This window comes from Lissotriton helveticus, chromosome 5_1 (genome assembly GCF_964261635.1).
Source record: "Lissotriton helveticus chromosome 5_1, aLisHel1.1, whole genome shotgun sequence".
Lineage (NCBI taxonomy): Eukaryota > Metazoa > Chordata > Amphibia > Caudata > Salamandridae > Lissotriton > Lissotriton helveticus.
In genome coordinates this window covers 170,953,876-171,025,964 of record NC_136065.1, presented here as the reverse complement: position 1 = coordinate 171,025,964, position 72,089 = coordinate 170,953,876, and positions in this window count along the sequence as shown.

The following is a 72,089-nucleotide window of genomic DNA, read 5'->3' as shown; positions in this document are numbered from 1 at the left end:
GTAAGCTTGCCGAGAAACATGTCAACGCACACCTGTCCAATTTCATCGAGGCAGCGGGCGGCCTAGACCACTCTCAATCTGGTTTTAGGCCTAACCATAGCACAGAGTCTGCTCTCCTGTCAGTGACTGATATCATCAGGATGTCACTTGACGGAGGGAGCTCAGTAATTCTGGTGCTATTGGATTTGTCCGCTGCCTTCGACACGGTGTCGCATACAATTCTTCTCGGCCGCTTGAGGGAGGTGGGAATAAGAGGGACTACCATGGCCTGGCTAGAAAGCTTTCTTGCGGACCGCCAACAAGGTGTCAAATTAGGCTCCCACAAATCCATCTGTAGGGAGCTCACCAAGGGAGTGCCACAGGGCTCATGTTTAAGCCCTACGTTATTTAACGTATACGTGGCCCCCTTGGCAGACATTACAAGATCTTACGGGTTCTCCCCAATCTCCTACGCTGATGACACCCAGTTGCTGTACCCCTTCCAAACTCTCACACCAACAGTTATACAATCTTTTCAAGATGGTATGAGAGCCGTGGCAGATTGGATGGCCCAGAACTTCCTCCAATGCAACGTGACCAAAACTGAAGTCATGTTGTTTGGAGGGGCCACCCTACTATGGTCCCCCGACTGGTGGCCACTTGAGCTGGGACCTGTCCCTGTACCAAAACAGAGTGTCAAAATCTGGGAGTGCGCCTAGACCAAGCATTGATATTAAAAGATCATGTCAATCAAGTTACTGGAACCTGTTTCCGAGTAATTGGCCTCTTACGACGCATTTTCCCCTTCCTGCCTGACATCCACAGGAAGACGCTGGTACAAGCATTGGTCATCGGTCGGATGGACTACTGCAATGGACTCCTCACATCTGCCAATCAAGAACAACTGGACAGACTGCAGGTAGTACAGAATACCGCAGCTAGGCTCATCTTGAATGCTTTTCCCCGTACTCCTTCTCGCCCACTCCTCTCTCACCTCCACTGGCTTCCGGTGAGACAACGTGTCAACTTTAAAATATGCTGCATAATGCACAAGTGTATTTATGGGTCTGGCCCCAAATACCTACAAGACATATTCGTCCTTTACTCACCAGGACGTGCTCTACGTTCTAGCAGCACTATGTTGCTGAAGGTGCCCAGAGTGACAAGAGCAAGACAAGGAGGACGGGCCCTCTTGCTTAAGGGCCCCATGTTATGGAACTCTCTGCCCTTACAGCTGAGACATACCCCTAATCTCCTCTCCTTCAGGAAAAATCTAAAAACATACCACTTCACACAAGATCAATGATCTCTCCTGTTATCCGTACAGTTCTATATCTCAGGATGTTCTTTAATGCCCTACCAGAAGCAATGCGCGGAGATACCCCTTCGGGGCTGATTCAGGCGCGCTATAAATTTATAAATAAATAAATAAATAAACTGTTCCATTTACTGTAGACCAGATGGAATAGCATTTTGTACAAAATATGAAGATGTAGTCTTCAAAATGGCAAGGCAGGGAATAGAAGTGAATAATTTGTATCCATTATTTACAGCGAATGATTTGCCTGTTGAATTGAGAGATACGGTACTGGCTTATGTGTGTGATTTTTCAGGGAAAGACATTGGACTAATGAAAGGAGTAGCTCCTATTCAGATTATAGTCAAGCCAAATGCAGAATATCCAAGAACACCAGCTTTTAAATGAGTCATGAAACAATTGCAGGAGTAACACCTGAGATTGAAATGTTGACTGAGCAAGGTATATTAAAGGAGGTTCTAGGAAGACCATGCAATTCACCTATAATGGGAATTTGCAAACCCAACATAAAATACAGGATAGTTCAGGACTTGTGCAAAATAAATCAGATAGTAATACCTTGTTGTCCAACAGTGCCGAATCCAGCAGTGATTCTTTATCAAATTTCAGGCGAAGCAGAATGGCTTTCAGTGCTTGATATTTGTCAAGCATTTTCCTCGATATCTTTGCATCCAGATAGGCAATATTTATTTGCTTTCCGGTTCAGAACCATGTTTTGGCATGGTGCGAGTTCCTCAAGGGTAGTCAGAGAGCCCCTCAATTTAATCAGATATTGAGAAAATGTTTGGAATCACTAGTAATGCCTAATGATTGGTAAACAGCGTTTACAACGCAACTTTTACAACACACTACCTTTACCACGCAACTTTTACAACGCAAGTCGTTACAACGACTTGCAATGGGGGGTGCTGTAGGATAGGGAATAGTTTAATTTACTATCTAAAACCTTCCCTACTATCCACGAGGACTGGAGTTGGAATGGTAAATTAAACTATTCACTATCCAGCGCCCCCCAACGCAAGTCGTTGTAACGACTTGCGGTGTAAAAGTTGCGTGGTAAAGGCAGGCGTTTTAAAAGCATGCGTAGTAACGACATACATCCCTAATGATTCAGTCCTAGTAGAATATATTGATGACTTGTTGGTTGCGTCACAAACAAAAGAGGCTTGTGTAAAAGATACAATTGCTCTACTGAACCATTTGGCAGTAGGTGGGCATAAAGTGTCACCAGCAATTTTGTCAAAAAGAAGTTCTCTACTTGGGTCATACTATTGATAAAGGAATCAGGAAAGTGTCTCAAGATTGGATCAATGCTATTTTGCAAATTAATCCACTGAGAACACAAAAGGAGGTTTGAATTTTCCTGGGAATGGTTAGATATTGCAGGGAGTAGATCAATAGCTTTTCACTGATAGCCAAGCCATTACAAAGGTTGATGCACAAATATGTGTCAGATCCTAAACATCTTGATGATGAATGCATGAAAGCATTTGTTGAACTACGAGACAATTTATGTCGAGCACCCGCATTGGGAATGCCAGATTTCAATAAAGATATTATTCTGTAGTGAATGTGATGGCTGTGCACCTTCAGTTCTAATGAAAATTCATGGAACAGCACTCCACCCAGCAGTTTATTTTTCAGCTACGCTTGATCCTGTGGCTGCAGCTTTGCCCGGTTGTTTGAAAGCAGTGGCTGCTACTTGTATGAGTTTGGAGCAGAGTCAATCGATTGTAATGGGACATTCATTGAAAGTGTATGTGCCACATTCAGTTGAGATTTTGTTAACATGAACTCGCACACAGCACCTTACAAGCAGTCGGTTAACAAAATATGAGCAAGTGATTTTGGGAGCTGGAAATGTGACAGTGACAAGATATATGAGTTTGAATCCAGCCACTTTGTTGCCGATGCCAAGTTGTGAAGTGGTGGTGGATGAAGTAGGTCATGATTGTCTGGATGTGACTGAATTGTATAAAAGATCTATTGATGGCACTACAATTGCCAGCTCAAATTGGGGTGGTGAAGTGTTCAGCACACAATATGGATGTGACTATGTCACTGTGGGCAACAGATATGCCGACGAAATTGCACGCTATTGTGCTCAAAGTTCATTTACGATCAATGGGGAGCATTTGAAAGAACGATCTGATCAAACAGAATGTAGTTAATGTTCTCATCTGTTGAAACAGGGTAAGAAATTAGAGAAATACAAGATGCAGCTAGTGATGCACAAAGAGAAGGGTGGATCAAAGCAGGATGTACACGCAGGGCAGATGATGAAGTATGGATTTACACAGATGAAAGACCAATCTTGCCAGCCAGACAATCTGTTATCTCAAATGACATGAATTTGTCATGGTCCTACACATGTGGGAAGAGATGGTATAGTTAGACTTTTTAAACAGACTTGGTTTAATCCCAAGTTTAGAGTCATTGCAGAAAGTCTTTGTCAGAGATGCATAACTTGTCAACAACAAAAATCCAGGGAGAAAAACAGTTGTTAGTTTGGGTCAAATTAGAAAAGCAGTAGGTCCATTTACATGCATGCAAGTTGACTTTCTTGACATGCCTCCTTGCCATGGATTAAAATATGTGTTAGTGGTTGTGTGTCTGTTTTCTCGTTGGGTTGAGGCATATCCAACCAGACGTAATGACAGCCTAACTGTTGCTAAATTGCTTCTTAGAGAGATTATTCCTAGGTTTGGGTTTGCAGTCTCTTAGAATCTGATAGAGGAACACATTTCAACAATGAGATAATTTAGATGATTTGTGCTGCATTACAAATTGAAATAAAAATTGCATTGTGCTTACTGACCTAAGGCTTCAGGTGTGGTTGTTTTCATGCATTATGTTCTCCTATGGTTAGGTTTTCTTTCCTGTTTATATTTTTTGACATTCTCCACTTTATCCTGTTCAGTGGTCACCAGATCATTGAATGTATCAATTGTATTCCCTGGGATTAATGTTCGACAAAACTTTGATGTTGATTTAAAATCACTATATGTGTGACTATCTGTTTCCATTCCCCATTGATCCAGTATCTGTGTCTCATCCTCGAGATTGTGCATCAAGTTAAATGATGTCTTTATATCAGATTTTTGTTCAATTATTATATCAGTCTGTTGGCCTTGTTGCTTTGATTTAGATTTTTCTTTTAACTTAAATTTGGGAAATATTTGGTCAATTTAACTTTTTAAACAAATTTACACACATCAATTTTATTTTCTACATTATCAAAGTGTTTCTCGGGGCTAAATGTAAGCCCTTTTCTTTTTTTGAGTTTCTTCACGTCCTCTTTGAGATGATAGTCAGAGAGATTGATCACAATATATTCTTCTTCCTTTTCTACTCCCTCTATTGTTTCTGCCAGGTGCATAATTGCTAACTTTTTTTTCTTGACCCTCTTCTGGTCTATGAAATGTGATTCATCTGGTGGGCGGCCTCTTCCTCTGCCTCGCCTCCTTCCTGTTTCTCTCCCCATGGGTGTTCGTTGATCTATGTATATCAACTTATTTTCATCTAAAAAGGTTGTTTTCATGGGTACTCTGGAAGCTCCTTCCCATCTCATTCACTCATTGTATCTTCTGGCGATTCATTGATTGAAATCTGTTCGGTAGGAAATTGTTTTTTCAGGAGGTCAAATCTCTTGGCAAATGTCAGTATTGTTCCATTTGTTTAGTCTTGTTCATCCCTTATGAACTTTCTCTGCTTATGTCCTTCCACTTCTGCCTCATACTTATTTAAGTTTGTTTCCATACTTTTTCTTAATTTATTGCTCTCTTCTTCCTGTTTAAGGGATTGAATTTGCATTTTCAACCTCTTTTATCAGTTTATAAATGTCATCAATATCCTTTTATGCATACTTTATTATGATAAGCATCATATTTTTAGAGCATTGCATGCTGTTTATGCCCCCTTACACCAACATATCCGGTTTGGTGTCCGGATGATTTGGTAGAGTGAAGATTCTTAGCCCTCTTGGTACTCTCCCTACCTCCACATATTTATCAAAGTTATTATCGCCCAGCTTTTTGTTATTTCTTTCTAAGAAGTCTCTCCGACTGAATATATAATTGTTTCAAAGAGCAATCCCCCTGTGCTGTTGCGGAACTAACATTTGTCTTCCTTCGGTTATTGCTATTACTTTTAGTAAACAGTACATGTCCTTTTTGTATCCTTTTTGTTGCCCTTTTTTCCATGCTTCCTCCCTGGAGCATCCCTTCTCCAGTCAGATACCATTTGGTAAGCGAGTTCCCTCTGCTGATCCTCACAGTGGGCAGCACCCAATTTCTTGCATTATACTTTGTTACAATGTTGCCACTGGTTCCTTGGTCTGCGTGCGGGGGCATCTTACAGGGGCATAGACACGATCGCTTGTTGAAAGAAATTACTGTAAAAATGAGAGATTCCCTGGAGTGTAAATGTAAATGTAAATGTATTGCGACTTATATAGCGCACGTATCACCCGAAGGCATCAAGGCGCTTGCTTAGGGAACCCGTCCTGGTATTCCCCTGTGAGATACCCCGGCAGGGTATCCACAAGGTGAAAGCCAGGCATCCCGACTCGAGGGGCCGTAGTGGAGATTAAGCAAGCTATTGCCCAGAGTCGCAGAGTGTGACCCCGTGAGTCGAGTAGGCACCGGTGCGAGAATTGTCAAGTCCGTGGAATTTTTGAGCCCGAGACCCGCCGAGGTGGGGAACCGAACCCTGGTCCACGGCTGATCTCAGCTTCCGGGTCTGCCGCCTCTAACCACTGAGCCACGCTTCTCCTGCAACATTTTCTTTTGAAAATCCACATATTTCAGATAAGAGTCAATCTCCAACTTATGCACCGGCCTGGGAGAGCACGCCCCAATGGACAACTTTGTTTACCAATGCTGCCCATTTTGGATTAAAAGCAATTATTTAATTTTATTTAATTTTCTTCCTTTGTTGTGGTCTGTACCTGATTTCGCGCTGGTGTTCGTTGCGCTGCAGGACTGTGGACTTCGATATATATATATATATTCACTGAAAAAACCATAGGTTATAAACCATATATAGTTAGGAATTAGCATTTACAAAACCTTGAAAATTCACTGAAAAAGCCATAGGTTATAGACCATATATAGTTAGGAATTAGCATTTAAAAAACCTTATTTTACTCACACAAAACCATTGAAATTCCATATATAGTTAGTTGTACTAACTATATATCACGCACCCGCAATCCACTGCTGATCATGTCACATATTACATCATTCATGACATGGTCAGTGACATCACTGATGACATCACTGATGACATCTCAAATGACATCACTGATGACATCACTGATGACATCTCAAATGACATCACTGATGACATCACTGATGACATCTCAAATGACATCACTGATGACATCACTGATGACATCTCAAATGACATCACTGATGACATCACTGATGACATCTCAAATGACATCACTGATGACATCACTGATGACATCTCAAATGACATCACTGATGACATCACTGATGACATCTCAAATGACATCACTGATGACATCACTGATGACATCTCATTTGACATTACTGATCACATCACTGATGACATCATTCATGTGATAATACGATGAACCTCTTCAGACTCTAATATAACCTTAGATACACTCAGTGTAAACAGACACTCACAGACTGTCACTCATCCATGGAGTTACTTACACACCTAGTCAGTCATGCAAAGAATCAATCACACCTCCATTTTCACAACTATACAGTTATACACATCTTACTTATTCAAACATATACTAAAACATATTTACTCACTTATACAATCCTGGATACAAGAGCACAATGATCCATACAGCCACTCACACATTCACTGGCTCTTATGCACAGTTATTTATATATGTCAACTCTCACATGTACTGTATTTTACATATGTACTTACTTTGACATGTAGCACTGAGATATCCATTCACTCACCAATACAGTCATGCACACAGTCAACCGCCCATACAGCTGTTTCCACATGCACTTTTGAACCCATACATCTATGCACAGAGTCATACACCTCCCAGCCACCCACACACACACTCAGTCTCCCATACAAATGCTTGGGCAACCAATCAATAACCCATATAGTTACTCATATAGCTACTGATCAACACATGCAGCAGTTTACAGAACAACAGACATAATGATGCACAAATTAAGACAGTTTAGTCACTAACCCATGCACTCAGTGAGACACATTTAACCACTCACTCATACAGTCAGTCATGCACCTACTAAATCCTTCATCCAGATACTTATACATCCACTCATTCTTAAATATGTAAGACATATTTTAACTTTACAGAAAAATACAGTCACTGTATGATGTCATCAGTGATGTCATCAGTGATGTCATTTGAGATGTCATCAGTGATGTCATCAGTGATGTCATTTGAGATGTCATCAGTGATGTCATCAGTGATGTCACTGACCATGTCATGAATGATGTAATATGTGACATGATCAGCAGTGGATTGCGGGTGCGTGATATATAGTTAGTACAACTAACTATATATGGAATTTCAATGGTTTTGTGTGAGTAAAATAAGGTTTTTTAAATGCTAATTCCTAACTATATATGGTCTATAACCTATGGTTTTTTCAGTGAATTTTCAAGGTTTTGTAAATGCTAATTCCTAACTATATATGGTTTATAACCTATGGTTTTTTCAGTGAATTTCAATGGTTTTTTAATAGCAAATATCTATAGCTGTAAAATGTATTCTTATTTAAATCCAAAAATATATTTTATATGTTTATTAATAATTTTTTTTAAATATTTTTTTTGTTTCGCTCCCGGTCCGCGAACCGGGAAGCTTCCCGTTAGCTCAATTTGATGCCGCGACCCGGTCCGCGAACCGGTAAAAAATCAACTTAGTGACGGTATCGCGTTGCCGCGTAATGCGTCTTATGACGTACTGCGTTAGCGCACCCGGAAGTGCCCCGGGGCGCGGACCGAGGCGCGAAGCTCAGCGACCCGGAAGCTAACCGGGGCGGGTCGCGAAAGTGCGACGTATCGCGTTGCCGCGTAATGCGTCTTGTGACGTACCGCGTTAGCGCACCCGGAAGTGTCCCGGGGCGCGGACCGAGGCGCGAAGCTCAGCGACCCGGAAGCTAACCGGGGCGCGTTCCGCAGCGCGTAACATGAGCGTGAGAGGTCATGTGACTTGTTAATAAAACTTTTCATTGGTTCATTTCACTTTTGGTTTCATAATGATGTAAGGCTAGGTCAGGTGACCTAAAAATAACACTTTTCATTGGTTGAGAAGTATTGTTTTTCCCAAATGATGAAAACCCCTCCTTCTTTCCTCACTCTGACTTTCATCATTGTGAGAGGAAGACCTATTTTGCTTGTTGGAAAATGGCTTCATTGGTAGCTTCAGCTGGTGGACCCCCACCACCACCTCCACCTCCTCATGGGAAGAGAGGACCACCTCCCCAGGTCATTACCAACACTGAGGAGGAAGATGAAGAAATGGATGAGGAGGGAGAAGAACCACAGTTCTTAGAAGAGTTGCCCCGGGTTTCCAGAAAGAAAGCCAGTTTCATCTGGCAGTTTTATTCGATCCCTCCTGGCCAAAGAAAAGTCAATGCGAGGTATGTCACCTGCCGCATATGCAAAGAACAATTGTCCAGAGGGACGGACAAAGAATATAGCTATGTAAATCACACAATGCACAGGCACATGACAAGGAAGCATCCACTAAATTACAGCCGGGCGGAAATAAGGGATATGCAGGACAATCCAAGACCAACTCCTGTGGCCAGACCAACAATACCGATTTCTCTAACACCAGAAGAGGCACGGGAAACTGTGCCAAATATTCAAGAAAATTTTGGGCACATGATTCACTTATGTATGCACTGTCGTGCATTATTAGCTTGTGGCAACATGAGCATCAATGCACTCAACCTGGCGTATGAACACCATGATTGCCCTAACCGCCCCCAGTAATTTTTTTTTGCTCCTGTTGAGCCCTTTTCAACACCTGTTTTTTGTTGTTTACCCCCCCCCAAAAAAACCAAAAAAAATATAAAATCGTTCAAAAAATACAAAAAAAACAAAAAATGTTCAAAAAATAAAAAAAAAATATAAAACAACAAAAATATTAAAAAAAAGTTCTTTTCAGAACTACCTTCCCTTTCAAAAAAAATTGCTAGAATGTTTAGCACTCTGGCAAGCTCTATTTCTTTTGGTTCGCTCCCGGGTTAGCTTCCCGGTACGCGGACCGGGAGCTAACCAAAAATAAAAAAAAAAAAAAAAAAGTGTAAGTATAAGGAAAGTAAACAGAGAGTGATGTTAAAAGAAAGACAGCTATAGGGAGTAAAGAAGAGATACTGTTTAATAGATCTATTTACCGAAGAAAAGACAGAAGAGGGTATAATTGTGAAAAACAAAATAGATAACGAAGTGAAAGAAAAAAAAAGAGAGTATAACATTAACAAAGAAGAGTTTCTTGGAGAATGTGAGTGAATTTTTAAATAAGATTAAAACATGAGGAATAACAGAGAGAGAAAATAGAAAACAGAAAACAAAAAATAACAGAAAAAGATTAATTGAAACAGCAAAGAAATGTAAGTAACATAGAGCCATATCATCAACATAGGCAATAAAAGTTTTGCAGCTTTTATTGGCAGAAATGTGTCGCTAAAGCTGCTTTTGTGGCAGAAAACTGCCGCTAAAACCACTTTTGCACCAGTTTTCTGCCAATAAAAAGAGCAATAATTTTATTGGCTGTGTTCATAATATTCCCCTTAGTGTGCTTCAACTACACAGAGAAAGCATTATGAACAAGTAGTGATAGAGTGATCAGTCAAAGACACTAAGAGTAATAGAGACGGAGTGAGTGAACAAGAGTGAGGAACTATGAGAAGAGAGGGACTGAGAAAAAGAGTGGAAGGAGTTGAGTAAGTAGGTAATAGAGAAAGGAATGAGGGAAGTAGCAAAGGCAGGAAACTGAGGGTTAAAGAAATGAAGCAGTGGAACTAATAGTAGTTAAATGTGATAGAAATTTAACGAAAAGAGTACAAAATATTTACCTTATAATTGTCGTTAAATTACTCACTTTTTGTTTTTATACTTTCAATCTGTGAAAGAGAGAACAAACATTTGAAAAATATTAAAACATGTATTTAAAAATTAGAAAAGACAAGGGAAAAGATTGAAGGACAAACAGTTTTTCAACAACTTTGACACTTACAGAAGCTTCTGCTTCTCCAGGCCCCCTACACAGTCCTAAAGATATACATTTTAAACTAACAGTATCTTGATGCAGATGAAGTGAGGCCTATCTTAAAACATGGTGCATCTTTTGCATTGCTGTTGTTTCAGAAAAGTGTCGCAAGACACTAAAATTTTAAATAATTGCTTCAGGATGCCAATAAGATGTCTACTATCCAGAGGTTTGTTTGAGGTGAGGCCTACTCAGGGTTGCAGATGAGATTTACACTTGTTGAAGAGTACAGAGGAGATAATACATGTGAAGGTCTACCAATGAAGTGAGTCATGTCCACTGCACTCTTCAACAAAGTCCAAACCTCCTATGTTTCCCTGGACAGACCTTAACTTGATCTGCACAATGTGATTCGTAATGATAGGAAACACAGGTGATGTAATTGAAATACGTGCAATTTATTTTGCTCATTTCACAATCACATCACTTGTGTTTCCTTTGCTTAGGTATCTCATTGTGCAGATGTAGTCTAGCATATGAAAGAATACGCAGAAGTGCAGCACTGCATGCAACAACTTTGACACTTACAGAAGCCTCACCTTCTCCATGCCTCCTACACAGTTCTACATATACATCATAAATGCAAACAGTACAGAATTAATTATACATGTTAAATGGTTTATTTTTGCTGTTCTCAGAATGTATCAAAATTCACTAAAAACAGTGACTTGAAGGTATTCATCATATAACAGCGGGGAAAAAAAAACACAATCAAAATGATTGTGTTTAAAAAACCCATACAACATAAGAAATCAAAATTCAGAACTCCTTAAAGTTAACTTACTTTCCATGACGTCCAAGGATGTCCTATGAACAGCTTACACTCTTTTGTGCTGTTATTACTTTCAGCCCGCCACTTTCTGAAAGAAAATCTCCATCGTTTTTAAAAACACGTTACATGCAATAAATGACTTCTTGCTCTCTACCACAAGTTTCCACAAGGCCAAATCTGGTCAGAGCCATTTATAACTCTTGGATTTCTTGTAAGCCAATCCCGTCATTTGGCATTTCCGCAACTTTCAGAATTAAAATGTTGAAGATCATTTTCACAATCCTGGAATAGTAATATCTTCCCCTTCTTGCTCAGTCATGTTCTACATTTCCTATGACACTGATACTGCTTACTATGAAGCAGACTTACACTACCTCTATGACTACTACAATTATTTAATTCTCTACATCACTTTTAATCACAAAGCAATGTAAAACAGTAGACAGCATTGCAGACTTACATTCCCTCTACTCCATGTTTTGATTGGCTGCTTCAATTAGCTTATAAAAAGAAACAGTTTTTCTGAACTCATTCAAAGTGCACGTATTTCTCCATGACGTCCAGTCCTATGGTTAGAAGTTATGTCTCTGAACTACACTTATCCTCAAGGCCAAATTGTGTAGGAGCCATTAGAACTTCTTGAAATTCCACAGAGCACATCCCGAGATTATTTCCCTAAAATTTTGGTTTTAAAAACACCAGGTAAGAGTTTTTAAGGTCATACGGCAATTTTTTTTTTAAAATTAAAACAGAATCATTGCAGAATGACCAGCCATTTCTAGACTTTAAATAAGCTGTGTAATGTCCTGATGTTATTGAAGGGCCGTCATGATATATAATTGCTGCAGTTACAAAAGTCCTTCCTGATATTGACAACTGCGAAGCTACAAAATTTTTAATTAAAGTTGTCAATTTTGTTCCATCAGGCCTACATCGTTGGAACATTAAAATGACATACTGGCCATATGTTCGTATAAATAATGTGGACATCATTTCAGATTTACATTGGCTACACTCCATGTTGTGATCAGCTGCTTTTACTAGCTTATTAAAGGAGACTGATTTACTGTCTGGCAAAGTTAAATATATAAATCTTTCTGAGTCTACACTAGTAGTACTTGATACCATACAGTTCTCGCAGTCATGCTGCCATTGATAAGAAAGCCCAAACAGCTGATCTACATCTACACCTTCAACATGTAATACATCAAGCATATACATTAAAAACTCCTGACAATCTTGCTGAATATTTTGAGAGAATTGTGTTTGGCCTGAACATCTGTCTAACAGATTTCGAATTTCAGACACACTTTCTATGTTTCTTCTATCAGTGCTACATTTCTCTAACACAGAATTTAACAAACTGCAAAATCTTTGATCAGAATTGACCACAATCTCTTCTTTTACATTTTCTAGAGAAAACAAAACATTAACCACTACATTAGCATAGCAGTTGACACCAGAACTGTTTTCAAATTGAAAACCAACAACATCTTCAACAGAATCCTTTTTGTTTCTGCTTGTAATTTTAGGCTCATCGACTTTTCGTCTTTTTGCTACAACCTCCCCAGTATTGGTCACATTTCTTCGTTTCCGGCCTACCACACGTTTCTCAAACAAAGGATACTGAGGCAAATGTGGCGCATACTCTCTTCTTAACCTATTGTATTCCTTAACACAATCTAGATCAGCACAAATGTTTGTGACATCACACTCAATCAAGTACAATCCCGATAAAGTTCTAACTCGTGACAATGCCACATATGCCATACCCTCCTTGAACACAGAACTGCCAATATTCACCAATGCACTGTCTACACTTAAACCTTGCGATTTATGGATTGTCACCGCATATGCCAAGCAAACAGGAAACTGCTTACGGCGAACATATAAGTCTTTTACAAGCAAAAATCTAGCAGAGCAACGACCAATTAGCTGTACTTCCTCAATGCCATCAAATTTAATTTTTAAAAATTCAATTCCATCTCTATTTCTGTATTTTACAAAATCAACAACATTACCCATTGATCCATTTACCAGACCTCTTTCAACATGTAAATTCCTTCTTAAAATTATACGGCAGTTCAAGCACACATTCAGAGTCTTTTCAAAACCTGCAGTTTTAGATATACTCTTCTCTAATGAATCCAATTTTGTTTTCAGATTCTCAGACAAAATAATTGTTGATCCCATATGCTCTACTCTGTCAATAGCTTCCAGTTTCACAATCTCTTGCTTTTCTAAATGCAACATTTTGTTGTTGAATTTGGCACATTCTGCAAGAGTTGGCATCAAACATATTCCAGATTTCTTATCAGTAATTTTCTGAAAAATATTCTCAGGCACAACATCTTGTTCTGGATATAAATTTGACAGTAATCGTGCATGTAAAGCTTCTTTCCCATGCTCGGTCACTTTTCCAATTCTAACATCTTGTAGAATAGTCTTGTAAACTTCATCCTTCGCCTGACGCATATTTTCATGCAGTTCAGCATAATTGAAGTTTAACCATATATTGACGTTGCCAATGCTGCCTAGGCACTTCCTGGTATCTTCATGCGTGAGCATTTTGAACACAGGTTGCCCTTTCACTGGTGTCAGCTGCAGAAGATCTCCGAAAACAATGATGTGTTTGCCACCAAATAACACATCATACTCTGTTTTGAGAACTTCTTGCATTCTCAAATGCACAAAGGCAAGCATGACATTGGAAACCATGCTAACTTCGTCAATGATAAGAAGTTTCATTTTCCTCAAGATTCTTGAAACTTCAAAACAAGCATCTCCAGATAGCTTGTGATATTGTAATTTGTTGTCATGCTCCACTGGCAGCATCAGTAAACGATGTAAAGTAATCCCTTTAATGTTATGTGCTGCCAGTCCAGTTGGAGCGGTGACAACACAAGACAGCGATGACTCTGTCCTTTCCTGCAAATAGCATGAAATTGCTTTAATGAGGAAACTTTTTCCAGTTCCCGCTTCTCCACTCACGTACAGTCGGACAGGCTTCAACGACGTACATGAGCACTCTTTCTTGTCATGACTTAATCCATGATCAATTTGCATGGTAACTTCGTCATATATTTTCCTCTGCTCAACGTTGAGTTGTCTTTCCAACTCTTCTAAGTTAACCGCATCCTCCTGAGCATGTGCCATGGCTCTTTCCACTTCATTCATGGCAGTGGCAGCTTCATTTTCGATAACAGGTCCTCCTAGTGGATCCTGACTCAATGAAGCAGAACTCTGACTGTCCTGAGAACTGTCTCTGGCAATCTCGGCTGCAATCGATGCTTCCTGCTCAATTTCCGCATTCAACATTTCTACATATTTGGGAAAAGCAGGACATTCTATGGTCTCCTTGGCGGCATTGAAAGAGTCTTCGTAACAGAGGAAATCTCCAAGCAGTTCCTCTTCTGCACGCCAAGGCTTGAAAAGTTGCAAAAGTGCTAAATAGAAAAACTCCTTTTTTTCAGGAGATTCGCCACTCAATTTTTGATGGTTTACCAAGTGGCATTTTCTTTGCTTGACCAGACATCCCTCACTTCCTATTACAGCATACACTCCTTTCTCAGTATCTTCTTTGATGTTCCTCTTGAATATGTAATTTTGAAGAACCTCATACAGACAAACATTGTCGAGGTGACTGCTTCTATTTGGATAATATGTATCCAACATGTTGGTCTTCAAAATGTCGGTACTGTTTGGCTCCTTTTCCGCCAAATACTCAATTTCCCGCACAGGTTTCAGAATTCGATTACGCGTTGCAGCAAGACCAAGACTCGCCCAAACGATACTCCTGGACTTGGCATAGAGACTTGCTGAAGACAACCGGTCAGAGCATTCGTAAGCTCCAATTTCTCGATGCGACAACATCTTCAGACTGAAACTGTACAACTTCTTGCTGAGGCTCTTTTCATGGGAAATGTCCTCCCACATATCCTTCAATTCTGTCTTCTCTTTTTTGGTGATGTAAGACGTCACATACCGAGCCACAGCCATACAGTTATCAGCCACAAACTGTATATCCATGTTAGCATTCCACATGGACAAAATCACCGGGTTGTAGTCGTTGATGTACTTGGACTCTTCGTTCCTCTTCAAATTGTATGTGTTTTTAGGTGATTTCTTCATCACATTATGTCGCAGCGAAGACATCAAACTGTTTACTCTTCCTTTAGAAATCACCGGTCGTGGAAAACCGAAACGACATTTGGTGTAGAACTTGTCCTTGTTTCGGAATTTACGACGGCAGTACTTTCCACATCGATGGCTTTGGAAACGCAGAACTTTTTCTCTTAGGCTTTTCTTCTCCTTTGCGTTTGGAACAGCACACGTAGAATACTGTTGGATGAAACTCATCACTGAGTCTTCTGGATCCGTTCCAAATTTAGGTGCATCCTTGATCCACAGCAACATATGTATATGAGGAGCACCTCTTGCTTGGTACTCCTTTCTCCAGAAGAAATCCAACACCTCTCCAAGAGGTGGATTCTTCTTATTCATGATGAAAGACATCATAGCTTCAAATCTATGATTGAAGTACCTACATACATTGACTGGATCCAAAGAGCACAGTTCTCCGGGTGTCTTGAATTCGATGTTATCTACGTTAGCATTTGCCTCTCGTAGAAATTCAAGTAAGTCTTCCCAGCCATACTCGGCACAGCTCAGAGTGAGGAACCATGTGGGAGTACCTAAGTTCCTCAGCATACATCTTAAATCACCATGACGACGGTACCAGTACTCATTAGTACCACGCTGACACGCCATGAGATTAATCAGGTGAGAATCCAAAATACTGTCTTGGACATTGATTTTATCCATAAAGTCACTTGCCGAGATGTTTTGCATGTGTATACCACTTTTCAAGATGTGGTTCACTGCATATGACAGTCCAGATAGATCGCTTTCAAACAGGAGATGAAACAAATAGGGAATGCATTGTCGAAACCTAGCATCTCCTGCATACAATCGCAAAGTCCGGTATTCAGAAGCAGGAATTTGATGAGGTCGCTCATCATATCTTCCTCCCTGACCTGTTGGAAAAAGCTGTGGGAAACACCGAGCTTCCAAACTTTCCTCCCAAACACTAATGGGACTCCCTTTGGCTTGTTTCATTTGAAACAACTCAATAGCATTCCCCATGACTTCCTTGGAATGCAAAGGATGAACACTATAATGTTCATATATTTCTTCACTAGTAGAGGGTTCTACTTTCTCAATTTGACCAGTACACAAATCGCTATCCTCTTCCTCACTTACTTCCTCTTCTGCAACATATACATTCTTATAGTTTTTTTTTTTTTTCAAATACAATGTTGCCTTTTTAACTTTCCTAACATCTACTAAATCTTGCCATATTTTCTTATTCTTTGTCGGAACCCCATTAACTAAGATAACCAGAGGTTCCTCTTCCACTTTTTCTACTCCAATTGTGTTAATGTTTTTCTTCAAATCTAGAGGCAAATAAACAACTCTTCCCTTTAATCCTCTCTGTAAATCTGATGGAGGCAATTTCCCTGTCTTTGGCTCCATTCTTACAATAGCCTGAAAGGGATGGATACTTTGAATCAAAATAGATTCATAAGTATTTAAATCCTTCAATTCAGAAGGAATCTCAACCAATTCCAGATTATTATGAACTGCTCTAGCAGGCATCTGGTTTTGATTTAATTTGCAACAACAATAACTACACACACGTTGATCCAATCCCAAATCAAAACAATTTTCTACCATCAAGTATGTTGCGAAATCCTTCCATTCACTATTATCTTCCCTTTCACTTTTTGCATATAAATCCACTAACTTAGTCTGATTCTTATAATAAGTGCGTCGACAACACACACAAGTGAAATTAGGCCTCTCACTTGATTTCACCTCAAACGTCGCAATTTCCCTCTGGAAATTATCTGTACTGGAAACCTGTACACTATCTTCCACATGACCCTCTTCTTCTTGCTCAATTTCAACATTCTCCTCTTTACTTGCAAAGTAACAAAACTCAATTTCTTCACATATATTCTTCACATCTATTTCAGAACCATGCAAAAGAGCAGCGCATAATTGTTTAAGCATAATTGCTGGACTCTTAGCATAATACAACATTCTAACTAATTTCCTCACTTTATTATGATGCACTGCTAGCATCCTGAAATGATGAAAAACACTCTGGCATACTCTCCTGGAAAGACAAGCCAGTGAATGACCATGCAAACCTGTCACTTCTCTTACTCTGCAAGGATCTAATTCTTGCAACAACCTTATTTTCTGCTTCAAACTTTTCTTATTAAATGACCGTACAAAATCACAAAGCAAATTGATGGAATCCTGTCGCACACTGCAAATACTACTACACTTCCAGGTGTACACAGGACCCTTAGCACGTCTTCCTAAAACCTCATTACCTAACACCTCTTCTGCCTCTGTTGTCACAAGTTTTTCTTTTTCAACTGGACAACCATCTTTCACTTCATAAGCACGACCACTGGTGTCAACTGCATGCACCAAATCATTATCCTGGAAATAACTCTCCTCATTAAAAAATGCCTCACAGCTTGAACTATGCATCCATTCTCCAGAAAAAACTTCACAAAAATTACTACGATTAACTATTCTCTTCCATCTACTATTTCTTTTGAAATCATAAATTGCCTTGTTTAGCTTCCTAATTCTATTGATTATCAAAATAAATAACTTACGTTTAATTTCAAATGCCTGATCAATAACTTTCTCAACTTTTTTTTTTCTCTTATAAAAAACCAGTTTCTGTTGACCTTTCTTAATATTTTTTAACAAATTGCCAATTATCCTGTTGCGGAACATTCGTTTACGAATCTCCCTAAACTGTTGTTTCCTTCTACTATCATGCACAGAGTTATCTCTTGCTCTAGCAGTAACATTTTTGATTGGCCTTTCCTTTCCATTTGAATTCCTTCTCGTTTTATGGACTGAAACATTTTCTGTAGTAATATTTTTTTTACTACACATATTTCTTATGAAATATTTTGTGCTCTTACCCGGTGCTTTCTTCGTGACTTGACAAATCTTTTTGTTAGAGGACTGCTGCTTATTTTCTTTCACCTGCTGTCTTTGACGTTTTGCAGCCTTTCTCTGTCTTTCTATTGTTGGCATGGTGAAATCTTGAAATGATCTGCAGTTGAATCTGTGGTAAAATATAATAAAAAATGTTATTAACCATTATTACCAAACAGTAAAACAATAACAGTGATCAAAAACTTAACACACTACTTGACATTTTAAATAGAAGATTTTTTAGTCCTTGCAAATTTACAATACAGAAATAGCAGAAAAGAAATTACATTTATATTTATGTTACCTGTGCTATTTTATATGTGAATCTGATCTAATTTTATGAGCATATTTTAATATTTTATTGAAGACACTACACATAACCTGCTTTTGAAGGTGTCTTTATTTTTAAATTAAACGGTTTACCTTTTTACTTTTTATTAATTATAAATTTTAAAAATAAATGTTTATATTTCCATAGGCTCAAGCAGGTCAGCTTCCCATCCTATGTCATATAATTAGGACAAATCTGCATCCTCATCACGCTCTTCTTCATCCTCAGGATTTAAATCATCCAAGGGATCAACATCCACTGATGTTTCAATTACAAGTTCAATGATGAGGTCAAAATCAACTGATTGCAGATTGTCGCTCATGTTGAGGTTGTCTTTATCTTTAAAGAAAGATAACAACAATGAGATGTTGCAGAGTAAGAGACAAATCTCAGAGATTATAATAGTAAAATTGTTTAACAAGAGTAATATTTTGCAGCTATTATTTAGCCATGTCCAGCAATGCTGAGCAGGTGAAGACTATGTCTAAATTTTCAGTGAACAGGACTCATCTCTTCTTAACCTTGGATAAGCCTCACCGACTCTGTGTGTCCTGCACATACTTAAATGTAAAGGGGCAGATTTATGTTAAATGGCACATCCCCAGGCATGCACCAGTTAACGTGCACCACTACTCTGCCACCCATGGTGTGCCGTATTTACAATCAGATAGGAGAAAGCTTCGTCAAAACCCTGCGCCTGCTTTAAGCAGGCATAGGTCTTGACGCAACATTGTGGAGATGGGGCACCCCTGAGCCTTGCTTGAGCTGCATCGCACTTGCGATACAACTCCAGCAATCACTACCTTTACAGCACAGATACGTCACGCATCTGTGCCATTTTTGCCCCATGATGCCCCGTATTCTAAATGCAGCACACCATGGGTGGCGGAACAGCGGCGCAGGATGACTGACACATCCCTGGTGATGCACCAGTCATCATAAATCTATCCCTAAGCTTCTTATATTGTTACAGATGAACCGCCATATGTAGCATGAAACTATTTTGCATTTCCTAAATAGCGAATTTTAAGGAATAAATAGCAATTCTTTACCATTCCTAATTTGCAATGAGCAAATTGCTAATTGCAAGTTACCCATTCATTTCCATGGGCTAGGAGGCTCATAGGAATGAAGGTTTAATTTGCGATTAGCAATTTGCTCATCACAAATTAGGAATTTTTCCAAGGGTGCAGGGGTGTCTCAAGAACACCCTGCTGCACCCCTGAAAAAGAAATTTGGGGGCATATGGCACACATACATGCCCTAAGGGCATGTGTTGGCGTCATATGGCACCTTTTGTTTTTTTGAAAAAAAGCTTTTTGAAAAGAATTCACAAATTACCACCAATTTACCACAATAGTTTCCAAATCCTTAATGTCATTTTTTACATATTTTTTGTTTGATACATTGCATTTAAGTAGTCACAAAATTTGCAAATCCTTCAGTGCAATTGCAAAATAAGGAATAGCAAATTTTGCTACTCCTTATTTTGCATCAAACTTGTTTGATACATACCATTTGTCTAATTAACATTCGCAAAGGCCGAAATTCGTAGAATTTTGATCTTTGCGAATGCTAATTAGCTTGATACATATGGCCCCAAGTGAGGCCTGTCTTGCGACATGGTGCATCTTTTGCATCACTGCTGCATCGGTTTCATGTGGTACGTTTTTTTTACACCATGACATATCTGCCTAAATGCATCAATTTGTAATGTTGTCGCCTCATAGCAAATCTTTTGCACCGCCGCTGCATCATAAAAGTGACGCACAGTGGCACAAAAGAGGCATACACCTATCATAAATCTGTCCCTAGCATTTTAAAAGATTAATCCAGGATGACGATAAGGTGTGGCCTATCCAGAGGTTTGTTTAAGGGGAGGCCTACTCAGGATTGCAGATTAAAGTTACGCTTGATGAAGAATACAGAGGAGATAATACATGTAAAGGCCTACCAATGAAGTAAGTAATGTGCACTTTATTGCGCCAGTCATCATAAATGTATCCCTAAGCTTCTTATCTTGTTACAGATGAACCACCATATGTACCATCAAACTATTTTGCATTTCCTAAATAGCAAATTTTAAGGAATACATAGCAATTCTTTACCATTCCTAATTTGCAATGAGCAAATTGCTAATTGCAAATTAGCACCGCCGCTGCATCATAAAAGTGACGCACAGTGGCACAAAAGAGGCATACACCTATCATAAATCTGTCCCTAGCATTTTAAATGATTAATCCAGGATGACAATAAGGTGTGGCCTATCCAAAGGTTTGTTTAAGGTGAGGCCTACTCAGGATTGCAGATTAAAGTTACGCTTGATGAAGAATACAGAGGAGATAATACATGTAAAGGCCTACCAATGAAGTAAGTAATGTCCACTTTATTGCGCCAGTCATCATAAATGTATCCCTAAGCTTCTTATCTTGTTACAGATGAACCACCATGTGTACCATCAAACTATTTTGCATTTCCTAAATAGCAAATTTTAAGGAATAAATAGCAATTCTTTACCATTCCTAATTTGCAATGAGCAAATTGCTAATTGCAAGTTACCCATTCACTTCCATGGGCTAGGAGGCTCATAGGAATGAAGGTTGCAATTTGCGATTAGCAATTAGCTCATCACAAAATAGGAATTTTTTCAAGCGTGCAGGGGTATCTCAAGAACACCCTGCTACACCCCTGAAAAAGAAATTTGGGGGCATATGGCACACATACATGCCCTAAGGACATGTATAGGCGTCATATGGCACCTTTTGTTTTTTGGAAAAAAATGCTTTTTGAAAAGAATTCGCAAATTACCACAAACTAGAAGTTGGTGGTAGTTTCCAAATCCTTAATATCATTTTTTACATATTTTTTGTTTGATACATTGCATTTAAGGAATCGCAAAATTTGCAAATCCTTCAGTGCAATCGCAAAATAAGGAATAGCAAATTTTGAATTAAGGACATTTTAAGTAATTTCCACATGTGCAGTGTTTTCAAATTATGATTTGAAAATCGTTTTTGGGGAAAAGTAATGGTTTGCAAATTTATGACAAGGACATAATGGTGTATGCTTCTCTATAAGGCATTTCAGTGTCTCTGATGTCATTTTTCCCATATTACATTATAAGACCTTTCCCCATGGAGCACATTCCTTGTAAATATGCTCCCACCTGTGCATGGTGAATTTAGATTTTGACTGTTTGAGTCACATACCCATGTTAAAAGTCACCCCAAAAAATTGCAAACGCTTTAAAAAAACACATTCATGTGTCTTAAGGACATTTTAAGTCATTTCCCCGTGGACAGTGTTTTGTAAGTGGCGCAAAAGAGGCATACACCTATCATAAATCTGTCCCTAGCATTTTAAATGATTAATTCAGGATGACGATAAGGTGTGGCCTATCCAGAGGTTTGTTTAAGGTGAGGCCTACTCAGGATTGCAGATTAAAGTTACGCTTGATGAAGAATACAGAGGACATAATACATGTAAAGCTCTACCAATGAAGTAAGTGATGTCCACTTCATTGCGCCAGTCATCATAAATGTATCCCTAAGCTTCTTATCTTGTTAGACATCAACCGCCATATGTATCATATAACTATTTTGCATTTCCAAAATAGCGAATTTTAAGGAATAAATAGCGATTCTTTACCATTCCTAATTTGCGATGAGCAAATTGCTAATTGCAAATTACCCATTCATTTCCATGGAGCAGGAGGCCCATAGGAATGAAGGTGCAATTTGCGATTAGCAATTAGCTCATCGCAAATTAGGAATTTTTCCAAAGGTGCAGGGGTGTCTCAAGAACACCCTGCTGCACCCCTGAAAACGAAATTTGTGGACATATGGCGCACATAAATTTTAACAACATTCCTTTACCTCAAAAACGATTTTCAATTCATAATTTGAAAACACTGCCCACAGGGAAATTACTTAAAATGTCCTTAAGACACATGAAAGTGTTTTTTTATTGCCTTTCCAGCATGGTTGGGTCACTTTTAACATGGCTATGTAACACAAACATTTAAAATCTAAATTTCCCATGCACAGGTCGGTGCATATTTACAAGCAACTTGCGCCACAGAGAAAGGTCTTACATTAAAATGGGAAAAATAACATCAGGGACAGTCAATTGCCGTATAAAGAAGCATACACCATTATGTCCTTGTCATAAATTTAAAAACAATTCCTTTTCCCCAAAAACGATTTTCAAATCATAATTTCAAAACACTGCACATGGGAAAATTACTTAAAATGTCCTTAAGACACATAAAAGCGTTTTTTGATTGCCTTTGCAGCATGTTTGTATCACTTTTAACATGGCTATGTAACACAAACATTCAAAATCTAAATTTTCCATGCACATGTGGGAGCATATTTACAAGCAATTTGCGCCACATAATTCATAATTTTCTCCTAAAAGCACACTATTCTCTATCTAAATTAAAGAAATATTTTCTCACCTTAGCAAATACTTTGAGTTTGAAAACAGTCTCAGAAACACACCAATTTGTCTTCAGCAGAGCAAAAGGTATGCACTCCAGAGTCTGCAGCTATCAAAAGCACAGAAATGCTGTAATTCTTCACACATATCTCTCATGTCACCCAATCAAAACTCTTCCCTCACTTTTTTTCAAATGAAAACCCTTCCCCCCTCTGCCCTTTCTGCCTTTTCTGCATGGCAACCACCTCTTGGAAGACTTCTGGTGTTTGCAAGTTCACACAACTTTGTTGCAATTGAACTCTGAACTCTCAGTGCACCTGCATATCCAGTGCATTCTTTCATTTAATGATTTTTTATTGACCATTCAAAATACATCTTTCAAAGAACACATCCGTGCACCCTAACTTTCTGTTTTCAGCAATCAAAATCCACCAATCACTGTTACTGCTTCATGAACACAGAAACTCCACAGTTTTTTTCATTTTAAACTCTCATTTTTTCAACTGCCATTTCATTGCCACACTTCATCTGACTGCAGGAGAACCTTCTCTCACCATGTTTTCTGTCTGGATTGTTGGACATAGTTATATTCACTGGGCTCAAAGGTACGTTGAAAACAGGAAATTACCTAACCTCAATTTACAAGATGTGGAAATTAAGTGGTTTGGCCACAGAGGATTACAATGTCACCAATTGATACCATTGGTGAAAACCTTTATGCATTTGCCCAAACCTGACCTGTTAACTGTGCACTGTGGAGGTAATGACTTGGGCACTTTGACTGGTGTAGGTCTGGAAATGCTTTTAAAGGACACCTTTGAGCAATTAATGGCACTTTTTCCTCAGACTGCCTTGGTATATTCAAATATATGCCAAAGACAGAAATGGAGGTGGTCAAACCAATTTTGTCCACAAATTGAGAAGTCGAGGAAGCATGTAAACAAATCTGTTTCAGCTTACATGAGAGACCATGGAATGGGCTCCCTGTACAACAATAACTTGCGTTACTACATGCAAGATATCTACAGAGGAGATGGAGTTCACTTCTCAGATGAGGGCAACAGAGTTTTCACTCTGAATTTAAGAATGTGCATTGGTACCTACTTATAAGTACCTAAATGTACCATAAACCCAAAAGCTCTTCTCAGAGCTACCCTACATCTGATCACTCACAATTATTATTTTACTCTAACATTTTTCACTAATTTCCAACAAAGTACGCTCCCTGGGGCGCTACCCGGTACGCGAACCGGGAGCTAACCTCGCGAAATTTTTTTTTAAAATGTTTTTTTTTCGCACATATAAGCCTCCTCAGCCACCCTCAGAAAACCTAGGGGGTCAAGATAACTCTACCGTGCCCCCTTCTACCCATTCTGAACATTATTTGCCCTCCATCTTGTATCTTAATTCGACCGAAACACAAAATGGTGGACTCCCGGAACGCTTAAGGTTCGCGAACCGGGGCGCTCAACGGTTCGCGTACCGGGTCGCTCTCTGGGAAGCGCACCATCAAAAAAGGTGGGAAAGTAGTTCACAGAAAAGCCACTGGAGACAATTTCACCAAATATAGATTAGCTCATACTACATACCAATCCCTACCATTTTCACAAATTTGATTGGAATTCCATTTAGTCATTTAGCCTGTAGACCTCTCTAAATACCGTGAGGTAAATTACTTCACAAAACACATCTGAAGTGTTGGAATTGACAACCAATGAAAATGTTACTTTCATTTTCTACTTTTTTTACCTGACATTTCATTGGTTATATACCTGAATATATATAAAGGAAGAGAAGAAAACACCGCCATTTTGACTACTACTTCTTGCTGTACATTTCAATAGTATTTTCACTAATTCCTTCAACTTCTTTCTAAAGGTAAGTTTTTATTTTTAAAACTGAAGTATATTGTGCACTATAAGTTAATATGGTAAACTTTTTCTGATAGATATATACTATCCCTCTGTAGTAGTTATAGATTTAGAGAGACTTCTCTGTTATAGTTATGGATGGAGTTAGGCTTCTCTTGTATAATTATGAATTTACTTACGTTAAATCACATACACTTTTTTATATTCCTACTTCCACTCTGATACTATACACTGCCCAAAGATAAATTCACTGATAAAAAATGCCTATCTAAAATTATTCCCAACATTGCCCTATCTCTACTAATATATATTTTTTTAATCCAAATTTCAGGCAAAATGGAAGGCGAAAACCAAGTTTCTTTTGAAATGGACCTGCAAGAGACCAGCCAAGAATTGATTGATACAATTGATCAAATTGACATTGAATTTTTCGATGAAACTTGGGACAATGAACTACTGCAATGTGTACAAGCAGTAGATAACCTCCTTGCAAATGAGGACATTTTACACCCTCAGAGACTACAATGTATATTCCATGATAATTATGAAATTTCTGACAATGAAATGTTAGAAAGTTTAATAAATTATGAAACACAATCACAATTAAAAAAAATGCTTAAAAAATAAAGAAAATAAAAAATAATCAACAAAAACAACAATCAATTAACATACAGCATTTGAAAAGTCTATCATTCATTTTTCATTGCAGTACGCTGCCCAGAACGCTTCCCGGTTCGCGGACCGGGCGCTCCCCACGCAAAAAAAACAAAAAAAATGTGTTGTTTTTTTTGCCCCGCGGGGCCCTTTTAAAACCTCCACATTAAACCTAGGGGGTCAGGGAGGATCTAGTATGCCCCCTTATGGTCATTTTCGCCTTTGTTTTGGCCTCCTCTTGTCTCTCAATCCTACCGAGAGACAAGATGGCGGCCGCTCCGGACTGTTTAGAATGTTGACAGACACCGGAGAGCCAATCAGCTTAGCTACGCGAAGTTCCGGTACGCTTAAGATCCGCGGACCGGAGCGCTGCCCGGAGCGCGCTTACAGATATATATCTTTTTTTAAACGTTAATTTCTCAAAATCCACTGGAGCACATATATTTAGACCTAGAAAAGGCACATCGGGCTACCAGTCCCTACAATTTTGCCAAGTTTCATGCAAATCCATTCAGCCGTTCGGGCTAAAAGTGAGGCCAACCGCCCTATGGAAAACTCAATGTTAAAAACACGTTTTGGGACCCCCCTTTTTTCTCGCCCCCCCCTTGACGAAACCCCCCCAAATTTCCAAGGGCTGCTCAGAAACAAAATGTTCCATTTTCCAGAAAATTTCAGCCAATTTCGTCCACAAACGCCAAAGTTATTAGACATAGAATTTTCTAAAATCCCATAGGGAAAAAATCCTAACTATATATACCTACTGGCGACCGCCAGTAGGTAATATATATATATATATATATATATATATTACGAACGCCCAGTTCCCTTTTCCTTGGAAATGGATATAAAAGAGCACTCAAAGCCGCTCCAGCGTGGTTCTAGCCAAGTTATTTATTGCAGACTCCGCATTGCAGATTACAAACGCGTTTCGGCGTTACCGCCTTCGTCAGTGTAAACTGGCATTTTTTTAAATAACAAATTAAATAAACTTTGTGGTGACATCCTGTCACGTGATTCTAAAAAACAGTAAACATAAAAAACGGCACAATTCATTTCATTTGAACATTTTCTATGGCGGCCATCTTATCATGGTAATTTCATGTGTAATTTCACTGTGCAGCTCGTTTTAAACATTATATTTCATTATGTTTCAATCCATATCGTTTGACAATCAATCATATATTTAAATCATAAATTTGGTCATAATCAGAATGAAAATGATATTCACGTTAATGGGGGGTATTGTCAAGTATGTCCCTGATCGCCATTCGTTATCTGTGCCGTTCATTCACAAAGCTCTCAACATTCTTGTTTAGTGCCTTAGTGAATGGTCCACGGATATATATAGTTAGGATTTTTTCTCTTTGGGATTTTTGAAAATTCTATGTCTAATAACTTTGGCGTTTGTGGACGGAATTGGCTGAAATTTTCAGGAAAATGGAACATTTTGTTTCTGAGCAGCCCCAGAAAATTTGGGGGGGGTTTCGTCAAGGGGGGGCCGAGAAAAAAGGGGGGTCCCAAAACACATTTTTCCCATGTTCATTTCCATAGGGCGGTTGGCCTCACATTTAGCTCGAACGGCTGAATGGATTTGCACGAAACTTGGCAAAATTGTAGGGACTGTTAGCCCGATGTGCCTTTGCTAGGTCTCAATATATGTGCTCCAGTGGATTTTGATAAATTAACGTTCAAAAAAATATATATATCTGTAACAGCGCTCCGGGTAGCGCTCCGGTTCGCGTACTTGACGCGTAACGGAACTTCGCGAAGCGAAGCTGATTGGCTCTCCGGTGTCTGTCAACATTCTAAACAGTCCGGAGCGGCCGCCATCTTGTCTCTCGGTAGGATCTAGAGACAAGAGGAGGCCAAAACAAAGGGGGAAATGACCATAAGGGGGCATAGTAGATCCTCCCTGACCCCCTAGGTTTGATGTGGAGGCTTTAAAAGGGCCCCGCGGGGTAAAAAAAAACAAAAACATTTTTTTTGCGTGGGGAGCGCCCGGTACGCTTTTGTGCAATGGGCGGTGGTAATCTAAATGATGAGGGGGGGGGGGCAGCGTTCAAAGCACATCAGCGTGCATAAACACGAAAATGTTTTTATCTACCACGTACTTGACTTATCTCTCTGAGATGCATTCCCTTGTGTTTCGGCAATTTTACATAGATCGCCCGAGGGCGGTAGTACAGACCGCGCGTAGGAAAGGGTCAAAAGCCAGGGGTATAGGAGTATGTAACAAGTGAGCCATTTAATTGAAAAAAATAAACGTGACAAACGGTTGCAGGATCAGTGAAGGTTGATTTTATAATTGAAAGTATAACAGGATCAGTTACAATAAAATCGTCCATACGCACACCATGGGCGAGTATCATGGGTAACATTATTTCGAAGCTTTATTAATACAATAATCAATAATGAAAAATCGACATCAATAGGGTTGTCCGTATTCCTAGTCAGTACCCTTCCCCGCCCGCCATGTGCACAAAGACCGCATACATCCCCCATAACGTCAAGGCTAAGTAACTAGAACGTCATAAGGAGTTGCAAGTCGCTCCCATACTGGTGCCATTTTGGTCGAGGCCAGGCAGGACCAGAGTATAGTTCAATGTGTCCAATAAGTAGCGGCAGGACCAGAATCCCTTTCGGCAGTTCTGGCTTCGTCATTACGAGCACTAGAAAACAAGACATTCTGGGCAATACCACCCTTGGCGCAGCCCTTTATTCTACAAGATGGTGTCTTTCAAAAGCCAGGGGTATAGGAGTATGTAACAAGCGAGCCATTTAATTGAAAAAACTAAACGTGAAAAACGGTTGCAGGATCAGTGAAGGTTGATTTTTTAATTGAAAGTATAACAGGATCAGTTACAATAAAATCGTCCATACGCACACCATGGGCGAGTATCATGGGTAACATTACTTCGAATCTTTATTAATACAATAATCAATAATGAAAAATCGACATCAATAGGGTTGTCCGTATTCCCAGTCAGTACCCTTCCCCGCCCGCCATGTGCACAAAGACCGCATACATCCCCCATAACGTCAAGGCTAAGTAACTAGAACGTCATAAGGAGTTGCAATTCGCTCCCATACTGGCGCCATTTTGGTCGAGGCTAGGCAGGTCCAGAGTATAGTTCAATGTCTCCAATAAGTAGCGGCAGGACCAGAATCCCTTTCGGCAGTTCTGGCTTCGTCATTACGAGCACTAGAAAACAAGACATTCTGGGCAATACCACCCTTGACGCAGCCCTTTATTCTACAAGATGGTGTCTTTCAAAAGCCAGGGGTATAGGAGTATGTAACAAGCGAGCCATTTAATTGAAAAAACTAAACGTGACAAAGGGTTGCCGGATCAGTGAAGGTTGATTTTATAATTGAAAGTATAACAGGATCAGTTACAATAAAATCGTCCATACGCACACCATGAGCGAGTATCATGGGTAACATTATTTCAAAGCTTTATTAATACAATAGTCAATAATGAAAAATCGACATCAATAGGGTTGTCCGTATTCCTAGTCAGTACCCTTCCCCGCCCGCCATGTGCACAAAGACCGCATACATCCCCCATAACGTCAAGGCTAAGTAACTAGAACGTCATAAGGAGTTGCAAGTCGCTCCCATACTGGCGCCATTTTGGTCGAGGCCAGGCAGGTCCAGAGTATAGTTCAATGTGTCCAATAAGTAGCGGCAGGACCAGAATCCCTTTCGGCAGTTCTGGCTTCGTCATTACGAGCACTAGAAAACAAGACATTCTGGGCAATACCACCCTTGACGCAGCCCTTTATTCTACAAGATGGTGTCTTTCAAAAGCCAGGGGTATAGGAGTATGTAACAAGCGAGCCATTTAATTGAAAAAACTAAACGTGACAAACGGTTGCAGGATCAGTGAAGGTTGATTTTTTAATTGAAAGTATAACAGGATCAGTTACAATAAAATCGTCCATACGCACACCATGGGCGAGTATCATGGGTAACATTACTTCGAAGCTTTATTAATACAATAATCAATAATGAAAAATCGACATCAATAGGGTTGTCCGTATTCCCAGTCAGTACCCTTCCCCGCCCGCCATGTGCACAAAGACCGCATACATCCCCCATAACGTCAAGGCTAAGTAACTAGAACGTCATAAGGAGTTGCAATTCGCTCCCATACTGGCGCCATTTTGGTCGAGGCCAGGCAGGTCCAGAGTATAGTTCAATGTCTCCAATAAGTAGCCGCAGGACCAAAATCCCTTTCGGCAGTTCTGGCTTCGTCATTATGAGCACTAGAAAACAAGACATTCTGGGCAATACCACCCTTGACGCAGCCCTTTATTCTACATGATGGTGTCTTTCAAAAGCCAGGGGTATAGGAGTATGTAACAAGCGAGCCATTTAATTGAAAAAACTAAACGTGACAAACGGTTGCCGGATCAGTGAAGGTTGATTTTATAATTGAAAGTATAACAGGATCAGTTACAATAAAATCGTCCATACGCACACCATGAGCGAGTATCATGGGTAACATTATTTCGAAGCTTTATTAATACAATAATCAATAATGAAAAATCGACATCAATAGGGTTGTCCGTATTCCTAGTCAGTACCCTTCCCCGCCCGCCATGTGCACAAAGACCGCATACATCCCCCATAACGTCAAGGCTAAGTAACTAGAACGTCATAAGGAGTTGCAAGTCGCTCCCATACTGGCGCCATTTTGGTCGAGGCCAGGCAGGTCCAGAGTATAGTTCAATGTGTCCAATAAGTAGCGGCAGGACCAGAATCCCTTTCGGCAGTTCTGGCTTCGTCATTACGAGCACTAGAAAACAAGACATTCTGGGCAATACCACCCTTGACGCAGCCCTTTATTCTACAAGATGGTGTCTTTCAAAAGCCAGGGGTATAGGAGTATGTAACAAGCGAGCCATTTAATTGAAAAAACTAAACGTGACAAACGGTTGCAGGATCAGTGAAGTTTGATTTTTTAATTGAAAGTATAACAGGATCAGTTACAATAAAATCGTCCATACGCACACCATGGGCGAGTATCATGGGTAACATTACTTCGAAGCTTTATTAATACAATAATCAATAATGAAAAATCGACATCAATAGGGTTGTCCGTATTCCCAGTCAGTACCCTTCCCCGCCCGCCATGTGCACAAAGACCGCATACATCCCCCATAACGTCAAGGCTAAGTAACTAGAACGTCATAGGGAGTTGCAATTCGCTCCCATACTGGCGCCATTTTGGTCGAGGCTAGGCAGGTCCACAGTATAGTTCAATGTCTCCAATAAGTAGCGGCAGGACCAGAATCCCTTTCGGCAGTTCTGGCTTCGTCATTACGAGCACTAGAAAACAAGATATTCTGGGCAATACCACCCTTGACGCAGCCCTTTATTCTACAAGATGGTGTCTTTCAAAAGCCATGGGTATAGGAGTATGTAACAAGCGAGCCATTTAATTGAAAAAACTAAACGTGACAAACGGTTGCAGGATCAGTGAAGGTTGATTTTTTAATTGAAAGTATAACAGGATCAGTTACAATAAAATCGTCCATACGCACACCATGGGCGAGTATCATGGGTAACATTACTTCGAAGCTTTATTAATACAATAATCAATAATGAAAAATCGACATCAATAGGGTTGTCCGTATTCCCAGTCAGTACCCTTACCCGCCCGCCATGTGCACAAAGACCGCATACATCCCCCATAACGTCAAGGCTAAGTAACTAGAACGTCATAAGGAGTTGCAATTCGCTCCCATACTGGCGCCATTTTGGTCGAGGCCAGGCAGGTCCAGAGTATAGTTCAATGTCTCCAATAAGTAGCCGCAGGACCAAAATCCCTTTCGGCAGTTCTGGCTTCGTCATTACGAGCACTAGAAAACAAGACATTCTGGGCAATACCACCCTTGACGCAGCCCTTTATTCTACATGATGGTGTCTTTCAAAGCCAGGGGTATAGGAGTATGTAACAAGCGAGCCATTTAATTGAAAAAACTAAACGTGACAAACGGTTGCAGGATCAGTGAAGGTCGATTTTATAATTGAAAGTATAACAGGATCAGTTACAATAAAATCGTCCATACGCACACCATGGGCGAGTATCATGGGTAACATTACTTCAAAGCTTTATTAATACAATAATCAATAATGAAAAATCGACATCAATAGGGTTGTCCGTATTCCCAGTCAGTACCCTTCCCCGCCCGCCATGTGCACAAAGACCGCATACATCCCCCATAACGTCAAGGCTAAGTAACTAGAACGTCATAAGGAGTTGTAAGTCGCTCCCATACTGGCGCCATTTTGGTCGAGGCCAGGCAGGTCCAGAGTATAGTTCAATGTCTCCAATAAGTAGCGGCAGGACCAGAATCCCTTTCGGCAGTTCTGGCTTCGTCATTACGAGCACTAGAAAACAAGACATTCTGGGCAATACCACCCTTGACGCAGCCCTTTATGCTACAAGATGGTGTCTTCCATTCAGAAAATATTGTTGGCAGCATTTTGAAAGGAAAGATAAACGGCCGTTCTCCTAGTGAGTCTCACATTGTTACATTTATGAAGAATGTTGAAGAGTAGTATGTTGAAAATCTGAAGCCATCGTTCTACAAACTCTCAACCAGCCTTGGATGGAAAAATCCTGAAGAATGTACAAACTGAAAACCAGTTTTTGTCTGCATAGCATCAGCAGCAACACTTGAGTCAGCTTTGTGTGAAGCCGCCATCTTGATCTAATCAATACCGTCCCCCCGCACACATTCAGGGACCAGGCCGCATTGCGAGGGCACCGCAGGACGTGTCTTCAGGTCAAACGGATTGTGGGACAAGGTCCAGAATGGAAGAGTCACCAAAAGGCAAAAAGTTCCGCCGGACCCCGGGAGCCGGCCGCCTATGTCGGGGGCGATCTCAGGCCACACCAGGGCAACAAGACTTGGGGCGGGGGCAGGAGCCAAGCGCCCCCTCCCAGTCCACGCCACCACACCGCCCCTCGGGGGCCTCCGTCAAGCGGTTCAGGGAGGCACCGCAGGCAGCGGTTCTTCAGATCAGTGGCTCTCACCGGCAAGGCTCCCCTCCGTCAGCAGCGATCGTTGGCGCTGTGGTTGCGGCCGAAGGCCCCGCCTAGTCAGTGCCCCGGCCTCTCCATGTCGTAGGCCGCAAGAGTGGGTGCAATTCAGCCGGATGGCGGGTGAGACGCTGTAGCCGCAAGAGCAGGCGAAACTCAACCGGCCGAGTGAGGCACTGTGCCGCAAGAGCGGGCGCAACTCAGCTGGCCAAGCGAGGCACTGTGCCGCAAGAGCGGGCGCAACTCAGCTGGCCGAGCGAGGCACTGTGCCGCAAGAGCGGGCGCAACTCAGCTGGCCGAGCGAGGCACTGTGCCGCAAGAGCGGGTGCAACTCAGCTGGCTGAGTGAAGCGCTGGGGTGCAGCTGAGAAACCTCCACCTGGGGAGGTGGGGGAGGCTCGTTCGCGCCGCCTCTCCCTCCCAGTGCACCCCACACCATCTCCTGGCGCAGGTATATGTGATGGTCGGACCAGGGCACCGCAGGACGTGTCTTCAGGTCAAACGGATTGTGGGACAAGGTCCAGAATGGAAGAGTCACCAAAAGGCAAAAAGTTCCGCTGGACCCCGGGAGCCGGCCGCCTATGTCGGGGGCGATCTCAGGCCACACCAGGGCAACAAGACTTGGGGAGGGGGCAGGAGCCAAGCGCCCCCTCCGAGTCCGCGCCACCACACCGCCCCTCGGGGGCCTCCGTCAAGGGGCTCAGGGAGGCACCGCAGGCAGCGGTTCTTCAGATCAGTGGCTCTCACCGGCAAGGCTCCCCTCCGTCAGCAGCGATCGTTGGCGCTGTGGTTGCGGCCGGAGGCCCCGCCTAGTCAACGCCCCGGCCTCTCCATCTCGTAGGCCGCAGAGTAGTCGGGGAGAAATCCCGGGAACGGCGGCATGCATTACACATCACTAAGATGGCCGGGCCTACGACCCTGGGTTTAAGAGTCTCATGCTCGATCGATTGAGCTGGCCGAATCAGGCAACAAGAAGGTGGGGGGGCACCTCTTGCTCAACCACCACCTGAGGAGGTGGTCCTCTCTTCCTAGGAGGTGGTGGTGGTGGTGGGGATGCACCAGCTGAAGCTACAACACTTGACATTGCTAAGTGATGAAAAAAGGTCTTCCTCTCACAAAGATGAAAGTCAGAGTGAGGAAACAAGGAGGGGTTTTCATCATTTGGGACAAAAAATTGTTCTAAACCAATGAAAAGTGTTATTTTTAGGTCACATGACCTAGCCTTACATCATTAGGAACCCAAAAGTGAAATGAAATAATGAAAAGTTTTATTAACAAGTCACATGACCTGTTATGCTTACGTTACGCGCTCCGCGCCGCGCCCCGGATCGCTTCGGGGAAGCTGCGCTTCGCGCCTCGCGCACCGGAGCACTTCCGGGTGCGCTAATGCGGCGCGTCATATGACGCATTACGCGACAACGCGATACATCGCGGTTACGCGACGCGTCACGATGTTGTTTTCTAACGCGGCAGTTGCGCAAACAGAACGTTTATCGGCCGGGCATATGGAATACATACACATTCATACCATACAATCAGGGCATGTACGCACAGTCACACCATACAATTTTTCACATTCCCAGTGATGGTCTGCACTCCATGCAATATCTCACAGCGCTTGTCTATGTCTTTCCCTACATGGAGCACGGTGCGGTCCATGTCCACTCCATTCTTCAGTCGGAACTCCGATGTAACCTACAGAGGAGAAAAGAAAGGGGGGGGGGAACAGCATTCAGAGGATGTCAGCGCGCGCAAACACGAAAAAGCTTCTACTTACCATGTATCAGACTAGCTGCAGGAACGTGTGATACAACAGATCTTGGCTATCCCTTTCGCATTATTTTTCTGTGTAACATATCCTCCCCTTCTTATGATGCCAAAAAATGTTTCATTGTGTTTGTCTCTAAATTCGAGTTCCCTCTTCGTGTATTTGTTTCTCAATTAGTCTTATTTTATGGGACAAAATACCACACCTTACATTCGGCAGATACCTTAAGCTACGGTCGACCATTTTCTAACAATTCTGGAAAAAGGGCAGGTGTGACGGATACAAATTTCAATCAATCCAAAATTCAGGCAAAGGGTCTGCATTATCTGTCTTCTATTGTTTGGGAATAACAGCCATTATTCTAAAAACCTACCAACCTAGATGATTGTTATGACGCTGATTCCATACTTCCTTCGAAAACTCTTTATTGCAAAAATGTCAGTATACAAATACGGGCCTACAACCACGTGGGCCGGCCACGGAGCAAACTGGAATCGTATATGATGAGGGGACCTTTACACTGTAGAAAAACGTATTGGGCGGGCCATTAGGTTGCAGGAATTAAGGTGTCTAACAGTTGCGGAATCGGTGGACGTTAATTTTATAATCACGACAGGACCAGTTACAATGAAATTATCTAGATATACATTTGCGGGCAAGTACCATGAGTAACGTTAATTCAAACTTTCAATAGTACAGTAATCAATAATACATCAGAACTTAATATCAACAGGGATGTCCAAATGTTCAATCAGTACCCGTCCCCGCCCGCCATGCGCTCCAAAACTGCATACATATCTCATGATATCAAGGCTGAGCAACCAGTACACATCAAGGAGTTGCGAGTCTCATTTATACCGACGCCATTTTGGGCGAGGCCGGGCAGGTCCAGAATATAGTCAAAATGTCTCCACCAACCAGCGGTCGGACCAGAACCCCTTTCAGCAGTCCAAAACGTTCAGTTAAATGACAACAGAAGGGACAGGCAATAAGAACCATCAGTCAAAGAGGGGAGGGCAAGTTCTTCTCTACCGGGTCACGTTGGGGCTCCACCGGAACTGATCGAATTGGTAGTCTACAGTGTTTCTGGATGTTTCAGACTGAAGCTGGCGTCAGCATGAGAGCACCCCGTGGCTACGTCGTGGCCATTCCGCGAGCAATCATGGCAGTCGCTCCCCACCGGAAGCCTGCGGGAGTTGTGGGCCCCGTTGACTGTTGTAGAATCTTCAAGGCTGAGGGGACGCATTTGGGAATGGGGCCCATGCCCTAGCAGTCAAGCGTCTGAGTTCCAGGGTTGCCCAGAACCATCCTTGCAGGCCAGGCCCAAGTCTGTGGAGCCGACCGCCATTTTGTGAGCTCCGTGGCAGCCGCCTGTCGCTGTACCGCAAGAGTGGGTGCAATTCAGCCGGATGGCGGGTGAGACGCTGTAATAGCAAGAGCAAGCGAAACTCAACCGGCTGAGCGAGGCACTGTGCCGCAAGAGCGGGCGCAACTCAGCTGGCCGAGCGAGGCACTGTGCCGCAAGAGCGGGCGCAACTCAGCTGGCCGAGTGAAGCGCTGGGGTGCAGCTGAGAAACCTCCACCTGGGGAGGTGGGGGAGGCTCGTTCGCGCCGCCTCTCCCTTCCAGTGCACCCCACGCCGTCTCCTGGTGCAGGTATATGTGATGGTCGGACCAGGGCACCGCAGGACGTGTCTTCAGGTCAAATGGATTGTAGGACAAGGTCCAGAATGGAAGAGTCACCAAAAGGCAAAAAGTTCCGGCTGACCCCGGGAGCCGACCGCCTATGTCGGGGGCGATCTCAGGCCACACCAGGGCAACAAGACTTGGGGAGGGGGCAGGAGCCAAGCGCCCCCTCCGAGTCCGCGCCACCACACCGCCCCTCGGGGGCCTCCGTCAAGCGGCTCAGGGAGGCACCGCAGGCAGCGGTTCTTCAGATCAGTGGCTCTCACCGGCAAGGCTCCCCTCCGTCAGCAGCGATCGTTGGCGCTGTGGTTGCGGCCGGAGGCCCCGCCTAGTCAACGCCCCGGCCTCTCCATCTCGTAGGCCGCAGAGTAGTCGGGGAGAAATCCCGGGAACGGCGGCATGCGTTTGGATCGATGTTGCAGCAGGCTGCCATGTAAATAGTTATTTAATAAAACGTGTTACCCTGTTACTTTGCTGGTGTGTTGTATATATTTATAATATTTGCATAGGGTTTGTCGTTATTTTGGGCGGGGTGGGCGGCGGAGCCGAGCTGTCTTGCAGCCATCATGGCGTCGAGCTCGGTTCCTCTCACTAGTTTCATATTTCTCATGAGGGGTTGTTCCTAATGTTTCTATTTTAGCGAGGTCAAAAAGAGATCCCATTAGTGGCCTACTGATTTTGCTTGATTCCTTTTGTTTTTTCTAACGATTTTTCACTATCTGCAAAGACTAAACAGAGTATTGCGACTCTGTGCTTGTTTGTAAATAGAGAATGAACCAAAGAGAACCAATTCCAAAACAGTAAATGCTTGGATAACAATCAATCAAATGGAGAGGGAAGCAGGCACGACGGATTACAACGGGGGCAAAGGCCTGCGTTACCTACCCTTCACTATCTGCAAAGAGAGAATACTCCTAAAAGAAAAGAGGGGGGGGCAGCGTTCAAAGCACATCAGCGTGCATAAACACGAAAATGTTTTTACCTACCACGTACTTGACATTTTAAAGCTTTTGATATTTGCTATTAAAAAACCATTGAAATTCACTGAAAAAACCATAGGTTATAGACCATATATAGTTAGGAATTAGCATTTACAAAACCTTGAAAATTCACTGAAAAAACCATGGGTTATAGACCATATATAGTTAGGAATTAGCATTTAAAAAACCTTATTTTACTCACACAAAACCATTGAAATTCCATATATAGTTAGTTGCACTAACTATATATCGCGCACCCGCAATCCACTGCTGATGATGTCACATATTACATCATTCATGACATGGTCAGTGACATCACTGATGACATCACTGATGACATCTCAAATGACATGACTGATGACATCTCAAATGACATCACTGATGACATCACTGATGGCATCTCAAATGACATCACTGATAACATATCAAATGACATCACTGATGACATCACTGATGACATCTCAAATGACATCACTGATGACATCTCATTTGACATCAATGGTCACATCACTGATGATATCATTCATGTGACAATACAATGCATCTCCTCACACTTTAATATAACCTCTGTTACACCCAGTGTTAAATACAGAATATAAGTTTTTTTAACCATTGACACACCAATACTAGTTACTACATACGCACTCACTGATTCCTATGTCTACACACACATTCACTCATTCACCCATACAATCATTCATACATACAATCACTCATCTTTACAACACTATCATATGCACTCGTACACCTATACAGACACTCACACTCTGCCACTCATCCATGGAGTTATCACACACCTAGTCAGTCCTGTAAAGAATCAATCACACTTCCATTTTCTAATCTATACAGTTAAACATAGAGTACCTTACATTTTCAAACATATACTAACACATACTTAATCTCTTATACAATCATTGATACAAGAACACATTGATCTGCACAGAGTCACACATCTCCCACCCAGCCACACACACACTCAGTCTCCCATACAAATACTTGGACAATCAATCAATAACCCATATAGTTACTCATATAGCTACTGATCAACACATGCAGCAGTTTACAGAAAAACAGACATAATGATGCACAAATTAAGACAGTTTAGTCACTAACCCATGCACTCAGTGAGACACATTTAATCACTCACTCATACAGTCAGTCACGCACCTACTAAATCCTTCATCCAGACACTTCTACATCTACTCATTCTTCAATATGTAAAACATATTTAAACTTTACAGAAACACACAGTCACTGGATGATGTCATCAGTGATGTCATCAGTGATGTCATCAGTGATGTCATCAGTGATGTCATCAGTGATGTCATTTGAGATGTTATCAGTGATGTCATTTGAGATGTCATCAGTGATGTCATCAGTGATGTCATTTGAGATGTCATCAGTGATGTCATCAGTGATGTCATTTGAGATGTCATCAGTGATGTCATCAGTGATGTCACTGACCATGTCATGAATGATGTAATATGTGACATCATCAGCAGTGGATTGCGGGTGCGCGATATATAGTTAGTGCAACTAACTATATATGGAATTTCAATGGTTTTGTGTGAGTAAAATAAGGTTTTTTAAATGCTAATTCCTAACTATATATGGTCTATAACCCATGGTTTTTTCAGTGAATTTTCAAGGTTTTGTAAATGCTAATTCCTAACTATATATGGTCTATAACCTATGGTTTTTTCAGTGAATATATATATACATACACATATATATATACATATATAAATATATATATATATTTATCTCGGAATCCTGTCAGGATAGCTGCTGCGTCTTTACATCACGCGCCGCCGCCAGCAAACAGGACACAGACCCAGTATCGATGCTTCAGATGTTTATTTGCCCAAAAGTCTGAGACGCGTTTCGCAGCGTAAACGCCGCTTGTTCACTCGACAAATGACTTTGACTGTGGAAGCAGTTTTTAAAGTGATAGTGCATAATCTATGTGAATCACGTGAGTTACATTCTCAATAGACATGGAAGACATACTGCCTCGCGCTTGTTAACAATGCTGAGTGCGCGTTGTTTTCCAACTTTCAGGTAATAGTTTATGTGCCAAAAAAACGCCATACCTATATATCTATATACATTTGTAAATTGATACATATATACCAGTAAAATACAAAAACATTTGTTAATACTTCAATAGGCTGCCTGCACCGGAAAAATAGTTAAAATACTAATAAATTACCATTTCCAATGTCACTAGTACAACTAAAATAGTTTATACATTAATCAAATATTGATTGGGCATGCCTCTTACATTTTAATCCTTGTACATTTACTGAGTTTTCGTTTGCGTTTCTTATAAATCCATGTAAAATACATATACCTATGTTGTGTTGGACTTGTTGTTTTGTATATAGCCTTCCTTAGAGAATACTTACATGCAATGCATAATGTGCCAGTGAAAATAAAAAATAATAAAGTTGTAACTAGTGTGTAACACTTGTAAAATTTTCAACGAACTTAATGAGCAATTCAATCTGTTGTTATCTATATTGCCATAGTTGTTTTTTGCTATTCATTTCTTACATCACTCTGTCATCAATTTCTCTGTCAATGTTGTTTAATACTTCACATTTAGACTTAACATCATAACTAACCGATCAACAATATTAGCACTAATTCCGGTATCAGAGGGTTAATAGTGTTACCTTAACTTAACACCAAATACTTATTTGTCATGGCCATCCACGACACTTGATGCATCCTATCTCATTTGGTGCCATCAATGTCCTACATGTGCAAAAGTACAATACCTAAAAATGTTCAAAAATGTTCAAAAATATTTAAAAATATTTAAATATATTTAAAAATATTTAAAAACACCTACAACTATCTGTTAAAATATCCAAATTATTTAATAACATTTATATATGAGACAAACCAAATTCTCGGTGTAAAACCTAAAATTCATTTATTTACAACATATCTGTTTTTTTGGAAAGTATTGGTGTTGTAGGCAGATATTAATTTCACCAATCGTTATATATACTTGGGACATGCAGATGGAATGTCTAATAGTGCATTCTAGTTCAGTCTTTTACTCTAGACAAGTGTACAAGTCCTCAGTTATGTTCAAGCCCTGTGGATGTTTAGAATCAAGTAACAAGATATATCTGGTCGCCAACTTTCGTAATTTACTTTCTCTGCTCCCTCCGCGCCTGTTGGGGGTAACCGCATCTATTAAATAATAGGATAACCCTTTGTTATTAGATCCGTGACGTTACTTAAAATGTCTCGCCACCGGATAGGTGTTATCCATATTGGTTATTGCGTGGAGGTGTTGGAGTACTCTAACATGAGCCTGTAACTTGGTACTGCCCACATAGACAAGGCCACATGGGCATGTTAGGGCGTACACTGTATATTCTGTCTTGCAAGTCAAAACTTTAGTTATTTTACAAGGTTTAGCGTTGAATGGGCTAAAATAGATTTTAGTGTTGATCCCATGAGTGCATGTCTTGCAGGTTGTGCACTTTCTGAACCCTTTCAGATTCTGATACCAGATAGGATTAGTTATAATTTCTGGATCAGGTACCACAAGACAATCTCTCATTGAGGGAGCTCTGCTGTAAGTAATGGACGCCCTCTGCGGGAGCAGGCGTCCTAGTATAGGGTCATTGAGGAGTATCGGCCAACCTCCCTGGATAATCTTTTGGAGTGCCTTATGCTGTTTACTGTACCCTAATGTAAGGCGAAAGTTCTTGTCTTCCATAATCTGACTCCCTTCATTGCGGTTGAATTCCTGATCTTTTCTGTTGCTTTTCTCCAGTAAGTCATTTCTAACTAGTCTCTCTGTTTTGGCAATGGCCTGAACTACTATTTGTCTAGAATAGCCTCTTTCTAAGAATCTATCCTTGCTGCATTGTTGGGCCTTTATTAGTTCTTCTGGTGTACTACATACTCTCTTAATTCTAAGCATTTCGCCGTAAGGTATGCTATTCACCAGGTGGCGTGGGTGAGTACTAGAGGCATGTAGCACCGAATTTCCTGCTGTATTTTTGTGGTACATAGTAGTTTCTAATTTGTTGTTGCATATGTACACCTTGGTATCTAGGAAATTCACACTGGTATCACTTATTTCTGCAGTGAACCTTAATTGTAAATCATTTTTGTTGATTTGTGCCACAAATCCTTCTGCTTCCTCCCTTGTCCCCTGCCATATAACAAAGAGGTCATCAATGAACCTAAGCCACAACTTCACTTTAGTTGACATAATGTCGCCATGGTTCTCCATGAGGACTAGCTTCTCCCATCTGCCCATATGGAGGCAGGCATAACTTGGGGAGAAGCTAGCCCCCATGGCCACTCCTTGAATCTGGCAGTACAGCAAATGATTGAACATAAAAATATTGTTATTGAGGCAAACTTCAATCATTGCCAAAAGCATTTCATTGTGTTGCTTATAGATTGGTTCACGATCTCTCAAATAGTACTCAACCGCCTGGATACCATCCGCATGCACTATACTTGTATATAGTGAAGACACATCCAGCGCCATCAATATATATTCGGATTTCCATTCAAATGTTTTTATCTTGTTTATGAAGTCGCTAGTGTCCCTTACATAGGAGGGTAAGGATTTTACATAGTCTTGCAGGAAATAGTCTACATATACAGACGTTTTTTCCAAAATGCTGTTCCTAGCACTGATAATCGGACGTCCTGGAGGTGTTCTATTGTCCTTATGGATTTTTGGTATGAAATATATCGTTGGTACAACTGGGTTGTCGTTCTTTAGGTATTTTTACTCATTGTCGCTTATATTTATACATACATATATATTTATATATGTGTGTGTGTGTGTGTAAATATATATGTGTGTAAATATGTGTAAATATATATATAACAACAGTGCACTATTAAAATGCTACGTCATTGATTCTATGGGCCCCCTGAGGAGAGGAGGGGATAGAGAGGGAACTTTGAGAATGTTAGAGACCAGGTACATCTTAGAGATGGACAGTAAGACACCAGGTGGTCTCAACTCAACGGAGGATTTTTTCATTTGCCTTTGAACCCCACCTCCCTTTCATAGTTTCTGTTAGCGCAGACCAGCAACTTGAGTTCATGGACTTACTATATAGCAGGTTCCAGGATACTGTACATAGGGTTATTTAACTGTTATAACATCATAGGCCCTATGCTTGATGAGCAATGCGGACGCAGTAGTCAAACATCATAGCCTAGGATTAGGCTATTTAATAAGAGAAAAAAACTGGCAGTAAAGAAAACAAACTTATTTTATGTTTATCACTATGCACTGTCACTTTGGTTGTAATATATCGAAAGCTCCCTGAGAAGGCTAGCAAAGTGATTATATTACCGTTTTTATAATAACATTGGAGGCTGCGATAATGTATTTAGACAGTTATTATCTCCTCCATGGCATAGTCACAGCAGTGTGCGCCAACCATCACAAAATGTGCAATATTTGAATATGGACATCAGTGGTTTTTTTTTATCAGAAGTTAAAATTTATTTTAACTTTTGTACGGTTCTATCCTGGTTTTATATTGGTGAATTTTACCTGATATATAATTATAGATAACATTATAAAGTGCATATTTTTTAAATGGATATTTTATCATGTAAATATGCCTATTATGTGTTCTTAAACCCCATTTCTGGATATAACTGTTTACACTTTATTGTTTTTGCACATGTACAGTTGCTAAACGAGGATTATCCCGCAACTTGAGTAACCTTCCAGTATGTTTTTCATGTCTATGAACTTACTGCAGGAGCATTTGACTAATGCAACCAATCACGGTTTAATTATTCTTGCATTTGCACTTTAAATGTTGCCTTCCCTCCCCTTTGCGTCATGTGACCAAGGCCTCTGTGAAGGCCGAAACGTTATGCTGAGGTGGGCCTTCCACGCTATTGAATAAAATCACTGCTCACCTGCACCCTGGGTCTTCCTCTCTTCTTCTGCGCCGTTGGTATCCAGCATAAGGGCTCCTGGTGAGAGAATGTTGAGATCGTGTCTATAAATATATATATATATATATATATATATATATATATATATATATATATATATATATATATATATATATATATATATATATATATATATATATCAACTCCAAGTACGCCAAATCGTGAGGCTCTACACAGGCGGGTGCTCTGACGCGGTGGCGTACCGCGAAATCAATGGAGGCTCGATAATCTTTTTCCAAATTCATAAAAAAGATAAACAGCACTCGCTGGAAACTTTTGGCACAGCAGGTTTATTTGCCAAGACAGGCGCGTTTCGGGAAAGCTCCCTTCTTCCGTGTCACACCATTACGCGTTGCGCGACACCATTTTAAAACCAGGTATAGGTAACTGAGACAAAAGAGGGCCATTACGCACATTGACATATTGTGGGCGCCATCTTGTAAATACAATGTTATCTTTAAACTGGGCGTCCTAAGTACACTAATAATTCAACTGTGCAATTATGACCCTCCCATGTACATCACGCATGCAATGACTATATCGTCCTGCATTATGTGATCTTGCCGTGGATCGGCAATGGCAACCCAACTTGGTTGCCCTGTTCCCCCACATAAACATCTTAACATAGTTGATTCATCCATATGTCATACCCATACCCTATTTAAACACGAAATCCATATCAATATCATGCAACATATGTTTTCAAAACATACATGGTTTGGATCCAGTCTGTTATTCCAAGTTTGCATGTTTGCTCCATAAAATCCGCTTATCCCACATACACCTCAATATTTATTTGTGAAGACAAGTTTTTAAGAAAATCCGTATGTAAAACACAATTCATAATTTCTATTCATCTCATTGAGATATCTATTTCCAGTTGCCACCAATTCATATACCCAAATGCACTGCTAACTCCTCCCCACTGTTGAGTCCCCCTGGGGCCTTAGTTTGTAAATCTTCTAAGTTTTTGTACTCTTTCACCTCCTCTTTGATTTTCTGGTACCTGATCTAAACAAAAGTACTGGAGGAGATTTCTGTCACTTTTGTGCTTGATTGCAAAGTGTCAAGCCACCGGGTAGGTGAAATTCTTTTCCACTATAGCCCGCATGTGCTCGAGAATTCTTAGTTTCACAGGGTTGATGGTACTGCCCACATAGTTAAGGTTGCAGGGACATCTTAAACAATATACAGCAAAGGTGGTATGACAGGACATGAACTTATTGATCCTTCTCCCTCCCTTGCACCCCTTTACTTGTTATGTTAACATTCTTCTACTGTGAGCGCAGGCTTTACATTTCCCACACGGGAAAAATCCCATTGCTTCCTGCAATGTGCCAGTTTTTTTCACCACTGGATCCAGATGACTATGAACCAGTTGGTCTCGAAGAGACCTTGCTTTTCTGAATGTTATTAAGGGGGCAGGCGCTACATCAGACCCAATGATATTATCTGTCCTCAGAACATGCCAATGTTTTTTCATGATCATTCTGAGCCAATTTGAGTCACTGGAGAAAGTGGTTATTAATCTGAATCTACCTTCTTCTGTATTCAATTTAGGTTTCTTCTCAAACAAAGACTCCCTCGGCAGTTGTTCAACCCTTTGGAGTGCATTCACGAGAAGATCTGCCTTGTATCCCCTTGCTAGGAATCTGTCTACACTATCCTTCACTGCCTCTTTGAAATCATCTACCATCGAGCAATTGCATTTTAATCTAAGGAATTCCCCATAAGGGATGCTGTTGATTAGACTGCGGGGATGGCTACTAGACGCATGTAGCGTACTGTTTCCGGCAGTTGGCTTCCTATAAAGAGATGTCTTGATTTTACCATTGTGCACCTCTACACTTAGGTCCAGATAGCTTGCTGCCACCAAGCTTATCGGGGCAGTGAATTTTAGATTGCAATTGTTGTTATTGAGTACTCTTATATAACATTCAGCCTCTTCTACAGGTCCATTCCAGACCAGAAACAGGTCATCGATATATCCGTACCATGATACAACCTTCTCTGACCATCTTCCATTCACTGGGGCCCAGGCTACCTGCTCCTCCCACCAGCCCACGAATACATTTGCGTAACTGGGGGCGAAGCAGGAGCCCATCGCCATGCCTGAGATCTGTCTAAACATGTCACCCTGAAAGATAAACATGTTATTGCATAGACAGAATTCGATGAGTTCTAATAACATCTGATTGTGCAAGGCTAATCTCAGTGGCCGTTTTTTCAGAAAATATTCTACCGCCTGGAGACCCTGTATGTGATCTATACACGTGTAAAGGCTGGTTATGTCAAGTGTGATTAGGCAATATGTCGGTTGCCAATTCAATGTCTCAATGTGTTCAATAAAGTCAATAGTGTCTCTGATGTAAGACTTCAAAGCAAGGACTGACTCAAACAAAAAATGATCTAGAAATTTTGAGAGGTTTTCCGTCAGGCCTCCCACTGAAGAGACTATGGGCCACCCCGGCGGTTTGTCCATGTTCTTATGTACCTTCGGTAAGTAATAGAAGGTGGGTAGAATCGGATTAGTTGTCTTTAAGAATAGATATTCGTTTACATCAAGCATGTGTTTGTCGTGCCATTTCTTCAACAAACGGTGTAGATTTTCAATGCTTGATTGATACACATTCCTCGTAGAGGTTTCGTAGCATTTATTATCTACGAGTTGTCGCATGGCCTCTTCGACATAATGTTCTCGCGAGAGGAGGACCACATTCCCCCCTTTGTCTGAGGGTTTACAAATAATTGACTGATCATCTATTAAACTCTTCAATGCCCCTCTATATATAGGGCAGACAGGCGCCGCCAAAGACTATTCTTTGGTATGGATCACTGACAGCCTTGAAAATGGGCTGTTTCAGAGACGCAATGAATTTTAAACGCAGCAAAATGAAATAATTACTGTCATCACCCACTGGAGGGTAAAAATTATCGGAACTTTGAAACTCCAAGGACCACAATGCTTTGTACTCACTACGAGCACCCACCAGGGGGCAAAACCTTTAAATTAGTGGATAAACTTGTTGGTTTCATTGTCCTGAATACAATGTCAGCGGCGCACCTTTGAAAAAGTTCAACACGAACGAAACATGTCAGGAATGCCGACTGTATTTGAAATAAAATGGACATCATCCTCATTGTGGTGTGCGGCTGATTCTCTGTCAAAGGAGGTTGTCGTGATGGGGAAATATATATATATGTATATATATATATTTATATATATGTGTGTGTGTGCGTGTGTAAATATATATGTGTGTAAATATGTGTAAATATATATATATATGATAGCCAGAAACCGGTCCTAGGATGCTTGATTCTGGTCCAGGGAAGACATGTCTTGGCAGTTCGGCCTGGACTGTTCCCATGAGGCACAGGTTCAAGGCAGATTTGCATATGGCCATGTCTGAACTGGGGTGGCTTGGTGAGGAAAATAACGATGGATTAAACCCAGATCTGTGACTGGGGGTGAATGTTTTGCCATTGTGCAACATTCCATCCATCATCTTGTGTGTTTTGCTGATCAATCAAGAGAGGCATACTTAAAAGGGGGAGATCAAAAATGTACATGAAATTTAGCAATGTTTCAGAATGTTACATTTTCTGTTGGTATGTCAAGTTTTTTTGTAGATCAATTAAGAGCAAATTTAACGGGGAGATCAGCAATCCTTGATTTTCTAATAGCTATGTTGCCTTATAACAGACCTGCATGAATTTTGGCAGATCCTTATCTTTCTCTTGACATATTGAATTTTAAGATACTCCATCAAGGAGGGGCGAAGGTAAATGGAGGTAGCCAAAAAATGTTAATAACCCTTTGCCCTGGTTAATGAATTGGCACCATATTTGATAGGATGTGAGCAAGATAAGCCAGGTGCAGGAATCTCTGATGTGAGGGAGAGTTGACATAGGGGACAAAGTTAAAGTGGGGGTCAAAACTCTTTGATTTGCTAACATCTTTAGTGCTATATCACAAACCACTATGAAATTTGGTAAACCTTTAGCATGTGTAGCTTACTCTTAATATACAGAGTTTCATGCAAATCCATCAAGAGCGTTACAGGGGGGGGGCAAAATATTGACCATTAGCTAATAACTGGCACTGGTTAATGAATCTGTATGGTATTTGAGAGGCTGTTAGCAAACTAAGCCCAGTGCAGAGCTCACAGAGTTCAACAAGGCCTGAAAAGGTTGGAGCGGGCAAAGGTAAATGGGTCATTTGCAACAGGGGTGACTAGGCACAGTGGAGGCCTGTAGTACAAAAGGCCGCATTTAGCAGGTGTTGACAAGTCCCTGTGGAGCACCTGTTGAACTGAAGGGCGTGCACAGTGAGATGGGATGCAGGGCTTCCAATTCGGCTAGGTTATGCATACTTTTAAATATTTGTGTGTCACGATACTTGCTGATTTTAAAAGCACTTACCCCTTCCCTGGCACCTTAGGACTTTGCTCCTGAGCTCACCGCACAGCCGATCCAGCGCTGGTTGCGGACTCTAGCTCCAAACAAATTCCCGTCGCCATTGCCGGCGAGCCGCGAGGTCACGCCCACTTGAGGCCACGCCCCCCGCCCTTCCTTCCCACGGATAAATATGTGTATTTACCGTACGCGCAGCAGACGGGCGCGCCGAAGGCAAGCCCGTCTGCACCCATCATCGTCAAGACATCGCCTCTCGCCTGTCCCCCTGCTCAAACTCCACTGAACATCTACCGATATGATAGGGAGCGTCTCCTCGCTTTGAACTTGACCCAGAGATGTGACAAGCTAGCTGGCTGCCTCGGACAGACCGGCCTACAATGTAAGTTCTGCAACTTTGTTACATCCAAACCCTGCCTATCTGGACACAAAACCAGTGTATCTAAACCCACCCCCCTTACGGTCCTCCAGCTGAACATCAGGTCCCTTGTAAAACACCACCCCGATGTTAACACTCTTCTAACTGACGAAAACCCGGATATTATATTCTTATGTGAAACCTGGCTCCAGGACGATCTGACCAGCATCCAGAGTCTCACGCTGCCGGAGGGCTTCGCTATGAAGTCTATCAATAGAGGCACTAGGGGAGGTGGTATAGCTGTCATATACGGAACGCTATACACCTGTTCTTTTTTGAAAGAAGACATTGAGGGATGTGAAAGCGCTCATTTTAAAATCACTACGGGCCCCCACTTGCCCTTTCTGGCCTCTATATCTAGCGACCTCCGGGACCTACCTCTAAGTTTATTGAAGAACTTCTAGAAGTGGCTCATGCCCTAGTAGTGACCTCGCCTAATTTTACTATTTTGGGAGATCTTAACCTCCATTTTGACTCCACTTTGGACCCCACCATTAGAAACCTTCTGGCGATTTCACAGCCTTACAGTTAAATCCACTTATTCATACCACTACACACTCCGCTGGTCATTTGCTAGACCCTGTCTTCACCAATATCCCGGAGACCAGGGCTGACCCACCTAAACCCATGGGATGGACTGACCACTTTCTTATCAGATTTACGATAATGGTAAGAGATTCGCCCAATAAAAAAGCGTCCACCTCTTGCCTTAAGAGACCATGGCATAAACTGCAAACTGGTGACCTTCTCAACACTGAAGGGCGTGCACAGAAAAATCCCATCACATAGCTACTAAGGATATCAACACGTCCTACGCTGCTTTCCATGACTGGATTACTAAAGGACTTGACACCCTTATACCAGCGAAATGGACTAAAGGACGTAGCTCCCCTCCTAACCCATGGTACAATGAAAATCTGAAACGTATGCGAAAAGAGTGTAAAGTAGCTGAGCGTAGTTGGAGAAAAGAGTACAATGACAGGGATAAAGCTCTTTACCTGTCCTAAAATTAAAACTTTACCACAAGGCCATACGCGCTGCGCGCGCGTCCTTCTACGCTAAAGAAATCAACTCCAGCACCTATTCGGCAAAAACTATCTTTTCACTGGTGAAAAAACTTCACAAATGTGGCAACCCAGCCTCCTGTATTACCTCCACACACACTCCAATCCATCTATCAAGGGCACTAGGCTGTCAGTTCTACCTGAAATTTCCCATGACGACCTAACCAAACTTTGCAAAAAGGTTAAGTCCGGCTCCCCCTCAGATCCCATGAGACCAGCTCAATTTCTTGAGTCCTTAGACTTCTTCCTCCCTTCCCTGGCCACGCTACTCAATCTCTCCTTTTCCTCAGCTGCGGTCCCTACCTGCTGGAAGCAAGCATGGGTCACCCCTATTATTAAAAAGCCTACCTTAGACCCTACAAAGTTAGAAAACTTTAGACCCATTTCGCTGCTCCCCTGGGTGTCTAAACTAGCGGAAGCTCATGCGAATAATGTCCTGTCCCACCACATGGTCCAAAATAACATCTTGGACCCATCGCAGAACGGGTTTAGGCCAGGTCATAGTACCGAGTCTGCCCTTTTGTCTACCACTGAATACCTCCGGAAAATACTAGATGCCGGTCAGAGTGCTGCGCTGATTCTACTTGATCTCAGCGCAGCCTTTGATACGGTCTCCCATAACATCTTATTAAACCGCCTCGAGGCTATAGGGATTAGTGACCTCGCCCTTGACTGGTTCCGCTCATTCCTGAAGGACAGATCTTTTCAGGTTTCAGCTCCTCCGTTCATCTCACGGTCCCACACCATCGGCCAAGGAGTTCCCCAGGGCTCTGCACTCAGTCCATCCCTCTTTAATCTTTATGTGCAGCCTCTCGCGTCAGTGGCCAAAGAGTGGGGCCTCACGCTGGTGTCGTACGCCGACGACACACAGCTGGTCATCACTCTTACTGAGGGCCCCTCTATTTCGGCCACGAGATTTAGGGATGGCCTGGCCGCAGTTGCCCAGTGGATGACGAGCAACTGACTACAGCTGAACGCCGGGAAAACGGAGGTGCTGCTCCTCGGTAAAAACTCCGGCTATTGGAATGATCACTGGTGGCCTTCCTTGCTGGGCCCCATTCCACCACCGAAAACTCTGGTAAAGAACTTAGGTGTCTGGCTGGACTCCTCGCTTAGTTTTCAAACCCACACAAAGAAAGTGGCTGCTACTTGTGTGGGCCTGCTGAGGAGCCTCAGCCCAATACTTGGTTTCTTTGACTCCAAAACGCGCCAGCTAATAGTCCAATCCATCATTCTTTCCTGGCTGGATTACGCCAGTGTCCTATTTTTAGGCGCCAATAAAGCAGAGATAGCACGGCTGCAACGGGTACAGAACTCAGCAGCAAGGGCCGTGATAGGCCTCCCCCGTAGGTGCTCCGTTAGAGCCATTATTCAAAGATTACACTGGCTCCCTATTGAATCCAGAATTCAATTCAAGACCCTCACTATTGCTTTTAAAATCCTCAAATCAGAATGTCCCGATCTTCTACTCCCACTCCTAGTACCTTACATCCCTCAACGCAATTTGCGCTCCTGTGGTCAGCATCTTGCGACTGTTCCTCGAACGAAACTCTGCCGTGTTGGGGGTTGTTCCTTCAGTGTTCTGGGGGCGAAGCTGTGGAACTCCCTGCCACCAAACATTCGCTCCCTGAACAACCTGTTCTCCTTCCGGAAAGCAATTAAAACTCATCTGTTTTCACTATCTTAGGCCCTCTGTCTCTCCCTCCCCCTTTTCCCCTCTGCAGGTACTTTATGGTTCTTAGCACCGGGACGCCTTGTTGCTGGGGCAGCTGTTCGCGCTTAATCAAATTTATAACATAACATAACATGCGCCCAACTAGCCACAGACTGCCAAAGCCTGCTATGTATTGTCCATACAATCTCCTTCTGTTCATGACCTCTGGCAGTGGATATGGGTTGTTGACAGGCTCTGTTCTTTTAATGATTTGCAGCCCCTGTTTTAGTGTTCATGAACCCAACTTTGGGTTTGCAGAACCAAAGTATATGGTGGGCGTGGCTTCAACACCACCTAAGTTGGCCACCTGAGAATTCCACCACAGGAAGAACCTGCCAACACTTTTGTGGTGTCTTTGAAATCTTTTTTAAGTAGGATTCAGAGCACTAGCGGAATATTATGGGATGCCTGAAAGCAGTTTTTATTTCCTTGCATCTGTTTTGCCGTCGTGACAGCTACTTCAATTGTGGCTGCAATTTTGGATTCTTCTCAGCCGCTCAACGCTATCTGAATAGTGCTCCGCAAAAAAAGGCAAGTCCCTTTTTGATTTACTTTAATACTTCCTGCATCAAATATGCTGCATTCTTCTGAAACTTTGCTTACTTAATTTCTCTAAAAATTGCAAGGATGCTGTGACTTTAAAGGATTCATATTAATTTTGGTTGCCCTACCAGCATGTGCCTTTCGTATTTAAACTGTTTTTGACATTTGGCTGTTTTTCATCTATAATTTATTTATTTCAGATAATGGCACACAGATTATGTGTTTCATTGCCTCTATATTTTTACTCAACCACACATTTTCAGCTCCTTTTAGATGCTCATCAACACCAGGTGGTTACGCTTTACCACAAGTCAAAATTTATTTCTTTTTTAAGGAGATGCTCTTCTTCAATAGGCTACGTTCTCCTGGAGCTTTTCTTCTACATTTTCTTTAAGGAATCAGGTTTAATATGGTTCTAAAGGATTAGTTTGTGCTTGTACTATGCTGGCTGTCCATGACATTTGAATGTTTCTGTGATGTAGAATATACCATTTCAGAAGGCAACGCTCAGAGTAACTGTTCTTCAGGTAATATCGGGAATCTTTTCAAGCTGCAACCTATTGCAATGGTGGTGTCCTGTTTAATTTAATATTTTGCATGGGTAGATTTGAAAAAACACAGTTTGCTTATGCACCTAAACCACAATCTATTCCTGCTTCAAGTGTAAGTTCAACTTCTAAGAACGTATTGATGGATAAATGGATTTCTTCTGGCAAAATGACTAATTTCATGTCAACAGCCTCGAATAAAGCTCAATCACCCTCTTCAGTCACCAAATGCTTGAAACATGATCCTCCTTTGCCTGAAAAATCTCCATTTTCCATTTCTCTAGAGATACTGTTGGAGAAAATATGAGCACTGCATCCTTTTCTTGAGGAGACCACCAAACGTATTCAATATCTAGATGAGAAATGGACTCTTATGGAAAACAGTGTTTCTTTGGTGGAGCAGGAGATTGTGGACCTACAGGATGAAATAAATAAAATTACACTTTTAGAAAAGGAAATTATTCAATTAAAGAAACATACAGAAGATTTGGAGAACAGACATAGGCAAAATAATCTCCGCATTTAAGTCCTTCCTGATGGGATAGAAGGCAATGGCCCTGTCTCCCTTTTTACCACCTTTCTTCCAAAAGTGTTGGACCTACCTTCTTCCACCTCGCATAATATCCAGAGAGCCCACAGGTTAGGTCCTCAATCCTCTGCATCATCTGCTAAACCAAGAGGAGTTATAATCCTATTCCTGGAATTTACTGACTTATTGAAGGTTCTTACTTTGCGAAGTCTAAACAACAAATCACTTAGTTGGGCAAAAAGAATCTTCCTGTGGCAAGATGTCTCCAACACCTCTGCCATCAGATGAAAAATATTTCTCAGTCTTCGACCTGCATTGTGAACTTTGGGCACCTGTTACAGTCTTTTCCATCCTTGCATCTTCAAAGCGACTTATCAGAACTGTACCACTGTATTTGATGATCCAGATGAACTTAAAAAGTTTATAAACATCGGCTACGATGGACACAGCTGGTTCTTGTACATGCCGATTCTTTCTCTGATATGGGTTTTCCACATGTTCTATTGTGTTTCTGAAATATTATTGTAATTCATATGTGTGTTACAGGGTTCATCAAACTTTTTTCACTTTTATTTCTTTTTACCCTTAAAGATTTGCCATATATGTTAACATTGTATGATTTCCCTCTTGATTGTATACCTTCCTGATGTGGCACAACGTCTCCCCTTTTTGAATGTGTCATCATCACATGTGTTGTCACCACCCCATTTTTCCTTGTGTAGCTCATTCAGGGATGTGTTTTCAGTTTTCAGTCATCACTTTTTGACATGTACTGTCTCTTCTTTTGGTTCATTGTCTTCCCCCTCTGCCTTCCTCTTTACTTTTTACTCTTTTCCTCCTTTTTTCCTTCTCCTTTCTTTACTATTCTCTTGCTTTCTTCATTGTTTTCTTGTCCTTCATATAGTTCTTCAGTTGTATTGTAATTTCCTTATATGTTTGATTGTTCTCATGAAGTTTATCCTTTGCATAAATCATATAATTCAGAGCAATCTCATGGAATATTAAAGGTTTCAATAATCCAGTCAAATGGCAGAGATTATTATGCCATTTAGGCAAATCTAATCCTGATTTAGTTCTACTCCAGGAAACTCACCTTACTGAATCTAAAGCTTTAAAACTTAAGCAGAATTTGGTGGGTTCTGTATTTGTTTCCCCATTACCTAATGAGAAAAATTGACATGTTGTCTTATGTATAAAATCTCTTGATATTACTGTCCTTTCACAAGAAAAATATGATATGGGTAGACGTGTTAATACTCCCACACAATCTGATCATACTTTTTGGCCTTCAACAGCTAAAAAATGTATACAATACCATGATTCATATTTTATTTTGGGAGGCGATTGTACTCAAATCATGGACCTGTTCCTAAATAGACAATCCTCAATTCAAGTCTCATAAAATGCATAAACAATTTCATTCCACTGTTTCAAAAGGTGCTTTGGTTGACTCTTGGAGCTTATCTAATCCTACATCCAGAGAATACATATTCTATTCATCTTCATATGGCACACTTACAAGGTTGGATGTCATATTTCTTTGCAAATCCCTATTACAGCTTATCATAAGTCCCCACATAAGTCTTATTATACTTCCTGTCCATGCTATGGTCACTACAGACTTGGATTTGATTCCTCCCCACTCTACTTCACATACATGGAGATTTGATCATTCTCTATGACAAGGTGCACAATTTTCTACTTCCTTTATAGCCTTTGCTTCTGAATTTTTCTTATTTAATGATAACACCACTACTTCCTCCCCATTATTATGGGATAAGTTTAAAGCAGCTGCACACAATTTTATTTTAAGTTGCATATCTAGAAAAAAACAAGGGTCATCAAAGAACATGCTGTGTTACTTTCCTCAATCAAATCCTTAGAACACAATATTTTTCTTCCAAATCATGTTATGATCTCCAGAAGTTACTTAAGGCTAAATTGCAATTTAAAACTCTACTAATAAAGTCAACTCCATACTACTTAGAAATAGTGCATGGTATTATGGTGGGAAAAACAATGTAGGCAAATTACTCTCTAACTATTTGAAAGTAAGATAAGAAAGACGGAAGATTGATTCATTGCTAACGCCGCGGGGTTGACCACTCACAAATCATTAGGATATCTTGGAACAATTTGTTAAGTTCTGTGAATTTTCATATACACCCGAAACTCCAGCTCCTCCTTTCAACATCGAAGATTATTTACATCACATCCCCCAACTTATTTCCTCAAATGTCGATTTTGAATCATTAGAAGTCAATCCTACTCAGATTAAATCTTTCAGGCATTAAAAGCATTAAAATTAGGGAAAACATCAGGTTCTTATGGCTTTACAGTAGAGTTTTATCTTCACATTTCTAATATTCTCCTTCCGTTTATTTAATCATTTTATTGAATCTAACTCAGCTTCTGGGACATTTCAGGAAGCTATGTCTTATTCACAAAGATGGGAAGGATCCAGCTGATTGTGAATTATAGACCCATTTCACTGTTAAATGTGGATTATAACATCTATGCTAAACTTTTAGCACTTCGTGTGGAATCCTTTCTACCACACCCTGAATGGATAGAGCAGTCAGGATTTATTAAGGGCAGACTAATATCAGATAACATCAGATTATATCTTTATATGCATAGTAAATCCCCTTTACTTAAATCTTCCCTTGGAATATGCCTCCTTTTCATGCATGCCTTCACTCCGCATGCAATTACAACACAGTTGTTACAACGACCATGTTGTAACAACACATACCATTACCCTGCAAGTCAGAACAACGACTGGCAGAGAGGGCGCAGGATGTTGGAAGAGTATAATTTACTGTCCCAACTCTAGTCTGTGTGGACAGTAGGGATGGTGTTGGATTTTAAATCCAACACCTTCTCCCCCTCTGCAAGTTGTTGTTACAACTTGCGGGGTAAAGGTATGCATGGTTAAAGCGCGGTTGTTGTAACGACCATGTTGTAATTGCATGCGGGTGAATGCTTCATTGTGAGGTCTGTTATCCTCCCATTGCAGCCAAAGCAATGGATACAGAGAAAGTATTTGATAGAATAAATGGGGATTTTATGCTCCAGTCATTAAACTGGAATAGATTTGGCCCTAAATGTATACATCTAATCTCACTTTTGCATCACTCTACACGTACTTCAGTATTGGTTATCAGTAAGGTTTACTCCTATTTTCCTCTTCAACGGGGGTAAGGCAGGGTTGTTCACTTTCGCGATTATGATTTGTTCTGGCACTTGAAACTTTTCTCTCCCATTGTAGTCTAATTCCATCTGTTTCTGACTTTTCTTATGGTAATCGTCATCTAAAACTCACCTCGTATGTCAATGATGTTCTCTTATTTATTTACTCCCCAGAAACTCCTTTATCTGCTCTACTTCATGAAATAGTCCTTTTCTCTGCAGTTTTGGGTTATAAAATTAATAAAAACAAAACCAAAATTCTTCAACATAACAAATATACTTTACTTCAACCCTTTAAACTCAAAGGATTCCAATGGGCTACTTCATCAAAAAATAAGTATTTGGGCATTTGATTTACAAGCTCTATCTCAGAATCCATTAAAATCAATTTCAAGGAACTAGTCACTAAAATTGAGAATATTCTCTCTTCTTAGAATCCCTTATTTCTATCCCGGTGAGGACGCTTTATTTCTATGAAAATTATGATCTTCTATCTCTTACTCTATCTTCTTTCCCTGCTGCCAGTCCATATCATGAAACCCTTTTTAATAGAAAATGAATCAAAGTTTATTAAATTCCTATGTAACAATAAGAAATCAAGCGTTTCCTTAGCCCTATTGCCAAAATCAAAATTAGTCCGAGGAGTAAATTTCCCAGATTTCTATATTTGTCATAGAGCTTTTGGTTTACGTCAAGCTGCCTCTAGTCTTCAGATTCTATCTCAACCTTTTCTCCATTATGGCTAGAAGTAGAAAATGCTCTTCTTCTTACCTTTTCTTTGAAGAAAGTATTATTGTTTTCCTCTAAAACGTCAATCCTTAATTCTCCCATTTTAATCATGCTGTATCAATGATCAAATCTACGTACCTTCTACTTATTTTTAACCCCTACCCTGTTCTTGAACATGCAAATATGGTATAACGAAATCATCAAAATTATTAATAGACCGTTCTTCTGGAGTACCTGAAAAGATGAAGACCACATGTGGATCAGTCAAATATTTCATAATAATACTCCCATTTCTTTTCCCCAATTTAAACATACCTATCATTGCCCCTAATCTTTTTCCAGTTGTTTTTTGTTGCTTATGACTGCTGTTTTAGATATTTATTTCTCTTTATAACATTCTCCTTTTCCTGTTCCCCTTTCATTGACTTATCCAATTTCATTAAAATATGCCCTAGAGTTTCTTCTATTTATAACTCTCTGTCTCTTCCGGCTCCTTCTCAAACAAAATCCAAGGCTAAACTTCTATGAGAAAATTATTTAGGAGTGAATTATAGTACTTCCTTTTTGGAATAAAGTTTGGTCACGTATGTATAGAACTTCTAGGTCAACTAGTATTACTCAATCCCTGTTATTTCTTTATCATAGCTTATACTTTAATCCTGTACAATGCTCCAATTTTTCTCCAGATGCGACATCTAACTGCTGGTCTTGTAATTTTCCTACGAGTGACCTTATGCATATGTTGTTTAGTTGTCCTAATACACTTTTTCTCAGGCATAAGGTTTGGAACCATATCAAAAGATTTTTAACTTACAACACAAATTTAACTTCCTTTATCTTTTCTATTATTATAAATTGTTGTATCCCATCCTTTGCTAAAGATAAATGACTAGCTATGTTATTAGCAATCGGCTTTCAGTACATTTCTTTTAATTGGATTCATCTAAATTATCATACAAGGTGTGGTGGGACTGTGATTGTTCACATCATAAAGTGGATACTATGTATACTAGTCAACGCTCATCCTCTCATAATATCCAACTGTTATGGTTACTTCTAACTACGGGGCATAGTATCAAGAACAGGCGATTCGCCGCTTTATCGGCAGGAAGCGGCAATAATGGGCTTGATAATATGTCCTTGTGAATTCCCATAGCAGCCCAGGTTCTGGTGTAAACCTGGGCTGCTAAGAAAATTCCCAAGGGCATATTATCAAGCCCAGTATCGCCGCTTTAGCGGCAGTTTCCTGCCGATAAAGCGGCTATAATTTTATCGCCTGTTCTTGATAATATGTCCCAACATTCCAACATTCCTTAACCGGATTGGAAATGATGTTTCAACCACTACTGCTACATTGTCTGAAAATGTTCAACCTTCAGGAATATTTTAAATTTGTGTTCCTTCTTACTTAATTATACTATTGTATTTCAGATTACATGGTCATTGTGTTTCTATATAGTATTATACTTGATGAGGATGTTATACTTTTGCTTTTTATTTATATATATGATGCTTTTTTCTCTTTCATATGCCTCCCTGTTCTTTCCCTCCCCTCCTTCTAAACATATAAAGACTTTAATGAATAGTTGAAAGTTTGTGAACAGTATACTTACTGATGTTCTACTTATTGTTTATTGAATCAATAATGTTGATTTTCATTGCTGTACTTTGTTATATATATGTATTTTAAATACAAAAAGAATCGAATTACATGACTGGAGAATATTTAAATTTAGTGCCATGTACCTCTAACATTTAACCTTGTAATAACCACTAACACATTTTTGTAATAATAATTTCTTTAAAACTGTTGAACACATTTGAACCAAACCAAGCACGTCCCCCTCTCTGCAGGAAAGTTCTAGTTTTATGCCAGGTTTGGTGTGATTCTGTTCAGGATCTTTTTTTCTGTAGCAGAAAGCAACGGATCTTAAAACAGTTAACATGGGAAGTGCTGTTTTTGACCACACAAAACAAGTCCCTTTCTTTTAACAGATTTACATGAAAGGTAAGTTATCAATAGTAAGCTATAGGTAAGTACCAGCCAAATATTGTGATCATCTGTAATCCTGCACCAAGATTATTAACAATTACATTATTTTTGCCCCTCTCCCATTAACGTAACTCCCTTTGTCTGATCTCTGTAAAACCAAAGAGTCCTTCTCTGGAATTAAAATACTAATACTGCCAAATTTCATGCAACTATATTGAAGAGCACTAAAGGTAGTAGCATATGCAAATGTTTCTGGCCCACCTTTGTTCCTCTTTGATGGATTTGCACACAACTCGCCATACTGATGGCACAGTAAACATGCTAAAATCTGCCAAATATCACATACATTTGTCAAACAATGCAACAATTATTAGCAAATAAAAAATTATTACACCTTTTTAATTGGGACCCCCACTCTTGATGGCTTTGCAAACATTTTAAAACACCAAGGGTAAGCAGTATATACTGGGCAACCGCCAAATTTCATGTAAATTTGTTAAACCAATAAAGTTATAGGGATATCAAAAATCTTTGTAATTGTCATTGTAGCTATATAATTTAACCTATTCATGCCATGACCAAAACAATTTTTAAACACTACTTTCTCGAAAACTACTCAAAAGAATTATGTGAAATCAAGTGAATAAGGTTTTAGTTTCTTCCCAAGTCTGGTGTAATTCAATTCAGCTGATTTTTCTGTACAACTTCTTTTACTTTGGAGTTAAAATAAAAATGCCACTTTTTTAATCACACCTATACCCCCCTTTTATGGTCCAGTTTCACAAATCTGCACAAAAAGTGGCATGCCAAGCTCAAAGTGGACAAACTTTTTTATTGGAAATTTTCCTACAGATTAATTGACTGGTGCCAAAGTTATTAGGAAAAAAAAGATGCCTTTCTAATGGAACAGATGGATGTCATCAATGATGCAATATATGATGTAATTTGAGATGTCATGAGTGAAATCATCAGTGATGTCCTTTAACATGTCATGAGTAGTGTAAAATGGTCATAAGCAGTGCATAACTAACAGCAAGTTACATTTAATTTACTGTACCATAGCAGGGAAATTTCGGTGATTTTTAGGTGTTGATTTGTTTGTTTTGTAAACATTACTGCATTTTTTTCAATGAATTTCTATTTTTTAATGTATGTTAAGATCTTATTACCAAACCTAACTATAGCATCCCTTTTCTTTGTCTTTTTTCCAGTGACACGTGTGTGTGTGTGTGTGTGTGTGTCTTTTACTGAATGTTTGCCAGGCGTTTCAAAGAAAAAAGATTATTTTACAGGAAAGAGGTCTTACTATAATTATTTACCATAATGCACAGTTCTGAATTAATTTGCAGAATATTTAGCTTTTCGCAAAAAATAAAAAAGTTGCATTGATGTTTAACACAGCATTTGGGGTATTTTTCAGTGCTAGTAAAAAAAGGTTCACAATGATAGTGCTACTCCCAGAGCATTAATCACCGCACCTGACAAGCTCTTCATTACAGGCCCATCATTGGTATGAGCGTCTGCCAAAAAATCATCCCCAGTTTGTGAAAACACACATTATAAACACAGAACCCAGTGTGAAAACAAACATTATAAACATAGAACCCTGTGTGAAAATAAACATTATAAACACAGAACCCTGACAGCAAAATGTTACACTGTTGCACATTTCACTTTATTTTTTCCTTGTATATGACTTGTTAAGCACACACTATAGTGTCTTCAGCCTCGTGATTTATAAACGTCACCTCAACCCTCGATGGCAATATAGGCCCATTTACACGTTTACCCATTGTGGATTCTCATTTATATATAAATTTGCACACATAAATATACACCCAGACATATACATACATATATATATTTACTGAAAAAATCAAAGGTTAAAGTTATATTATAGTTAGGTGAATATGTCAGTGATGACATTAACGTTTTGAACTCGAAAAAAGCACACACATTTATCACCTATAATTAGAAAAGCTTAGCAGATTTGTTTTAAACAAAAACAAACCTAACTATAATATTGCTTTAACCTTTGCTTTGTCTATTCTCTACAGGTGTGTAAAAGACCACACAGTAATGTCTCCACTGACCTTGTGTGAGTGTAAGTTTGACAATGTGATTGTTCCTTGAGCGTCTTTATACAGAAATCTGTGACAAAATGAATCCTCTCATAGAGAAGATGAAAGTACAGGCAAAGAGTTGAATCTCCACCAAAAAACGGTACCTCCTCTTAATTATATGATGTAAGTGCTTCTTTGGTGGAGATGTCCTTATATTTGTATGCATCAAGAACACGCCATCAAAATCTGCGGGAAACGAGCATGTGTCATTTTGGTAAGTTGAGCTAACCATCAGTCAGACATGACTTAACATACCTCCATTTTCACTGCCAGTAATTTCTGGTGGGCATACATAGAATTATTTCTGTGTATTTCTCTGGTAAATGTGCAGACAGAGAAATCTGCACTGTTAATTTCTAGTCAAGGGTTGGGAACTGGGCACTCCAAAGCATAGTTTGTTTCTTGGAAGTTTGGAAACTCCCCAAAAAATGTATATTTTGTGGCCATTCCTAAATTACTCTGTGACCCCATTCCACCCTGAAAATGGTTACTAATTTACTCCAGTCAAGGACTGGAGGAACTGCCATTCCATGATGTGGAGGGGAACGGATCACTCTTAGATTTGTTTGTGGTGCAGGGGAAAACCATTCTCTACAAATGTTTCCCTGCAGGGAAAAGAAATTAGCATTGAAACGAGAGATCCCATTTCCCTTATGTGGGATTGTACACTATGCAGCATTCTGCACATGGGAAAAAGCTTCCTGTAGGACATGTCATATGACATTCTCGGCAGCATGAACACAAACCTGTGCTTCGTGGTTCTTTACAGGCATACTACTGGGAAACTACGTGAATGACAACAAGTAGTAAATATGCACCCATACGTAGATGTACTTCTATGGGTACTGAATTGCTACTTTTTTCGTGTATTGGCTCCTCTATTATGTTTAGCAAAATAGGGATTTTACTACATTCTAAGCCTCTATCTATCAAACACTCTTAAGTATTTTGCATACACTGATCACTTCTCCCACCAATAATTTATTGCACACTTGTGCGATGTACTCACTGAGAGTAGTTCTGCCCAGCTCATTCGGTTTACACATTCCTTTTGTTAATCAAAGACTCTGCATGCTTTTTAAGGAAAGTATTCACTGGGCACAATCCTAGCACACTCCTACCACATCTTTTTGACCAGGCACATTAACACTCCTCATATACAAGAAATGCTCTTGCTACTGTGCACAATCCTAGTATTCCACTTTCTATTGGCTACACATAAAGCTCTATATTTTCTGGGAACACTCTGGATCTCTCTCCTATTTTGACTCAGTCATACCATTCTTACTTTATTTGTAAAATTGCAGGTGTCCAATGTGGCGTTAGCAGCTGAATATCAAGGTTGCCTCATATCAAGTCTTACTTTCACGTTATGGCTCTTACTTCTACCAACCACCTACACTTCATATCTGTTTCTCTAGCTCTCTCAGGTGGTTCTTTCTTGCATTCTCCTTTATTCACTTTGTCCTATCTTTCTCTTAATCCTTCTTTCTCCCCTTTCTGCTTTGCAGTGGCTTGGTCTGTGCCAAAGCTTGATGATAAAATGGTCCGTAACCAAAAAGAGTGCCAGTGCCACCACCTGCAACGACTGGCACAACCCATGCACTGCTCCAGAATCTATCCACTGTGGTTGTGCAACTTCAGTATGTTAAACTGTGCCACAGCTTGTAACCTTTGAACTGAGTAATTAAGGTTCTGGTGCATCGAGCTATGGATTCCAATAGAACTGTAATCTTAAATGCATGGGAGAAATATTTTGTAATGTCAGAGTGGGAGGCTTGCGATATAGGATGAAATTACCCATGGTAAAAGGAAGACTACCTTACAGGACCCACGTCACCCAAAAGGTTCTAGGACTGTACTGATGAGCGACATCCAAACACGACAATCACAACACAACTGCACAAGACAAAATACTAGACTGGACAGAATTAGAATATCAGGAGCAGGGTGGCAAATGGCTACTGTTCTAGTGACATTCAGCCCTAAAGCTTGCCCTCCCAGAATCAGACATGCCAGAGACTATTCCTATCTAGGGGACTTTATCATCAGATGGTGTCAACACTTGAGAAAGATCATCAGCATTCTAATCAGGCAATTCAGTTGCAAAGAAAAAGCACTATAGTAACTTTGGGTTATCACCTTTCATAATTATCGGCAATTGCAAGAGCTTATGTTATTTTCTGACAGTGAAGGATGTCCAAATTGAGTAGGCATAGATCCTGAACACAGTCACTCTTGTGGGATAAGATTCTTTCTCGATTGCCACTTATCTGTGCTTCCTAGGTAGGACATAAAGTATTATAAAAGCCAGCGGATTCTCTTTTTTATGTTGTTCCTCTGTTCTAAAGGTCATTTGCCTAAATGATAAAGAGTTTGATGGAGTCAGTCACCTCAAATACAGAAGCTTCAATTAGGGTCTTCAAGAAATTATCAATAATCTCTTGAAATTCCTGGTCTGTTTGACCTAACAGCAAATACCAACTGTGCAAAGGACATTTGACCCTACAGCAGTCCTTTCAGGAAGCCTTTGGGCTCCAGTAATTATCTTACATTTTAATCCTCCCAGGACTGGGAGCCAGCATCAAATGCTGCTGCCCTCCTTGTTACCATTAATATCAATGGGTTCACCTTGTTTCCCTCGGAACCTGGTTATTGTATCACAAAGCTACACGTAATTCTGTTGGGTAAGCAACAAGTGGTGCTTGTTTAGAACCAAAACTTGTCTTAAGGCATACATTAATTGTAATCCTAAATATACCACACCTACAACAGTTTAGCAAATATTCATGAATGTATTTTGTTTAAATCATTCTTTTTTAGATTTGCTACATTTTTATATAGAAAAAAATAAATAGCCAGCCATCAGCGAAGATAATAATATAAAACAAAGGGGGCCTTGGGTAGCGCTCAGAGGAGACGGAGGCATTCCCGTGACTCACTTGGGGACAGCAGAGAGGCCAGGAGGTTTTCTGAGTTAAATTTGCGGCAGATACCGGCTAAATTGAAACCGCGGCCGCCGGAACACAAAAGGTTAGTGTGTGGGTGGAGAGTGTTTCACTAAGATACAGACGGTCCTCGGTAGCTGGCTCATCATTTCTTCCTTGGTGGGTATGACACCTGCCATTTTGGAACCGCTCATGGGATGAGGAGAGCCATAATTACCGCTCGACTCACACTTAATGGCTGAATGTCTGGCAAGCCTTTATTACATAGTCTGCATGATTGGGAATGAGCTGACTAATTTAGTGTTGCTTCACTGTGAAAATCTTGTTTAGTGCTTCTTACTCCAGAGGCATATTGGCCATTTTGTTGCTGAAAGATGGTTTCCATTCACCTCACATTTGAATCCTATTTACACCTCTGGCTGGGTAGTGAGGTATTGGTTTACAGCATGGCAACGCGCTTCCTTTCCTTACTTGCATGCTCTTTTCCAGGGTTGTAAGGAAGTGCAGCTATCAGTTATAACGTATCTGCCTACTCTCTGAGGAAAGCTACAACTTTTTGCATAGATAGCCTGGTGGAGAGTAATGTACGACCTAACGGCTTTCTTTTTACAATAGAGTAGATTTACCTCAACATGACCGCCCTCAAGCACGCCACCCGCAAGCACCACCAACTGATCCGCACCACCAAGAAGACAGCATTCAAAGAACGACTGGACAACAACGCCCACGACAGCAAGGAACTCTTCAACATCGTCAAAGAGCTCTCCAACCCCAGCGCCAGAAACAACGACATCACTCCCTCACAAGACCTCTGCGACTCACTCGCCTCGTTCTTCCACCGCAAGATCGCCGACATACACAACAGCTTCGGCGCACCAACCACGCACCCAACCGCCGAACCAACGCCCCCCACCACCACCCTCTGCAACTGGACCCCGGTCAGCACCGAAGACACCACCCGCACGATGAACACCATCCACTCCGGATCACCAACCGACCCCTGCCCCCACCACGTCTTCAACAAGGCCGACTCCATCATCGCACCCAACTCCGGGACATCATCAACACCTCCTTCCACACTGCCACCTTCCCGGAGAGCTGGAAGCACGCCGAGCTCAGCGCCCTCCTGAAGAAACCAACAGCGGACCCCACCGACCTCAAGAACTTCCGCCCCATATCGCTCCTCCCTTTTCCTGCCAAAGTCATCGAGAAGACCGTCAACAGACAGCTCGCCGCCTTCCTTGAGACGAATGGATCCCTCGACCCCTCGCAGTCCGGTTTCCGAGCCAACCACAGCACCGAGACCGCCCTGATCGCAGCCACCGATGACATCAGATCCCTGCTCGACAACGGGGAAACAGCGGCCCTCATCCTCCTGGACCTCTCCGCAGCGTTCGACACTGTCTGCCACCGCACCCTAGTACAGCGCCTCAGCAACATCGGAATCCAAGAGAAGGCACTGGAGTGGACCATCTCGTTCCTCGCCGGAAGAACCCAGACAGTCCGCCTCCCCCGTTCAGATCCGAGGCCACCGGAGTCATTTGCGGCGTACCACAAGGATCATCACTCAGCCCAACTCTATTCAACGTCTACATGAGCCCCCTCGCAGCCATCGCACGCCAACACAACCTCAACATCATCTCCTATGCCGATGATACCCAGCTGATCCTCTCCCTCACCAACGACCCCGCCACCGCTAGAACCAGTCTACACGAAGGGATGAAGGACGTCGCCGAGTGGATGAAGAACAGCCCCCTGAAACTGAACTCAGACAAGACGGAAGTCCTCATCCTGGGATCATCGCCCTCCGCCTGGGACGACTCCTGGTGGCCCCCTGCCCTGGGCACCACACCCAAGCCAACGGTCCACGCACGCAACCTGGGCGTCATCCTGGACTCCTCCCTCTCGATGACCAGACAAGTCAACGCCGTCTCCTCATCGTGCTTCAACACCCTGCGCATGCTCCGTAAGATCTTCCGTTGGATCCCCACCAAGACCAGGAAGACCGTCACCCAGGCACTCGTCACCAGCCGACTGGACTACGGGAACACCCTCTACGCCGGAACCACAGCCAAACTTCAGAAAAGACTCCAACGCATCCAGAACGCCTCCGCACGACTCGTCCTGGACATCCCCCGACACAGCCAGGACAGAGTAGTATGCTGTGACTTCTAACTGGTGTTCTTTCAATTGTGGCTATGGCAAAGTATTGACACTAACGATAACAAGAAGGCTCATTTGAATGTTATTTTGAAGCACTACACGAGTTCTGAAGCATTGAAACTTACTGCTACCTTGTATGAGCAGATTGAAGAAAGCGAAACCTGTGCTAGTATCCACAAATTGCACATTTATTGCTCATTCAAAACCTGGCGATTCTGGGACTAAACTACCTAAAACAGCTTCTTTATCTGCCACAAACGCTTCTTCTACAGTTAATAAAGCTTCAACTAAAAGGCTGAAAAAAGATCCTCCATCCCCACCAAAGCAAACCTCGTCAGTCTCCATGGATTTGCTTCTGCAGGAAATCCGGGCTTTGTGCCCATTTGTTAAAGAAACAAATTGCATACTACAAATCCTAACGGATGGCTGGACAAAGATGGAAGAAAGAATCACCAAGGTGGTACATAATGTGGAAAGGATGGGTTCATCCTTCATTAAAGTTGAGGGTCTTCATTAACAGGTTACTTCTTTACAGAAGTAGGTAGAAAACCTTACAAATAGGAATAGATTAAATAACCTCCTTATATATGGGCTACCGACTAACGGAAGTTTTGGAGGGCCCGACCCTATCACCTTCTTTAAAAAGTTTATACCAATAGTGCTAAACCTACCTGAAGACATCTCACTAAATATTCAACACGCTCATAGGTTGGGCCCTCAGCACTCAGCATCTTCACGCATGAAGAAACCGAGAGGAATTATTCTGTACTTTCTTGAATACACAGATCTTCCCAAGGTGTTATCAGCAGTCAGAACCATGAGACGTATTTCTTCCTTACGAAATCAACTCTTCTTCTCGCAAGACTACACAAAATCTACGGCGGACAGGTGCAAAGATGCTTAGCAGTGAGACCAGCCCTGCGCTCTATTGGAGCACGATTTGGTTTATTCCACCCCTGTTTGTTCAAAGTCATTTTCATTAATAACACCATAACGTATGAAGAGCCAGTCAAGCTAAGATGCTTCCTCAACGTGTATTGCCCGGAAAAGATAGACGTTTCGAGTACAGACTTCAAATAACTCTTTTTACTAGTTTTGAGTGTAAATCTTCTTTACATTAACTATGACAATCTATTTGTTAAGATAGAGATTGGTTATAAGTATAGCAAAATGGAATGTTTGCCTTGACTAACCTTTTGTTTTTGAGGTTGTACTTTTTCAGCATTTGCCTTAAAGTTACGATAAATGTTTTAATTTAGTAATATACTTGGATGACACCAATCATCATCATCATCAAAATTACTTTATTCGATTAATACAAGTTAACCATAAAAGTTTGTATACATCACTGTTAAAAATGTTAAAAGAAGCAATTCATCAGTATCAGTCAATAAGTGATTTCCTGGATTTGAGACACATACATAAAAATGAGGCAACACTGTAACAGGTTAATGGATCAGGCAGCATAAGTATAAAATACAGAGCCACATGACATTGTCTAAAATTGTGCTGACGTAAAAGTGGAATTAAAAACTTTTTCTGTTGGTTACAATAAAATTTACATAAAACAAAGATGTGCAAATCGGACTGTCGTGAAGTGTCATCACATGAGTAACAAGTGAGTTCGTTCGAAGAAAAGATACCAGCAGGGTGGCCCAACATGCAAGGGATATAATTGAGCCAAAACCTTAGCAAAATAAACCTGTGCCATGGGATTGTTACAAAGTCCAGATAGGGGGATATTCCCTCAATCTGCAATGGCCCTTCAATATATTCTCTAACAGTAGGTTTATTACGCTGTACATTCAATCTCCCTTCTTTAGCAGTGATCATAAAACAGGACTTTAGTACTTGTTTCGAGAGAGTGCCACAGTTTTCTGGCGATTCTAATAAGCTACCTAAATCTAGAGTGCATAAAGTATCTTTCACATACTTTAGCCATAAAATGTTCTCCTTGTACTCAAGGGATAGGCAATCCTGTATTGTTTGTTGGGTCAATGACACTGTGTCTCTATGCCAAACTGAGTGCCATAAGAGGATGGGAGCAACATTGATCAAATCAGTTGTAAAAGGGATGCTTAGTTCTTCAAGTAAATTAAAATTGGGACAACAGGTGGGGAGACTCATCATTGATTTCCAAAACAAATCCTCTATTGTTTGGATCCTCTTTGCGTCAACATGGCCCCACACCCCAGCACCATACGTGGCTACTGCTCTTGATTTAGCCCCATAGACCTTTCTTAAAATGTCTGGGTTTCTTCTTCCCAGCTTATTTGAGAATGAGCGAATAGCATTAGTGCTCTTTTCTGACATAATTCCACGGTTCTCTACCATACTCCTCCAAGATGCCTTATAATCGAAAGTGATTCCTAGGTATGAGAAAGACAGTCTGTGCCACTTTACAATTTGAGATAAAAAAGGATGGTGTTTTACTCAATTTTTGCCCTGCAATTAAAACAAATGACTTGGATTCAAACCTTTCATAAAATCCACATAAGTATTTAACATTGTCTGGAGTGATCTTCTCGTTCGCGCAATTAAAACTGCATCATCTGCATATAATAAAATTGGGATGTGCAATTTCCTTACCTCCACATCTATCGCTGTTTTTAGTAGTTTGGACTCCACCCCATTAGTATACAGCGAAAATAAAAAAGGTACGAGAACGCACCCTTGGCGTACTCCTCTTGTTACTGGAAACCACCTAGTGCATTCTCCCTGTGACCTATACCTAACACATGCTTCAGCCTGTGAATACAATTGTCTAATAAAGGTAATCATTGCCTGGTCTACCCCCATTTCCCTCATAATTCTCCAAAGCTGTGGGTGAGATACACAATCAAAGGCCGCACTGAGGGCCATAAAGGCTTCGCATGAGTATACTCTGCTATAAGCAGGCTCAAATTCAGGCCTTGATCTTGAGTGCATCTCCCTTTTTGAAACCCATATTGTGCAGGGATCAGAATATTATTTGTCGATGCCCATGTCTTCAATCTATTTAATAGCACTCTGCCCATTAGTTTTGCAGTGCTATCTAGAAGGGTAATAGGTCTATAATTCCTGGGGTCTTGCTTGTCACCTTTTTTAAAAATTGGAACTAAAATGGCTTCAAGCCAAGAGGCGGGAGGTCCCTCTCTTGCTATTGCATTAAAGGTGTTAGTGAGCAGCGGACTCCAAAGGTCAGGGCCGTCTGAGCACCATCAAAACTGGGAGCCTTATTGCTGGAACTTTGATCCAGGGCTATACGTACCTCCCAGTTATCAAAAGCGAGGATATTAATAGAAGATGGGACAGACTCTGCATCCATAGGCCCTGGGGTAGCTGGAGGTACATTAAAGATGTTAGTGAAGGGCGTCACCCAAGAGTCCTCATCCACATATTAAAAATGGGGCGTTAATCGTTCGCCAAATATCCCTTACATTATTTGTGACAGATGCAGCCAATAATTTCTCCCAGACTTCTACTTTCAGATTCTTTAATCTGTTCTTCCTTGCCATCAAATAACTTATACAGGTCTGTTTAACAAGTAGGTGATCTTTTGGTACAAGCTTGAGCACACGGTGTAAGTCAGAAAGTGCTTTGGTGCACTCATGGTCGAACCATTTCGGTCCCCTAGATTTACGAGGCCCGTTCCTCTTAGAGAGGTTCCTTTTTACCTCTTGCAGGATAGTTTTGAAGGCTTCAATGGTAGACCCTGAATCCTGATTTGGGTCAAGACATATTTTTATTTCATTCATTGTGTTTGAGATTACCTGGGGAATGAGTACAATCTTATCAATGCTCTCCCACTTCAGTGTTATCCCATTCTTTCTTCCTACAGTGATTTTTAAATGAGAAAAAGTAGTGACATGAATACCCTTCCAGTTCATATGCCAGCTTATAGCTGCGTGGTCGCTAAAACCCAGGAATTCAACTTGCCTCTTGTTGAAATTTTCACCCAGTCTGGCTGATGTTATTATGAAATCTATGAAGGAACTATGTGAGGGGGAGCAGAAAGTTTCTAGCGGAAGACCTGTAGATTCAGGATGAGGGTTCATAACCTCCAAGTTATTTATAAAAATGAATTTATTTAGAGCATTCCCATAGGGGTTATGTGTAAAATAAATGTTTGGTCCCCCAACCTCATCTACAAGGCCACAGATTGGAGTTAATGCAGCAGGGCAAGGATGTATGTTAAAGTCTCCTATCCGAAGCACTAATGGGTCTTTCTGACTTGCGCCTATGATCTTATTTATGTTTTCCTCCACTCTGGCTACCACTTTAAACATTTCACTCCCAAAACATGTTATTGTAAAAATTGAACAATAAAATTGTATTGCCGTCAGGGCCTTTGAGATGTAACATATTAAAAAATTGACACTCATTATAGGAAGATAAGACTTCGAATCTCAAGGTATTTTTTTAAAAAGTCACGATGCCGCCCTTTGCCCTCCCAGCAGTTGAAGCAATCGCTGGGGTGTGAAATTACCTGTACCCATCTAAACTGATAGAGCCCTCCACGCAAGTCTCTTGGAGACATATTAAGTCGAAAGTGTAAATATATTTTTGCCGGTCCTGGTTCAGCAGTTTCTGCCCCAAACCTGCAATATTCCATGTGATGGCTGTAAATATGTTCATATCCTTAGTGGGGGAGAGTTCAGCAACCAAACTTTCCCGGCACCCTACCTCCACTATATTCTGATCTTTTTTCCTAGTACACAGTCAGTCGCATGCCTCAATGTCCGTCAACACCATGAAGTGATTTGAAGTCGGTAATAAATAGGCGGTATCTCCTCCCTGATATGAATGTAACTGGGGCCCAGCACTGTTGAGATTGAAATTTTGTGCCATAGGACCACTAGTGCCCCGGTGGCACAATGGAGGCTTGTAAAAGAAACCAAGGGGCAGAACAAATATTTGGGAACACTCAGAGGGGTTATTAGGTAGCAATTGTAGTAGATTTTTAGCCATGGCCGGGGATTTTAGAGTTAACACCACACAGTCCTCCTGAGTTGGATTTAGGTTGCTTTCCAAGCCAGGATACTCTACCAGCCATTAAGATGTTACAATAGTCCTCGGCGCGTCCGTTCCCAGTTTTATTGATCCAATATTGTGCTTTATGTATTAATTGAATAGTGGTTTCTGTTTGATCTCTTTTTTAGGTTTGGGGTGTTTGCTAAGACGACTACATAAGGACAGTCATCTGGAGGGAGATCTAGCCTTGGCCCTTCATCAAGCCTTTGAGAGAGATTGACACTAATCAATTCTTCTTTTTACAGGTCCCAGTCTCGCATGTTTGATGTCTCCGTCTTGTATGTCATTTCCTCTCTGAGCCACTCTGCCCTACCCCATGGAGTCTGGATGTGTCATCGTTCCATGTGGCCTCACCCCTCCCCCCCACCCTTTAAATGTTTTGGACTTTTCGTAGGTTTAGTTCTTTTTCTTTTATCACACTAATCTGTAGGTCCTCTATCACTTTTTTGTCTTCTTTATTTAACTCATTATCTTATCATATTTCTTCTTATCCCTTTCACCCTTCACATATTCATCAATTGATTTCTATAGTTTTAATCTTCATAATTATTACATGCTTCATATTTGAAAATATGTATGTTGTTACTGGTTCAAATGATTTTTCATTCTATTTGCCTTATATATGTTTTTAAAAATTGTGACTTAGAATGTCAGAGGCTTAAACTCTCCCATTACGAGACAGCGAGTCCTCACACACTTATCTAAGATGATGTTAATATAGCTTTACTACAAGAGTCACATCTTACAGAAAGTGAATTATTACAACTTAAAAGGAGCTGGATTGGAGACATTTTCTTTTCACCGAGGGATGGTAAAAGAAACAGTGTTATAACTGTATGCCATAAAGCACTGAATGTCAAACTCATCTCACAGGAATAAGACAGTGAAGGTAGATGACTGTTTTCTAATCTGTTGATAGGGAAAACCCCTGTCTCCCTATTTAACATATATGCCCCTACCAATTGTGATGCCTCCTTTTGGTCCCGCATCTCTCAGCTACTCTTAAAATATCTCCCAGAGAATTTGCAAACAAGTGATAGATCCCTTTATTACTGGAATTCTAAGGGGTTTCACCCCCAAACAAATCACATGTAGCTTTTCTACGAACTATAAAACAGAGGAAGTTAGTGGACGACTGGAGACTTTGTAGCCCGTTTTTGAGAGAATATTCTTTTTTCTCTCCACCACACCGGACGCAGTCCAGAATAGACCATATTTTTATCACACATAATGTCTCCCAATCTTTGCTCTCAGCAGATATAATTCCCATGCTTATCTCTAACCCATCTCCTGTTATGATTCAACTAGATATCTTACACCAATCTATGCTACCCAAGAGATGGCGTTTTAACAATTCCTTACTTCTTGACCCTAATTTCAATGCATCCTTTACTTCCTTTATCCATTAATTTTTTCAAATAAACCAGACTGATGATTTCGTTATTAGGTATGTATCAAACAAAGGCAAATCATTTCAAACAACACATAGTGCTCTGCTTACTAAGATTAAAACACTAGAGCACTCCTTTTACACCTCTAAGACAAAGCACTGTCTAAAAGAACTTATAAATTCAAAGGTAGTTTCAATAA